Here is a 72,089-nt window from a genome sequence, read left to right on the forward strand (position 1 = left end):
AACTTTACAATAATCAAGTAACTGAAAAGCTAACTTCCAATCAATGTTGCTTTACATTTCAAATAAGCACAATAAATAGAATGATATTAGGGATAATAAAATATGTGAAGAAGTTAGTGAGCTGATAATATACAAATTTAGCAAAATCATGATTTCATTATATGTATATGAATATATATTCAAATTATATTTTATATAGATATACCAGAAGAATAAATGGGCATTTCATAAATAGATACTAATGAACCATCTTGGAGATTGCTAGCTAAATGCAAGATAATTCAATAGAGACAAAGTATCTTTGCTCATCAAATGACACCTGAAAATAACAAATCACTACCATGCCTTTAGTCTTAAAAGTCATCTGAGATGAAACACAGGCAGTAGTGAAAGCAGAAATTAGAAACTACTAAGGAATATAAAGAAACCAAAGCAAAAGGTGACATTTTCAGTGGCCTTGCATCAGCCCATCTTTGTTAGGCTAGGAAGAAAGCAGAAGCATATGAAACATCATATGATTTAAAAATGACTTCTCACCAAAGAAAGAAAGACAACCACAATATAAAATTATCAAACTGAACTTTCATTTAAAATAGGCATATTCTACTGTCTTATTTTTATACAAGTAATCAGAGATGTGAAAACGACAATATCAGGATAAAATAAAAAGTTTTATTCAGGAAAATGTTAAACAAGAGTTATATGAAATCAGTAATGGCTTCATTAACAGAGACATTAAGACATGTTATCAGAAAACAATGGTCAAATTTTGATGATGAATGCAATTTCTAAACTACACAGTTTTCCTATAGTATGTTTCTATTAATTAAAACCTAAGACACCATAAGCAAATACATTATTAGGTGCAACAAAGCAATGGAGGAGAAGATGCCTTTCAAACTACTGCATATGATTTTTTGGATCTGTTCAGTGCAGATTGCCTTACTTAGCCTGAAACTATTTATGGAGGAACCTGACCACTGCTTATGTAGTGCTACACTGTCTTGTGTTATTCTGGAAAGATTTTTGGTGGTGGACTCGGTGATGATGACCAACCCCTCTGAGATCCCAGATGCATTTCATTCCCAATCTAAAGGACCCTTTATAAGATTTAGAGGTGTTCTGCTGAGTCAGTTCTTTGGACATCTACCAGGAAAGACCCTGAGTTAGTAACCCTTACATATTTGGTACTTTCAGTTCACTGCCCTCCTCCTCCAGACTATAAAAAGTGAGTTGGCTTCATGCAGGGCTTCTGGTAAAAGAAATTATTGCCCTGTTGATGATGCATCAGGATGACCCTCGTATTTGTGTTCTCCAGAGGAAATAACTGGTGATAATTTTGCTATTTGAAGTAGTGAGTAAATAAACCCTGCGTGTTATTTTCCTTCTAACTTTGTTTGAATGGATCATCTTATGACTGATTATAAAATAGAACTTAACAAATGTTGAAGGTTATGAGAACATAATACAATCTTTGTATGTGCTACACTAGAAATTTGTACAAAAAAATGTCAAATTTTGTTTGTAGCATAATGTGTAGTCACAATTTTCTTAACTAAAATATTTTACTAACAACTTATTGACTGAGCCTAGGTCAATTATAACCTGATTAACCAAAACATTAGGAAATGAAGATTAATTGACACAACAAAACCTTAAGGATATCAGTCCCGAGGAACGATTCTCCGGTTGGGAGCTGCAGGATTTCTTCCACTGGAACCGCGGGTAACCAGACCCCAGAGCCTCAGTAGGAACCGGAGCTCAGAAGCCTTCCCTCAAGTGGATTTCTCTAGGAGCATCTTGAAGGGCAGCGATGAACAGTCAAATCTATCCCAAGTCTCCAATCGGCCAGTTCTGAGCTCGTTTATATATCTCCTCCCAGAGTCTATTCTCAGCATCCTTTTCATCTGGTAGCAATTAAGCTCCTGCACGAGGTGGTTGCTCTTCTAGTGAATTAACATCACCTGTTCTCTTACTAGACCGCTCGATCCCACACTTGGGATCCTAAAGAATAGGTTTCTCTCCTTCAATAACGTTTGCATTAAAAAAATAAAATATTCCAAAGGTCTAAAATTAAAAAAAAAAAAAACAAAAAACCTATTACTTAGGGTCAAATGGGTACACGAGTTCTTAGAAAATATGTAGTACAAATTAAACACACTGGGTGTCAATGTATAGTTTGTATCTAAAATTAGAAATCTGTAAAAATTTAGAAAGTAGAAATGCCTAAATAGGTAAGCATAATTATGTTAAACATGTTTAAATTGTATTCACTCTCTGGTATTGCTTTGTAATAAAGGCAATCAGATTTGTCATCAAAGACTGTAAAAGATTATGGCCTACCTATTATAACAGACACATATCTGTGTTGGGAATATCTGTTAAAAGTTTTAATGATTTTTAAATATCCAAATAAATATACTCACTTGGATAATACCTACAATTTTTAATGAAAATTATCTGATTTGTCTCCTTATAGCAATACAAATTATATTAATGAACCATGGTTGGAGATCCAGTGAACTTGAGGTGCATGGGAAGACTCCTCTATGACTCAACAACTGAGGTTTCAACTCCCAGTGTGCTATAGACATCCGCATGGAGTGCATTAGAACATAGCCTATTCTAGAGAAAATAGAGAAGAGCCAGATAGGAGCAAATGTCCCATATCTCTGATATCACACATCTCAATACTGAGTAAGAGCTTTATCATTTTTTTAATTAGTGTAAAATATGTTTGGAAATTCAACTGTCTTGATTTAATGTATTTATTTTGAAGTGATACGCTCAGATTTGCATCTTGTATGGGATCAGAGGTCAGCTTTAAGGAATCGGTTCTTTCTTTCCATATGTGCAATCCTGAGGTTAGAACCCAGGCTATAGGACAAATATCTTTACCTGCTGAGCAATCTCACAGGCCCTGACCTCATTCCTAAGTGCAATTTAAACAAATATATTTATTTGTATTCTGTGCCTGGATATGTTTACCATTGGCATGCAGGAGTTAGTGGAAGTTAGAAGAGGATGTCAGAGTTCTTAAGAGAGGAGTTGCTGAAGGCCGGGAACTGCTGTGTGGTCCTCCACAAGAGCAGCAAGTGCTCTTAACATATGACTCATCTCAGCAGCCCCCTTGATTCTTCCTGTGAAGGAATAGTAGATATTTGAAGATTATGAGCCACTTGATGGAGAAAGAAACTTAATTAGGGGTACAGAAATAAGGATCCCTAGACTAAATGGCAGTAAGGTGTGTCTGGAAGTCACCAAGTAGCTAAAACACTACATCAAGTAGAATCAAAGTGTTGACAGCAGTGGAACCTGGATGGGCTTTACATCATGGAATTATGCTATAGAAACATAGAAGAAAAATAATAAAAAGGCAACTTGCTATTGAATTTCTCCTATGTTAGAATGAGACTGGGATTAAAAGTGACTTTTCTTTTTCATTGTAACGGAAGCCCTGTGGTGGTGGTGGCAGTAAGCTGTACAATGGATCTGAGACTAGGGATCTGTTTTTCAGCCCAACAGGCCAGACAACAGTATGAAAGAATACTTGTAGATCACAATATTATTAATCTTAAGCCACATATCTCATTAGTAGTTACATTTTTCTATTTTCAATTATTTTTTCATAATTAAACCAGTGTACGGATGTTAGACATTCTCATTGAAATTAGGATAAAGAATAGACAGTCAAGCTTTCACAGTTGAGTGCTGGGATTACAAGCATGTACCAGCGCACCCGGCTAGTTCGTTGTTTCTTCTCAATTGAGGCTGCTGGATTTCTCACAATGCCACTTTAAAAAATTTTTTGAGTAAATGAAAAACTCTCTTATAATTATAGTTATGTTTACAAAAAGTTTTAATATTTGCATAAAATGTTTGTTTCTTGAGCACACCCTTATGTGTGTATCCTATATCATTACCAAAATAACATTATATGTGATATTTAATTAAATAAAATTTATCATGCTTCATAGCCATAAATCAATATTTTTCTACAGCTTCTCAGTGATTAACAAACACCTTCAGTTTTCAGTAAATAATAGTCATACTTATAACCACAGACTATGTGTGTACCTATTAGTATATTTTGATTTATCTCTGTAAAGACTTAGAAATGCTGACTTCTAGTTTCCCTTCCTACCCTGGTCAACTCTAACAAAGTTCCCATGCACCTCTTCTCTTTCCCTACCTGTCTCAGGGATGCAGCTCTGAGCATTGGGATTTTTGTCTTCTGTCATCTTCTTAGGTCTCCTGTAAGGCATCTTTAGGGATCTAACAAAAAGCAAAAATTTTAATCTGTCAAGTTTAACTTCTCCATCTGCTTTGTTCCTAGCTTCTATTTACATCCTCTATTTAAATACCTAAAATTTAAAAAAAAAAATTATCTTCAACAAAAGTGACTTATGCATACTCACACTAGCAAAGGAAAGCTCAAATTAGAATTCCATATGGATACGATTTGGATTATGGTAGAATTAAGAAAATTTACGTTTTTCTCCTGATAATACACAATGTAAGCATAATTTTTACCTCTTTATGTCAGTGATGTTCTTTCTTTCCTCTAATACTATATACACATAACTCAAATAACTAATCTTTGTACGAAAAATATTATGTGAATATTTAAGAATTCCAGTAAAATAACATTCCCGTTGGTTCTATACAAAATAGAAAAAGACAGTATCTCCTCAAATTCACAAAGAAGCAAGAATACCCCTAACTCAATGTGTTGTATTGCACAGTTCTGTCTAAATAAATGGCTGAAAACTTCTTCATTCGGCTTAGATATTATCTAAAAAACTTTCCAGTTCATCCTTTCTTTAGTCAGTGAATATAAAATTGCAGCCTGTACCTCCTATCTCTTCTTTACTTATTTGAACAGATGCTTCCATTGGCTTCTGCTGTGTTACCTTTTCTGAGAGATTCATAGAGGTGAGGACTCATTCCTGAAATCACAGTCAACTACAGACCAAACAATAAGTCCATCCAAGTAAAGTTTGGTGAATCTATGAGGTTTGGAGGTAGAGTTACTTACAGAAGCAGAAATGACTCTGAGGGTGCAGTTCGATCATGAACAAGCAAATGAAGAAAATAAAACAAAGCAAATAAAAAATCACAACAAGCCAACATAGAGGTTGATTCGTCAGAGCTCCTAGCACATATAAAAGACAGCTGCACTAACAGAGGCTGCTCTAACCCCAGGTCTCTGCTGGTAGCCTCTGGGGAAGGGGGTCCCTTAACTTGAGTGAGATTTTGGTCTCTGCATTTGTATTTTGTGACTTTATTATATGCCCCCTACTTCTAAAAGAAAATGTTTTTGAGGTCAGTGTATATATACTCATGCTTCTTTACATGCTTACTAAAATATCAAAGTTAGGAATAATTGTGGCCACTAAGCTATCCGAGGCTCCTTTGTTCACTTCTTTGCATGGAACTACTTTGTCTAAGGAAGGGAGAAGAAAATTTGATAAAGGCAAATCTCTTTTATGTGTACTAGATGGAAAGTTTAGGAGGGAGCATCCAAAACAGACTCCATACATTGCCCAATAGGATATGACTTCGTTCCTCATGAAGTAGTGAGTATTTAATAGTAAAGAGTAAAGGAAAGAGGAAATGAGAAATAACAATCAAATTTAACTACTATGAGGTAAAATTGTAGTCTCAAATAGAATATGCACACACATGTCTATGTATATATACACTTATATACATATTTACATTGGGTACATAGATGCACTTATACACATGCATACACAGGAAGAAAAAGGGAGGATGGAAGAAGGAGGCTAGGAGTGAGGAAGAGAGAAAGCGGGGGCTTTATACTTCAGTATTTCCTATCTCCTTTTCAAATACATGTGCCATCAAGAAGACACATTTCTTTTTTAAGATGAAGAGGTACAGGCAAGTGACAGGAGTGGGAGTCTTCCTGGATTTTAAGAGAACATAGTAGATACACCTTTTGGGTTTGTGTATGGCACTTTGCATATGTTTAACATCTTAAAATATAGATCAGTTTGTTTTATGCTATACGAAGAGAAGACATAAAAAAATAGACCACATTATTCATGGTGAGAGAGTCCCTTGAATATCTAACACTGTTTATTTTCCAAACTACCCTTCATGATTTAGTTGGACTTTCGCATCATACATCCAGACATATATACACCCCAGCCTCCGATGCCTAGAACTCTTAAAAATGGCGTATGAAGTTTAATTACATATTTGTACTATAAAACTTCATCAAAACTGCCACCCAGCTAAATTTTATATCAGGACAAAAAAAAAAAAATACTTCTCCTCTTGCAGAGTAGAAATCAGAAAGGAACTAATTAAATTTCACTTTAAAAAATTAGCTGCCACTCTTATGTGCACTCAAAAATGTTCTAACTGGTCAAAACATTGCTTGCAGCACTCATGTTCCAGATCTTAATTAGTGGGTGTCAGTGAAGAGCAGTTTCATTAGGTGTGAATGAGTTGAGCTTTACAATTGCCCAAACTGAGCTGGAAGAGAAAACTACCCAAATAGAAACCATGTGGTGTAAAGATACGTGCACACAAAAAAATATCTATTTCAAAAATTTTTAGGATTCATTCTCAAAGAGGAAAGTAGAAGCAAGCTTTTAACTATGGTTGACAGAGTCCAACTTGGCTTTCTGTGAGAGACAGGAGTTAGGGTGTGTCTTCAACATGTTTCTAGCAATAGTGTGATGGAATTCAAAGAAAGCTTTCAACACATGGCACATCTTACTGAAAAGAGTTTTTGGGGGGTGAAGATGTAATCAGTAGTAAGGTGCTTGCCGGACATTTTTGATGTCCCTTTTCAATCCTCAGTACAGCCAAATAGGGCTTTTTTTTAAATTTTATTTTGTTTCCTATAGCATATAGACAATTATTTTCTGCATAAACAGTAGAGAAATTTTAGATTGAGGCTTTAATATTTCTAAAGTACAAAAATATAATCATTATTGTAACTTATTAAGACAATTAAAAATAAGAACTTCAAATATTCCATATTTTAACTTTTCAAATGTAATGCTAAAACTATGTTAATAGGTCTGCTTTTAGTTGAAACAAAATGCAAAAATATTTTGTGCATTAGTTTTGAGCCAAAACATAAGAAAATTCACATTTTCAATAACAATTTAACAGGAATATCACTTTTACACTAGCGGAAGTTCATAAAAAACCCATCGCATATAGCATTCTTATACAATTGACTTATATTGTATTGATGAAAAAATTTTACTAGAAAAATAAAATTGAAAATCACTGAAGTAACAATTTTATCAAATAATGTTTGTTCATACTAGTAAAACACTCATTTAGAAATGAAAGCATATTGTAAACAAAAGGAAAGAGTACACAAATTGAGTACCCAATACCAAGTGATTACCCTTGAGATCATAAACTGATAAGTTACATTATATGCATTAATCAAGTTATATATCCAAATATATGTCCAAATATATATATGCATGTATTATAACAATTAAACAAATAGAGGTCATGACTTGATTGTAAGGGGGAAACACATTGGAATGGCTGGAGGTAGGAAAGTGAAGTTGTAGTTATCAATTAAACCTTTATATTTATATAACATATGCAATAATATATAATATATAAAAGTTTTTAATGTTATTGAAGCCCTTAATATTATATAAGTACACATTTAATGATATAAATCTACATAAATATGTAAGTATATAAATTATATGAATAAAGCATAAAAGGTAGTAAAATTTTTATGACTTCTCAGATTAGTAATAACCTAGCATTTCCTGCCCTTTGAAACTGTGTTTCTTTCTTTTTTTCTTTCTTTCTTTGAAATTTACACGAGAGAACTGGAACAGTTTTCTATTTTTTTTTTCTTTTCACACTGCTAAAGTTTTATTTTGAGTAACGTTCTCTAAAGCTACAGTGATGCAGACAGTAAAGCCTCCCTGAAGGACAGCTGGACAAGAGGCAAGCGTGACCTCCCAGCTCTGGCCCAGTACTGGCTCCTTATGTCTTCTGGCCATTTTTATGAAAAAAAAAATTTAATTGATTTAAGAGAGTTCTTTCCTCGATTAGAATAATGACAATCATTGTAAACATTGCCAATAATTTGGGGGAAGGTTGTTTTGCCTTTTGCTTCCAATTGTATTCATTCTTAATATCTTGAGTTTGCTGCAGTGTTTGGGCCCAGGGGTCCCGCTCAAACTAAGGCACCAGCCAAGGACAATACAGGCGGTAAACTTTAAACCCCTACCCAGATCTAGCCAATGGTCAGAACAGTCTCCACACTTGAGTGGAGAGTGGGATATGACTCTCTCACGTACTCTGGTGCCTCACATTTGACCATGTCTCCTGGAGGGAGAGACCTGGTGGCACTCAGAGGAAGGACAGCAGGTTGCCAAGAAGAGACTTGATACCCTACGAGCATATACAGGGGGAGGTAATCCCCCTCAGTCACAGTCATAGGGGAGGGGAATAATGGGAAAATGGGAGGGAGGGAAGAATGGGAGGACACAAGGGATGAGATAAACATTGAGATGTAACAAGAATAAATTAATAATAAAAAAAATTTTTTAACTAAAAAAAAATATTAAAAAAACCAAAAATACAATTAGATCATTAATATTTAATTAAAGCAGAAACACCCTAAAATGAATATTGTAAATGGCAAAGGCTTGATCAAAATCATAAGCTGTGTTTATGCAACTGAAACACAAAGGCTCCCTGCAGTTTTCTATTTTTCACTCTGTGTCACATACATCAATTTACATTGGCTTCCCTAGAGCTGGCACACAATAAACACTATCAAATACGGAAGTGGTCTTGCATAATAATGATTAGCGTGTTTATTTTTGTAAAGAGAAGGTAAAATACTCTGTGATGATTGATATAGCTCTGTTTTGTTTTTGTTGAATCACTATGGAAAAGCAAAGACATGTTACTGGGAAATAGAGGAAATATAAACACAAGCTTCCTGGACATTTATAATTGCCCACTCCTTTAGGATGCTGAAGACTGGGAGTAACAATTTACTCAAATGGTTTCACTACAAGCTACTTATGCTCCACCATGATAAAGAATCATAATATAGCTACAATTTCTTTCATCACTATCACACCAGTTTTCTGGCTTTATGTTGTTTGTCAACTTGGAAGAGAAGTGTCAGGTAATGATTCACAAGGAATCAGACAAGTCTTTTGCCCTTCATGTCATTGCACCAATTTGATCATTTTTTAAAAAGGAGTATCTATAAATCACATTAATCACTTCAGGGCAATTTGTAAATTATTTAAATACAATGTCTTGTGTAGGTTGGTCTGATGTATTTTGATGTTTATGCTCTCTGCCCCACCTATACCTTGCCTAAGAGCCTAACCTATTTGACCAATAAAAGGCCATCACACCTGGGCAGAGAAAATGGGATAGGCATAGCTAAGGTTCCAGGGCTGTGGAGGAGAGACAGAACCTTGGGAGGAAGCAGTACTGCAGGAGAGGAGAGGAAGAAGGAGGCTGCGCCATGCATTAGGTGGAAGAGAAGTATATAGTTGGCATGGATGATGACTTGGTCCAGATGATGATAATTAGCAAGTATTTGGGATTATGGATGGGAGGTAGCGTGGTAGATATTATAGAAGCAAATGGCATAAGTTTGGCATAAGATTGGCAAGTATGTGATACCTGCCCCACCATGGGAAGTATTTAGACAATTAATATCTGGCCCAGGTTAACTATGGCTATTTTAAAATATAACAGTTGTCTGTGTCTTGATTGATTGCAGCAGGTTAGAAAATACTGCCATAATAATAATTATAGGCCTAATAATCAGAATTATTAGGCCATACTGGTAAATTAACTGCAAGAGATGTCTTTAAGTAAAAGGCAGACATGAAATAATTTATGAGCATCTTTGATTCCTTGGCATACAATAACATCATTACATTTTAAACTATACATTTAAACATTGTCATTTACTGAAAAGGCATTTTCACAATAACTTATTTAAAGGTTAATGAGTCAGAAATGGCAGCACGTGTCCATAATCTAGTGATCATATAGGGTAAGGCAGGAAGATCTCAAGATGCAGGTTTTGTTTATGGAATAAGGCGATATCTCAAAATCATAAAAAGAAACAAACAAAATAACCTAAAATGCTGTTATATTTCTAGTGTCGGGAGTTTTTTGTTCCTGTGATAAACATCATAGCCAAAACAACCTGAGAGGATGGTTTTATTTTATATTACAGTTTTACAGTCCATTATAGAAGAAAGTCAAGGCTAGAACTTGAGGCAGAAACAATGAGGAATGCAGGCTTTCTTCAACTGGCTTTCTTTTTTCTTTCTTTTATATTTTTGTTAGATTTTCCTTTTATTGAAAGTTGAAGCTTTTCTCATACAATATATCATGACTATATTTCCCCTTCCCTCTACTTATCCAAGTTGTTCGATTCAACAGCTCCTATGGAAACCAATCCTTTTTTGTCTCTAATTAGAAAACAGCAGTCTACAGAGAAATAACAACATAATATAACAAGACAAACATAAGATAAAACAATATTCATCACATTGAAATTGGACAAGTAAATTCAACAGAGGGAAAAGAACCCTAAGAGGAGGCACTAGAATCAAACCCACTTGCTCACGCACTCAGGAGTTCCATAAAAACAATGAAATGAAAGCCATAACCTTGTACAGACCTGTGCAAGTGCTGTGCTTGCTGTTTCGGGCTCTGTGAGTTCTAGTGAGCTCTGCTCAGTTGATTTGGGGAAGCTTGCTCTCTTGATATTCACCATTCCTGCTGGCTCTTATAGCCTTTCCTCCTTGTTTTCTGCAGTGTGCCCTGAGCTCAGCTTTGACAGAATTGTGTCTGCCTGTCCATATTTGTATTTGTTCCAATCTATTGCAGGAGGATGCTTCTCTGAAAATGGTTTAATTAGGCTCTGAGGTTTCTCTGTGTAGTCTTGCCTGTCCTGGACTAACTTTGTAGACCAGGCTGGCCTCAAACTCACAGCGATCTGCCTGCCTCTGTCTCCCGAGTGCTGGGATTAAAGGTGTGGTCACCACTGCCCAGAAAAACAGATTATCTTGAGGAGTTGTTTTACCACTTTTTTAGATGATCAGGAGTGTGTGGTTTTAGTCTAGGTCTCTGGGTTATCTAGTCACTCAAGCATTGTAAAGTATGAGTCCCATCTCATGGAGTGGGTATTAAGTTGAATCAAACATTGTTTAATTACTCCCACCAGCTTTGTACCACCATTGCCCTATGGCCTTATCATATTTTACAGGCAGGACAGCAATGCAGCTTAGAGGTTTTGTGGCTGATATGGTGTCTGCAGTTCACCTTGGGTAGCCTGCAGAGTCCCTTCCTGTATCAAGACACTAGAACATTGGGGTAAAAGTTCTAGGTAGGCAACTAGGCAACACCTTACCTCTCCATGTTCAGTGAGTTGGGTGGGTGTTTTCCTCAGTAATGGAATCTTGCTGTCAGCTTACAGAAAACAACCTATTATCTTGACCACAGCCTGGACCTATTGGAGATATCCATGGGACTCCTTTGGCCAACTTAGTTGGATATAACTCAGTCTTCAGCATTGAGATAACAAGACGTGGCTAGAATGAACTCTCTCTTCTTCATTATTTGAATACTTCATTAGGATAGTCTTCATATATTTTAGGGCATCTCCAATGCACTAAGTGTCCATACCATCCCTCAATGCCCCTCAGTTATAGCCTCCTCTTCTTGCATTTCCTCCTTCCCTCAACCCCTTTCTTTATCCTGCTCCAAATCTGACCCTCCTTTTCCAGTACCCCTGAAACCAGTCGACTGCATATCTTGTACAAAGCAGCCACACTATCTATAGATGGCAGTACCCACACATCTCTTGTCCCAGATAGTCACCTGGGTTTTGTCAAATTGACAGATGATACCAACTCATGATAGTAGCTTAATGACAGAAAATATACCTAGAATAATCAAGGCCCTGGATTCAGTGACCACTAGAACAAACAAACAAACAAAAAGTTTATAAAGTTAATATAGGATAATAACATCGCTCACTGTATTAAGGCCTTAGACCTTGGTTCAATCTCTAGGACCATTATATTATGAAATATTCACAATTGTAAACACACACTAAGTAAAAAGTATTCATTTAAAATAATAGAAAATGTTTCAAAATGCCTATGACAGTACTAGAATACTTTTCAGCTCTGTCTTCTTCTTGCTACCATGACCATGGACCTAGTATTTGATACTTTGTTTAATAAAATATTCCACAGTCTGGGTTTCTCTTATTAATAGTTATTACCTATCGAGTGAAAATTTTGTTGACATTTAAGTGCATATATATATGTATATATGCTATATTAACATTTTTCACTTTCCTATGATACGTTTTTTTCTCAAAAATAGTGTTGTTAAATTCAGATAACCTAGAAATGTATTTTTCTATATATCAACTAACTATCATAGAATTTACATTTGGCATGCATTGGAAATGTAATCTTCGAAATACATGTGGTTCCAGCTGAGGGAGACATGTTCTCTATTTTCTGCTTTTACGATTATCATATTTACATTGTATACACTCTCTATTTTCTAGTATTTTCTGTATGAAGTTATTAACTATGGAATAGTTAATTTCTTTGTTCTACAATCTCTAGCAAATGATGTCTGTCCCAACTGCTGGATTCTGCTGCATTTGGACGAAGCCTTTATTGCACGGTGCTACTTTAACCGCTTTTCTTTGACGACTGTTTTCTCTCTTGCTCTTTTATGCAACAGTTTTTAATTTAGGATTTTATACTAAATTATTGTTTCCTTCTCAGAAATCTAATTTAAAAAAAAGGAATAAGGCTTAGCTTTAAAATAATTTATTAAATTTCTTTTTCTGCGAAGTAAGTTTTTGAGTGATAGTCTGGATATTTGCAGTAGTTTGGATGAAACTATCTTCCATAGGCTGAGATATCTGAACACTAGAATCCAGTTGGTTGTTTAGTGATGTGGCCATGATGGAGGAAGCAAGTCATTGCAAGTGGAGTTGGGAGTATATAATCTCCCTGACCTGCAGTTCACTCTATCTACTTCATGCTCCTCTTTGAAGATGAAAGTTTTCAGCTTCTCGTTCCTCTTCGTGTGTGTACCCTGTCTTCTTACCATGATCTGAATCTTATCCCTCTAGTACCACAGCCAAAATTAACTCTTCCATTTCAAGTGACCTATAGTATGATATTTCATCACAGCAATATAAAAGCAGCAACACAATATTACTTTAAACTTTTCCTTTTCCTAATGATGATTACAGAGCTCTCCCCAGAGTCATAACACCAAAAATCTTACATTTATTAAGAGAAATCCAAAACTTTTCTTGATGCCAGAAAAATAAATCAGCCTCCTTTAATTGGCCCCATAGCAGTGCATTCTTTCTGATCTACTTCCCTCATTAGCAAAGGAAAGTTCATTACTTATTTAAATCGAAAAGCAAGCTATTATCAAGGATATTTGCATGCTACTGCAACAATGAGTCATGAATATTTCCTTGAGTGTACCAAGTTCTTTCATATTCTGTATTTTGCTCCTATGGTTTGTCTTTCCAGAATGCTCTACCTGTTTTATGGAGTTTATAATTACATCATTGCATCAACAATGATGAAACTTATAGTAGTGTCTGTGGGCTACTTACTCCTTTCCTTCTGTTTCTAGAGAGGAGAATATGATCTTTCTGCATGGAACTAGTCATGTTGATGATGGGTTTCTGCCATGGTCAGTTACACAGTCGCTGATGTTTATGTCCTACTTTGCAAATGGAGATTAGTTGTCTCCATTTGAGACTATGAATCCCTATATAAGAAAACGTTCTTGTCTTCAAGAAGCCAACAGCTATTATGCTTTAGAGAAGAACATTTAAGACTAATCAGAGAACACAAATGATTCCTTATGTTATGGTACCAAAATGTGAGAATTTATGTTTTGGCATCAACTGGGAGATCGTTAATCAAAAATTTTAATATGGAAGTTAGAGAAGGAGAGACATATGTAAGAGAAGAGACAGTAGTGTTTCCTTGTGTGGGGCAACAGTCTCAAGAGAAAACAGGTCTTTGGTAACTTGCTTTTAAAGCTAATTTCCCTTCTATTTATATAGTCAAGGCAGGTCAGATACAATTTTTAAGGTTTTATCACACTTATTATTTCAAATGTGTGTGGGGGGTACATGTGTGCAGGGAGTAGCTGTAGAGAACAGACAATAGCTTGAAGGGGTCTGATTTCTGCTTCCACCTTCTGGGTCTTGATTTCCAAACACAGGTCATCAATAGATTTGACTACACACACCTTTAGCCATTGAGCCATCTCTGCATCCTTGTGTCAGCTTTTGTGCTTTATATCTTGTCATTCTATCACTTTGTTCTCATTTCTATGTACTACTCAACAAAAACAAAGGGGTAAATAATACCAGTTTAATTAATGAGGTAACATACTGATATTTTACCAAATATTCCACTTGAAGCTATGAATTTGAATAAAAATTAGACAATAATTTATGTAATTTTTTTACTCTTTCTTAATAAAGATCAGTTTTACTTACAGTAGATCAAGAAGGCTGCAGATCTTGCTCCATAATTAATAGGCTTGTTGTACTTTCAGAAGACCCAAGTTTAGTTCCTTGTACCCACATTGGATGGATCACAACTGCCTGTAATTTCAGATCAGAGGGATGCAATTCCCTCTTTTTGGCCTTTGAAGTCACCTAGATCCATGTGGTAAATGCACATATGTACATGTAAAGTTTTTAAATTTTTATACATTTTTATTTATTGTAATTTATTCACAAATTACATCCTGATTGTTATCCCCTTGCTCTTATAGGTCCGTTCCCATCCTCCCTAATTCTTCTGGTTGATTCCCCTCCCCTAGTCCTCTGATCTGGAAGGCGGGGCTGGGGGAGGCCCTCCTATCCCACTGTCTGACTATAGCTTATCAAAACTCATCAGGACAGCCTGCATTCCTTTCCTCTGTGTGCCCACAACGCTGTCCCACTGAGGGGGCAATGATCATGTCCTGGGCACCAGAGTGTATGTCAGAGATTTAGCGACAGTAACCCCCACGCTTGGGGAATTGGAATAACCCAATTTTAAACTTGTATACAGAGCTAAACAGAGAATTATCTACAGAGGAATATTGAATGGCTAAGAAACAATTAAAGAAATGTGCAACATCCTATTCTTAGTCATCAGGGAAATGCAAATGAAAATGTTCTGAGATTCAATCTTATACCTATCAGAATGGCTAAGATCAAAAACTCAAGTGACAGCACATGTTTTCGAGGATGTGGAGACAGAGGGAGTACAAATATGTACAACCACATCGGAAATCAATCTGGCTGGTGCTTTCTCAGAATATTGGGAATAGTGCTACCTAAAGACCGAGCTATATCACTCCTGGGCATATACAATAAAGATGCTCCACCATACAACAAAGACATTTATTCAGCCATGTTCATAGCAGCCTTATTCATAATAAGCAGAATCTAGAAATGGATGGAACTAGAAAAAAAAAAACCATCCTGAGTGAGGTAGCTGAAACCCAGAAAGACATGCATGAAACATACTCACTTAGAAGTGGATATTAGCCCAACACAGATGTCCTCTGAGAGATTTCACACAAGGGGGATTAGGAGAGATACTAGGACTGGAAGCCCAACTGTCAGAGGACTACTTTTAAGTTTTTAAAAATAAGTAGAATCAAATATCTTATTAATAGGTAAAATTCTACTTTATTTTTACTCTTAACTCAAGGGCAATCAATGGGTTATAATTTGGTTAAAACAACAGAATGTCATAAAAACAGTAAATATAAAATATGAAAGATTACATACTTTAAATTTAGTAATAGAATTATTATGCTTAAGTCAATTGGGACTTTGGAAGTTTGCTAATATTATCTCTTTGAGAATAAGAAAGAATTATATAATATTATAAAAATAAAGGGATTGGAATATGGCTATGCTGGTTAGTTCTTTTTTAAGTTGAAATATTTATCTTTTCTGAGGTTACAATATAATTCCATAATTTTCTTTTTCCATTTTCTTCCTCCGTACATAATCTGCTTTGCTCTTATTCAAATTCATGTTTTAATTTTATCATTAATTTTTGGTACATGGATATGTATTTTTTTCTAAATACAACCCAAACAACTTGTATGCTAATCATATGTATGTTTTATATCTTCACAGTGCCATCAAATTTGTTTTCATCTGTTAAACTTATATGAAAAAATCATGCAGAAAGATAGTGTTGACTTTATCTGGTATACATAAATAAGTTAGTTAATATTATAAAATTTCTGTGACTATATTTTATGTCAATCACACAAAACTCATATGCACTTGATACAACATTATTTGTTTCTTTTTGATGCAATATAAACTGACAGAGATGCAAAGAAACGATAGCTTTCTGTTTTATGGACAATTTCCTTGGTTCTTGTGCTTCTTTATAATGTCATTGTAAAACAGCTTCATCATTGTCTTAATTTCACCATTTGCTTACCAAGTTATGCTTCCCTCAGTGTTATTGAGGTTCAAAGTCAGTTCAAGTTTACTTTTCTAATATGTGCCAGTCAATTAGTTTGGCTTCAACAATAAGATAGATATGCACTTGCCAACACACATCTGTGTAATTCTTCCCCCCAGCACCTCACTCTGGGGGCATGTTCACACACACACACACACACACACACACACACACACACACACACACACACACACACCCCTTGGTTTTTCTTTTCCGTGTCTGTACATTAAACTGGACTTTCAAATAAAATATATTAGCATGCTTTTATAACCCATGAACATTTTATTAGCTTTGCTGTAAACATCCATCTAACAATACAATTAATGTAAACTTCATTTCCTTATAGAACTTAAGCTGCTATTTTCTGTGAATAAGTGCCAATTTAAAATATTAGGTAATGTTACACATTTGAAAATCATCCCAGGAAATTCAGTGAATTGGCTTTAAACAGAGAAAGCTGTTGACAAATGCTGTAGGTTAGCTTATGTCATAATTACCAAATTATTGTACCTGAAACAACTCTCTCTCTCTCTCTCTCTCTCTCTCTCTCTCTCTCTCTCTCTCTCTCTCTCTCTCTCTCTCTCTCACACACACACACACACACACACACACACACACACACACACACCCTTAAAACATCTAAAACATAAAAGCAAGTTTTCCTTACATCATTTACCATCTGAAATTCTTTCCCTTGTCTTCCTTGGTTTATCCTTTTAGTGTATCACTTTGATAGTGAGTCTCCTGAAGGAAATCGTGTCTGCCCATAACTAGAGGTACATTATTGGACATCAGGTGGTCACAGCTAAAAGGAAAGAATGTTTAATAGTTGTGTTTATCACTTGATATCCACCACATCATGTTAAACCTATTTTATATAGCCACACTTTTAATCAGAGGTAAAGATTCACTGTGTAGTTTAAAATACACCCCCTGAATACAACAGCTTTACTGAATATACATAAGCAATGGGTTCAATGGAAAGGTATTCATATTAATATTAAATATCATGATACCTTAAAACACTAATATCAAATACAAATTTTATTAAAATTGTCATAAGAAACTGCATATTTTAAAGCATTTTTAATCACATGGTGATCAAGAAATATTTATGAAAAAGTAAAAACACTTCTGTTTTGCTAAGGATCACTGTGAAAATCTAGACAATGATATAGCAGACAATAGTTATGTTGGGAATAAGGCCATTTGAAGAAGTAATTTAACAAAGATACCTAGTCACATGAAGAGCCTTGAATCCTTAAACTGCCTCATTTAAAACTTTTCACAAGCTAAGAAAATAGTGTTTATGTAGGCAACAAATTCAACATTAACAAGCATTTACCCATTTAATCACTTAGAATGATTACTGTTTCTTCTTTAAGAGCATTTTAAAATTTAAGTAAGTGCTAATCTCCCAAGTTATAAAAGCTAAGAAATTGTTTTTTTTATAAGTAATGATTTGTTATATTAGTCAGTATTTACTCATTTAATGATTTTTGAATGACTGTATTTTCTACAATAGCAGCATTTTCAAATATTATGCCTTTCAGTAAGTTGATATACTACAATAGATGACCAACATAAAGAGAATGGAGGCAGGCTAGCAGAATTTAGGAAGTTTGAGTTTCATTATCATACCATAATTGTTATGTACTGAAGCCTTGATGACTTTAAGACTTTAAAATAAAACAAAAATCTTATTTTGTGGTACTTATTTGATATATTTAAAGAAAGACTTAAATTATTTGTTTTTACATTTCAATATCATAATGTGATGTTACTCCTTTCTTCTTTACCTCCCTCCAAACCATCATATATATCATTCTTGCTGTTTTTAAAGTTCATACCCTTGAGCATCAAGTGTGTGTGTGTGTGTGTGTGTGTGTGTTCTTGTGTAGTCATGCGTACATGTGCATTTATTCTTAAATATGTTAGTACAACCTGCTCAGTCTTTATAATAGCATAAGAAATAGGTATGCTAAAGATTGGAAGTCATCATTCCTAGGCATAGATAAACAGGTGATTAGGAAACACTAAGAGAGGGAGAAACCGTGCTTCTCAGAGAAGAAGATTTTTTAAAATATTTTACCTTATGATAATATACATAGGTTACCCCAAGAATTCTACCAAGGAACTCCTACAGCTGATAAAGAGCTTCAGCAAAGTGGCTGGATACAAAATCAATTCAAAAAATGGTTAGCTCTATATTATACAAAAGACAATAGGCTAAGAAAGAAATTAGGGAAACAGTACCCTTCACAGCAGCCACAAGAACTCATAAAGCATCTTGGTGTAACTCTAACCAACCAAGCAAGTGAAAGACTTGTATGAAAAAAGTTTTAAGTCTATGAAGAAAGAAATTAAAGAAGATATCAGAAAATGGAAAGATTTCCCATGCTCATGGATCAATGGCATTAACATACTAAAAATGGCCATCTACCCAAAAGCAATCTACAGGCTTACTGCAATTCTCATAAAAATGTTAACACAATTATTTACAGACCATCAAAAAACAATTGTCATTCAATTTATAAAAACAATTCCCTTATAGTTAAGACAATCTTATACAATAAAAGATCTTCTATAGCTTTCTCCATGCCTGATCTCGAGCTATACAATAGAGCAACAGTAATAAAAATTGGCAATAGTATTGACATAGAAACAGGCAGGTGGATCAATGGAATTGAACTGAAGATCCAGAAATAAACCAACGTATCTATGGATTTTTGATAAAGAAGTCAAAACAATACAATGGGGAAAAGATAACATTTTCAACAAATAGTGCTGGTCTAACTGGATGTCTACTTGTAGAAAAATGCAAACAGATCCTTATTTACTACCCTGAACAAAACTAAATATAAATTGATTAATGTTCTCAATATAAAGCAAGACACACTAAATCTGTTAGAGAAAAAAAGTGAGGAGGAGCCTTAAGCTCATTGGCATAGGAGACAACATCTTGAACAGAACACCAACAGCTCCGATTCTAAGGTTGGCAATTATTAAATAAGACCTCATGAAAAACCAAAAAGCTTCTGTAAGGCAAAGGAAACTGTCAATAGACCAAAAAGACAGCCTACAGACTGGGAAAAGATCTTCATCAACCCTACATGTGACAGAAGGTCTACACCCAAAATATATAAAGAACTGAAGAAATTAAACACCACCAAACCAAATAATCCAATTTAAAAATGGAGTATAGAACTAAACAAAGAATTCACAAGAAAAGAATATCTAATGGCAGAGAAACACTTAAAAAAATACTCAACATCCCTAGTCATCAGGGAAATTCAAATCAAAATGATTCTGAGTTTCCATCTTGTATCAAACAGAATGGTTAAAATCGAAAAGTCAACTGACAGTACATGCTGGCGAGGATGTGGAGAAGGGAGAACACTCCTCCATTGTTGGTGGGAGTGCAAACTTATAGAGCCACTTTGGAAATCAATCTGGAGCTTTCTCAGAAAATTGGAAATAGTTCTACTTCTACACCTAGCCATACCACTCCTGGGCTTATACACTAAAGATCACAATACAAGGACATTTGCTCAACTGTGTTCATAGCAGCTTTATTCCTAATAGCCAGAATCTGGAAAAGAACTAGATATCCCTCGTCCAAAGGATGGATAAAAATATCTCTGGTATATTTACACAATGGAATACTACTGAGCTATTAAAAACATGGAGATCTTGGTATTTTCAGGCAAATGGATGGAACTAGAAATAATCATCTGAATGAAGACACCCAGACCCAAAAAGACACACATGGGTAGTCAAATAATATAGGATGACCATATTACCACATACAGACCTAAAGAAACTAAATAATAAAGAGAACCCTAGAAACTATGCTTAATTCTCATTCAGAAGGACAAATAGAATCGACACTGGAAGCAATTTAAGAGAAGAAACAGGAATGGAGCCTACCATTGAAGTCCTCTGAATGACTGCACCCAGCAGGTGATCCAAGCAAATACGGATCCACACAGCCAAACTTCAGGGTGAAGCACTGGGAGTTTTATGGAAGAGTTGAGGAATTGGGAGACATAGAGGGGTCTGGATCTCCAGAATGAGACCCATGGAGCCAACAACCCCGGGCAGAGGAGGGGAATGCAGCAGAGACTGATGCATGGTGTGGACCTTGGCCATATGCTCAGATGTTGTAGATAAGCAGCAGTCTCCTTGTGGGTCCCATAATATTGGGAGTAGGGACTACTTCTGCTGTGGACTCTGCCCCCCACATGTTGATCACTTCTCTATGGCAAGGCATCCTTGCCAGGCCCCAAAAGAAGAGGATCCAGTCAGTCCAGATGAGACTTGATAGGCTGAGGTCAGATGGTAGGGGAGGAGGGCTCCCTGTTCTGAGGACTAAGGGTAGGAGAGAGGAGTATTGTGGAAGGGGACTAGGATTAGGAGGCAAATAGGGAGGTGTCCACATTAGGATGTAAAGTGGACAACTTAAAAATAAAGATAATTTGAAATTTTAAAAATATTATATCTTATGTTCAGAATAATTTTAAGAAGTTACATTGCCATTTAAATTAATATTGAGACAATTGAAGTCATGGTTATCAGGACATAAGGATCTTGTTTTTCTGAACTCAGGTAGATTGTTATGTCCCAAAGCAATTAGAACAAAGCTTGATTGGTAGAGCAATTGCCAAAGGAACTGACAGATGTTAATGGCTCGGTTCCTTTTCTTCCTGACTTAATAGTGTTTTTTTTTTCTTCTTCCACAATTAGTGGATGGGTTTTCAATGTAAAGGAGAAATACCAATTACGGTAGTGTATTCTCTCAGCAGAATATTGAAATATATTGTGTCTCCATGGATCAAATATCTTTCTCATTCCTGTTTTTCCATGTTCTAAGTAAATAATATGCATAAATGCAACAATATATTCAATATGACTCAAACTAGTTATTAAACATGTAAATATAAACATATAATGTTAACATAAATTTGTTAGAAATGATCTTAAGCATATCATATAAATATTGTTTCCCATTTTCTAAAAATATCTTCAAATGTTACAAAGTAAATTCTTTGACTCCAATTGTATTTATACTCTTTGCTCATGTTTATTTGAAATTATATTCATCTTCATTTTGGCAAAGACAAGACACAGACTCTTATCAATGGCAGTGATTAAAGCCAAAAGAATAACACAGAGAGGTTTAAATATGAACATAGCAAAGACAGTACCAATATTTTTACTCCCCAGAAAGAATAAAAGAAGAGTGATAGAAAATTTTGCTGCATACATTTATTAGTTCACAGTTTTAGAAATTAGTTGGTTGGTATGCATATTATTATATATTTCACATGTAAATATATACATATATTTTAACTTCATATATTTTTGGTATGTGAACTCTCCAGGTACACAATTAATTTCCGTATGTATATTCAGAAATGTTTGCTTTATTCATCACACCATTCCTATTCTGGGGCCATCTGTTAGGCAAACTAGAGGTCCTATCATTTTGAGTATCTGGCCATTAGAGTTGATGGGTAATCGTACTTTTCCAATGTTCTTATATATTGTCAGCATTGGATAGACTGAAAACCACTTTCTGGTTACAAACTTATCTTATGCCTCAAGCTCAAATTAGAGTAAGAGTGAATACAATTTATAGTCCTACTGCCTGACTTTAATCAACATGTAACACAGGTGTAACCTCACTGACCTTTTTTGTGCAAGAAAAATAAGTTTAAAGAAACTGGAGATACTTCTCTCATGAAGCTATTTGTTGCAAAGGAATTATATGACAATAATGAAAAACCTCACCATATCTGTAATAAAATGTCTGTATGGGAACAAATAGTCTTTGGACACCAATTTTAGGAAAAAAACCAAGTTATTAAAAGCAAACAAGCAAGCAGGCCATTGTAATATCAACTTTGATGTCAGAAAAGTTTTTAGGAGAGAATGACCACCAATAAAGGCTAGAGGATGATTTAGTAACAGATAAAAAAGATCCTAGACTGAACTCTCTGTCTCTGTGTGTGTGTCTGTCTGTCTGTCTATGTGTCTGTCTGTCTGTCTCTCTCTCTCTCTTTCTTTCTCTCTCTCTCTCTGTGTGTGTGTGTGTGTGCGTGTGTGTTTGTATTTAATAAAACAAGGTATGAGAACAAGGAAACATTCTAAAAGTTTGACTGACACTTTAAAAAATCAGTAAGAATGAATCTAAGGTTTATAGGGAAAGTTAATGTAAATCACAGAAAGCATTTCGACTCTTATTCTAAAAGTGTTAAGGAATCATTGGAGATTTTAATATATAAAACAATAAAGACATGGTGAAAATATCCCCTTCCACATTTATGCCTATTAATATCTTTCACTGGAGACCTTCTAGCATTCTTCCTCTTACAGTTTTTTTCCTCTTTGATGGTGATCCATGAGCCGAAGTCAGAGGAGTTGTGATGCAGATTTGTATTTTGGGGCAAACACCTCATCATCCATTGATCTCCACACTATGTTCTGTTGTAGTTTTTACAATAATCATAATTTAGTGTCAAAAAACTCTCATTTTTAAGAAGTGATAGCTAAATTTATCTGTAGTGTAAGGATAAAGCTAAGAATATAGTTAAGGAATTATGCAAGTCTATCAATGTGGCAACAACATGTGAATGCTATTATTGCACATTATCCATATATGTATATACACATATATATGTATACATACATACATATATACATATATATATACACATATACATATGAATAGCATATATATATATATGCTATTTGCCTTCTAATCATGCCTCCATCATCTATGGTCCCTTTATACCTTCTACGTTTCTGTGATTACTCCATTTAAGTAGTCCTACCCCTAGAAAAATAACTATTATCTGTGCTGAGAAGGAGATGTAACCCTTCCCAGTAATAAAGCCTTTAAACCATCTACACAAAAGAATAAATGACTGACTTGGCAGGTTGTACAAACACACACATACACACACACACACACACAGATTGAATATATTTTTCTGTATGTATACACATGTAAGAGATCCAAAGTAAGATAGGCTATAAACTTGAAAATGAATCAAAGGTCAGGGCGTATAGGCAGGACAGGGAGAAAAAAGTATGTAATTCTATTTTAATTAAAACATATTAAAATAAGAATTAAATGCTGACATGATGGTTTAGCCGGAAACAAGACCTCTTATACTCTTTGAGCCTGATGGCTTAAATTTTATACCTGTAACACAGGTGATGTTGAAGGAAAGGACTAATGCCACCAGACATGTCTTCTGACTATACACAAATGCCATTGCAAATGTGCACCCACATACGCAGCATAATATTCCTACACCCACAATGAGAGCAACAGATATGTGTATTTAGTTATATACAAGATTACTATAGAGTGGACCATAACTGCTGATTAGAAAAATGAACAATTTAATTTTATTATGTCCACAAGAAATCCTGCCATATTTCTGATTGACTTTAGAAGAAAAAAGAAAAAGTGTGTGGGTTAACTTTTTCACAGTTCCCTAAAACAATCTAAATCACTATGAGACTAAAGACCTTGTGAAGTGTGAGTCTCCATCCATCACTTTAACAAGAATAATTTTAAAATAATGATAGGTTTATCTAATAATTCTATTGCCAAAGTTTGCAAATTCAGGCCTAGTAAAATTGTTCCTTTCAGTCTTCCCTTTTTGCCGTTGTTTTTCCAGAGCTGAAGACTGACTCGAGGGCCTTTGCCTTCATTGGGCAATCATTCACACAATGAGATATAGAACTAGAACTCCAAACTTAAGTATTCACTCTAGAACCTTGACACAAAATTACTCTTTCCTCATAAAGAAATAAACAATAGATAGATGATAGATCAATAGAGATAGAAAAACAGAGATAGATAGATAGATAGATAGATAGATAGATAGATAGATAGATGAAATATAGATAGACACACAAACCAATGAACATCCATGAGTATAGGATGTTTTTGGATAATTATTCATTGCCTAATGTCTTGGAAAGCAATTAAGTCTCATGCAGACCCTGTTGAACAGTCCTTGAACTTAAGATGTGTGCAAATTTACAAAAGTGAAACCAAGAATGAATAAAAGAAAGACAGTGAGGAAAGGTGGGAGAAAAAAGAAAAGAAGAGAAGAAAGAAAACCCAAAAGAAGAAGAAAAGAAAACCAATGAGACAAAAAAAATCATAACAAAATAATCTAGCAATCTGTTTTTTGCTGAGCACTCATTCTGGGCTATGGAGCCTTCACTAGAGTATAAGTGATATTTTTACTGTTATCAGCTATGCAACAATTGAGAAAACTGACTTTCTCTTTCTCAGAGGGATAAATTGCAAATAGCTTCTAAGTTATGGGTGTTCAATGTGTCTACATCCCCCTCTTGTTTGGATTTTCTTTTTCATTAGAGAGAGAAAAAGATAGAAATGAGAAGAGAGAGAACATGAAGCTGTTTGGGTAGGATGGTCAGAAGGGTCTGAGAGATGTTGGGAAGAGAAAAGAATTTGATCAAAACACATTGTAAAAAAATTAATAAAAAGAATACAAAGAAGAAAATGTGTAAGGTTGAGAGTGGAGGAAGAGTTATAACATGAAACAAAGACATCACCTACTTGAGAAATAGTTCAGAAAACATAAAAGAGCAAGAGATGTGGTTGAAGTCATAATCCAACCTAATGAAAATTAAGATTCAAAGCAAAACTCTTGCTCTTGTATTACAAAGCATGAACGAGGAGTCTGTGATACAAATCAGAAATTTTTTTTTACTTGTTACTTAAATAAAATAATCCCAACTCTTTAATTTCTTAATATTTTTATAGAACTTCAATGTCAATTTTAGCTACATTGATTACCATAATTCTAATTACATTTTACATATTAGCTGACATTAATGTTGCTCGCATTCTTCAAACTGTATAGTACATTAATTATTTTTTTCATATATTTCCTGTGACATCAATTTTATGCAACTGGAGTTTGGCATCAGTGAGAATATTTTTAAATTTGATATCTCAGTCCTCAAATAAGGACATGTTTTACTGAAAGCCACTGTCTATATAAGATCACCATTATGTTTAACAGTGTTGAAATAAACTTACAATTAGCCTGTTAAACAGATACATATGATCATTTATTTTCTCAGGATCATAAAATACTATTCTCTAGAGTTAACAACCCTTAATCACAGAAGGGCTGTCAGTTCATTAAACGAATCCCCCACAGATGTACATAGGGTAACAGAAAAAAGACTCCTTAACATAGTTAGTGCTAAAGAACTTCAGAGAGGGTAACATGAATGCTGTTTCCCAAATAACACAGCCAAACAAAGCTAGTAAGAAAAAAAAAAAAAAAACAAAGAATTTTCTACAGAGGAATATTCAATGGCTGAGAAACACTTAAAGAAATGTTCAACATCTTTAGTCATCAGAGAAATGCAAATCAAATTGACTCTGAGATTCCATCTTACACCTATCAGAATGGCTAAGATCAAAATTTCAAGTGATACCACATGCTGGTGAGGATGTGGAGAAAGAGGAACACTCCTTCATTGCTGGTAGAAATGCAAACTAGTACAACCACTTTGGAAATCTATCTGGTGCTATCTCAGAAAACTGCAAGACCCAGCTATTCCACTCCTTGGAATATACCCAGAAAATGCTCCACCATATGACAAGGACATATGCTCAACCAAATTTATAGCAGCCTTATTCATAGTAGCCAGAACCTGGAAACAGTCAAAATGTCCCTCAGTTGAAGAATGGATAAACTGTGGTACATTTACACTATGGAATACTACTCAGCTATAAAAACAAGGAAATCCTGACATTTGTGAACAAATGGATGGAACTAGAAATGATCATACTGAGTGAGCTAACCCAGAAGCAGAAAGACTCACATGATATATACTCACTTATAATTGGGCACAAGGCCAAAAAACATGTCCCATGAAAGTTCCAACTTATCTGGAGATTGGGATAGATGTAAGGACATCCTACTGGGACTCTAGATAAGAGAACTAAAGGAGATGGGGAAATAGAAGGATCCAAAGGGTCTTAGAAACCTAAAACAAGAATATTGTAATGGGTGTATCAGGGCACATGGCAGTCTGCTCAAACTATTGCACTATTGCACTAACTAAGGACAATACAAGTAATAATCATCGCACCCTTACCCTGATCTACTCAATGGACAGGGCATTCTCCACAGTTATGTGGAGAGCGTGACTAACTCTGACAAGAACTGGGGTGTCCCACATTTGACAACCTCCCCTTAGTGGGGAAGCCTAATGGCACTCAAAGAAAGAATAAACAAGCTCCCAAGATGAGGCTTGATAGCCTATGACCATAGAGATGGGGAGGAGGTCCCCCTTGGTCATAGACCTAGGAGAAAAGAATGGGGTGAAAACTAGAGGAAGGGAGGAACGGGAGGATACAAGTGATAGGATAACAATTTAGTTGTAATCTGAATAAATTAAGTAAAAAAGATTAATAAAAAAAACAATGTTATAGAAAATGAGTTATCTCTCTCAGGACTACATAGGAAATTTATGGATCTGCGATTTTAAAACCTGGCCATGTAAAGGACCACTGGAGAAAGTTTTGAAGTAGTAGTGATGATCTTCCTCCCCAAACCAGGAAATTATGGCTGTGTTGAAATTGGCATATGGACCCAGAAAGTCTTTTAAAAGTGAGCTAAGTGCTTCCAGTCTTGAAGAGTATTTTTCATTGGGAAATATTTCTCTTGCTCAATTTATAACCAAATTATATGCTTCAGTACTGACATTTTATTATTGATTTCTCATGTCTGATTGCTTCAAGAGATGTATTTTTTTTTTTTTTTTTTTTTTTTTTTTTTTTTGATAACTAAGCGTGGGTAGCTGGCAGGACTCTATTGACGATGCAGCTGCAGATGTGTCCTTTGGCGAACAGCGATAATACAAAGTCAAAATTCCCATGGATAACTCAGCTCTGAATCACATCTGTGGATAGTAGTGAAGTAGCAAAGACATTTTTTTCAGAGTTTATAAAGTCAAAATTGCTTATGGTGAATCAGTGCTGTGCAATTATAATCAAAATAATCTAAGTATACTTAATCATTATCATATCTTGAGGCTGTGGTCAAAGCTCACTAAATAGAGTTGAGGATCACAAAAATAAGAATTACGTAACTCGTTCATGAGAATCCAAATGACTTGGGTTGTCTATAGGCAATTAGAGAAAAATCAAACTCATTCTGAATGTCGGAACTAAAATTCAGCCAAACAATTTTTCTCAGTAAATCTTTAAAATATAGACTATACAACAAATGATGAAAAATGTGAGTAGAATTACATATTTTATCTACTGTGAGATTTTTTTTTTATGGCTTCCAGTTGTTGTCATTAAGATCTTATTTTGTTTCCACATAAATGATAATTGAGAGGGAATTTTAAAACCAATGTGGTGAGCTCACATGGGGTGCATTAATTTTATCAGCAGTAAAATTATTTTAATTAAGGATTTTCTACAGACCAAGTGAAGTGTATTACACGCCCAATCAATTCTTGCCAATGAGACTACTCTACAAAGAAGAGGTTGTGATTAATTAGAAGGAGCCCCTTCAAGGACAATTGGCCCACAAGCAAAAGTCGAGGAAAGAGCTGGTATGCTCTGTTTCTTACACTCTCATCACCTATGTTAATTATATGTACTATTGGATTAGAGAAGAGAGCTACTACCATTTGATAATAAGTTATGAAGCAAAATAAAAGATTGTGAATCACAGAGCAAAAGAAAAAGAGATGCTTGCCTTTTGAAGACTGTCATAGAGCCTGCTGAAACTATTTACTTATCTATATTGAACATAAGGGAATGAAATATCCAATAGAGATAGTGATGTTTTCCTTAATGCACAGTCGTGTCTGCATTTGTGAATTGATTTTACACATTAATCTTTAGTTCTACATTTTCTACACTTTCCCTGTGAAGTCGATACTATTTGGAATAGAAGAAGCAATGATATTAGTTAAAATATATTCACTATATTTTGCTTTATACATTTTTGATTCCACTGGAAATAGAAAATAATCTATTTTTCTAAACAATTCTTTGATTGAAAATAATCATTTTATATGTCAATTTAGAGTTTTGAGACTTTAAGCTTTAAAAATAAAAATATTTTAAGAAAAAAAAGTCATTTAAAGCTTTCTTTGTTTGCATATACCTAAAACATTTCAAAACAAATTATCCTGTTCCTTAGTACATGAAAGAACATAAATGTTAGTCATAAACCTTCAAAACCAAAATAATGTAATGACAAACTTTATTTGATAAAGCCAACAATAAAATATTTTAAATGCTTTTTTATGAATGTGAATAGGTGTCAATTAAGATTTCCATCATAAGGGTGTATTTACAACCCAGGTATGCATTCACTGGGATGTATGTGGTACCACTGATTGTTAGAACAGAAGCACAGAAGAATAAATGTAGTTGTGAAAATGAGCTTCAGGTGTGAAAAGAATGTTACCCACAAAATGTGCCTCATCTTAGATACAACTGGTTTTGTTGTTGTTGTTGTTTTGTATTTGTTTTGTTTTGTTTATTTATTTTTGTTATTTTGTTTCCCTGGTGATCTGAAGTTTCATACTATTAGGAATTTAGGGAAGTGTAGTTTCTTTCATGATGTCTTTTTATGCTTTTGGATGAAAACCTGGATTTTTCATTTTTAGTTTTTTCTATATTTTTTTGCTTATCAGGAATGTTTTGTTTCATTCCTAATTGTAAGCTTTGTATACTAGTCTTTCTGAACCAATCATATAATTTCTTACAATATTTTTGGCATTTTCTGTTTTGTTTGACACTTTAGAAATTTATTTCAGTGTTACTATTTTCATAAGAAATACACTCATAGTGGCTAATAGAATGCAATTTTGTTTAACTTACCCTACACATTCTTGACCAGAAACTTAAAAAAAAAAAAAATGTACTTCTATTTATTTACTTTTCCAACAAATACCTCAAATTTGGAGTCGAACTTGAATGTTTTATATTTGTAGTATTATAAGTATGTAAATTATGAAATATTTTTGAGATTTTTGTCCTCAATATGAGGAAACTAGTTATACTCAAGACTCTAAATTAGAGATTGGTTTCAACTAGTTTTGCTGTCCTTTATGCAGTGTCACGACTTGCCACAAATACTTACTATAATGGTTTATCCTCTCTCATTTGGGGTTTTATGTTAAATGTTGCATGCTAATACTTCAGGAGAAGAGAACAAGGCTGGCTGGACACTAATCCCTTGAATCTGGGCCTTATTGATTAGGAACGTCATTATAGGTTTAGAAAGTAAGCAACTGACTTTTTCTCCATCTCCCACATTGAACTTGATATTATTAGACGGGAGGCTCTTCCGAGGTTTTCTTTTAAATTCATCATAGATATATGGCTTTATTCATTGTGGATCCATGGAGGTCAATGGGTTCTTAGAATAATTATACTATGTTGTGATATAGTGAGAGAGGTCCAAATATATAATCCTATTTCTAAAAATACCTGGATGTAACATCCCTGATGTACTAGGCCAAGGCATCTCAAAACCTGTTTATTACTCATAAAAAGAAGTTTTCAATAATGATTTTATTTCATAAAAAGTTGTCTGGTTTCACAGCTAGTTTTAGACAAATTTAGTAATATTCATTTTATTGAATTTTGAGTAGTTTTGAAAATATTTACTTCTTATTGCCTACCTCAACTAGTTTTGTTAATTAAAATTCATTGATAAGGTGCTTTAGAGATGATTCAATTATTAATAGTACTTGTAGATCTTGATGAGGACCGGAGTTGGGCTCTCAACATATACATCTGACCTACCCTAGCTCTGTGGATCTGATGCCTTTTTTGACCTCTATTTACATTTATAATCATATAAGTAGACAGACAGATGGACAGACACACAGACACTCATACACACATTTATAAATAATTTAAAAACATTTCCACAAAGTTGTCTTTGTCTGCTACATGTAAGCTGTGGGACATGAACATATCTCTCATCCAAAATGTTATAGATTTAGATATACAGATATATGTATAGGTAATTTATTTTAGATATTTAATATAAATATTACTTAAAGAAGTTGTTTCTTATGTTTCATAATTTATAAATATATAAATTACTACATTTTATACTTTATAAATATATAAATTTATAAACATTCAAGAGACTTGATACCCTATGAGCATATACAGGGGGAGGTAATCCCCCTCAGGAACAGTCATAGGGGAGGGGAAAAAGGGAGGCAGGGAAGAACGGGAGGATACAAGGGATGGGATAACCATTGAGATATAACAAGAATAAATTAATAAAAAAAAGAGATTAGCAATAAAAAACATTCACTTTACATGTGTATTTTTGTAAATCATGAATATTAACTGTTAACACAGATGATAAAATCAATGCTTTTACGTATAAGATATAGTTAACAGTATAAATATATTCAAGAAACTTATTATATTAATTATTTACGGATTGAGTAACAGCAACTCTTCAAACATAGAAATGACTTTGATTTATTACATTATATACATGTTAATAGTTCTAAACATCATTTAGGTATTATCAACTTTGAAATTAAAAAGATACCTTTTTCATGCAAATAGACCCTTATTTATCACCCTGCAGAAAACTAAAGTCCAAGTGGATTAAAGACTTCAACAAAAATCCAGACACACTACATCTGTTAGAAGAAAAGGTGGGAAAGAGCCTTAAACTCATTGCCAAAACAGACACCTTTCTGAACAAAACACCAACAGCTCAGGCGCTAAGATCAACAATTAATTAATTAATGAGATTTCCTGTAAGGCAGAGGACACTGTTAACAGAATAAAACCACAGCCTACAGTCTGGGAAAAGATCTACGCTAACACTACATCTGACAAAGGGCTAATGTCCCAAATATATAAATTACTCAAGAAATTAAATGCCACCAAATCAAATAATCCAATTTTAAAAATGAGGTACAGAACTAAACATAGAATTCTCAACAGAGAATTATCAAATGGCAAGAAACGCTTAAAGAAATGCTCAACATTCTTGGTCATCAGGGAGATGCAAATCAAAATAACTCTGAGATTCCATTTCATGCCCATCAGAATGGCTAAAATAAAAAACTCAAGTGAAAGCACATGTGTGACAGGATATGGAGAAAGTGGAAACACTCCTCCGTTGGTGGTGAAAGTGGAAACTTATACAACCTCTTTGGAAATCAAATTGGCAATCATTCTACCTCAAGGCTCAGCTATACCACTCCTGGGCATATATATGAAAGCTGCTTCACCATACAAGGACATTTGCTCAACTATGTTCAAAGCAGCCTTATTCATAATAGCTGTGATCTGGAAACAACCTAGATGTCCCTCAACCAAAGAATGGATAAAGAAACTGTGGTACATTTACACAATGGAATACTACTCAGCTATTAAAAACAAGGAAATCTTGAAAATTCAGGCAAATAGATGGAACTAGAAATGATCACTACCGTGAGTGAAGTAAACTAGACCCAGAAAAACATGCATGTTATATACTCACATATAAGAAGCTATTAGCCACATATTATAGGATAACCACTCTAAAATCCACAGACCTAAAAAAAGCTAAGTAGCCAGGAGGATCCTAGGGAGGATGCTTAATTCTCATTCAGAAGGGCAAATAGAATAGACAGTGGAAGAGGTACTATGGAGGTCCTTTGAAAGACTCCACCCAGTGGGAGACATAAGCAGATGCTGAGACTCACAGCCAACCTTTGGAGTGGAGCACAAGGAGACTATAAAAGATTTAGGGGATAGAAGGACAGGGAGCAGTCAGGAGCTCCACAAGGAGACCAAAGGAGCCACCAAATCTGTGCCAGAGGGCTGGGGAGTGATGCTGCAGAGAGACTAATGCACCGAAAAAGAACCATACATGATGAGGACCTAGACTCCCTGCTCAAATGTATTCGATAGGCAGCACAATCTCCATGTGGGTTCTATAATATCGGGAGTAGGGACTATCTGTGATTTGATATGGTGCCTACTCATTGATTATTTCCTCTAGAAGAATTGTGTTGACAGGCCACAGAGGAGGAGGATCCAGGGAGTCCAGATCAGACTTTATAGTTTGGGGTCAGATGATAGGGAGGAGGGTTCCCCCTTTCTGAGTACTAGGGTAAGGGGCCTTGGGGAGTAAGGGAGGGAGTGTGAGAATGGGCGGAGATGTGGAGGGCAACTACAATCAGATATAAAGTGAATAAATTAAAAAAAATTTAACATATTTATTTGGAAACAAAAATATGTAAAAAATTGTTCCATGAACATTTTAACATTAAAGTTAAAATGATTACATTTTATAACTCCTCTATTACATGCTTTATGATTAACAATAAAAATCTTAAAATATGCCCTCTAATTATAATTTTACAACAAACTTTCTCATTGAAATAATGTTGTTTTGCCAGTCTGCTTAGAGAATATTGGCTAGTGTTTTTGAATAAAAGTGGTTCAGATCATGAGTAAAGCTAACTTGGTTGATTAGATTCAATATCACTGTAAAGTCTCATTGGTAATTAAAATCAGGAATTATATATCACTTCATGTTTAGTATTGGGACCTGTAGCATCCTCAGTAGTACATTTCATAGACGTCACTTGAATCACCACAGGTGACTAAGAATAACACCCTTAGTAGATTATACTTTATTAAAAATGCATCATATTATCTGATCATCTGCAATTTGATGAAAAAAATTAACATTTCTTCTAAAGTTAAATTAAATAATCTGACTTTTTTTGAAGGATTGTGTCCTTATTAGAAAACTATTCTGAATTTCTTTCTTTCTTTTTTCAAATTTATTTACATATTCACTTTACATCCTGATTTTAGCCACCTCCCTTCTCACTTCTCAGTCCTGCCCTCTCTCCTTCTTTCCCCAGTCCCCTCCCCTATTTCTCAGAAAAGAGGAGTCTCCCCCCTACGCACCCACCCCACCTCATCAAGTTACATCATAGCTGAACAGGACCACTTTCTCTTTGGCCTGGCATGGCTGCCCTGACAGAGGGAAATGATCAAAAATCAGGCAACGGAGTTCATGTCAGAGAATGCCCATACTTCCCTTATTAGGGGGACACACATGAAGGCTGAGCTGCCCATCTGATACATCTTTGTAGGGGAACTAAGTCCAGCCTATGCATGGTCCTTGATTGGTGCTTTAGTCTTCTCCAGCCCTTCTGGGGCCTGGTTAGTTGACTCTGTTGCTCTTATGGAGCTTTTGTCACCTTCAGGTCCTTTTACCCATGCCCCCACTTTTTCCCAAGACTCCCTACCATTGCCCAGTGTTTGGCTGTGAGTCTCCTTATCTGTTTGGATCCACTGATGAGTGTAGCCTCTCAGAGGACAGCTATGCTAGACTCCTGTCTTCCAACAGAGCAAAGTATAGTTAATAGTGTCAGGGGTTGACTCTCTCCCATGGTGTAGATCTCAGTTTGGGTCGGGCATTGTTTGGGCATTCCCTCAATCTCTGCCCTATCTTTGTCCCTGCACATCTCATAGGCTGGGTAAATTTTGGGTTAAAGTTTTAGTGGGTACGTTGTTATTCCTTTCCCTCCAGTAGGAGTCGTGTCTAGTTAGAGAGTGTCCTGTTCAGTCTCCACGACCTCTGCTACTAAGAGTTCAGCTAAAGTCACCCTCATATCCTCCCAGAAGCCTATTCTCACCTAAGTCTCCAGTTTGTCACAGAGATGCCTCCACTTACAGTTTCTTTTCTGTCTGCAGGACCTCCATCTTCCTGTCTCTGTTCTGCCTATGTCTGATCTCCGCCCTACTTTCTCTCTATGTTCTTTCGCCTACCTTGTTCCCTCTCTTCAACCACTACCTCTATTTAATTTCTCCTTCTGTGTGATTCGTCATACTCCCTTGTATCCTCCTTGTTATTTATCTTCTTTGGGACTGTGAATTGGAGTATGTTTATACTGTACTAGATGGCTAAAATTTGTTTATCAATGACTACATACCATGTATGTTTTCTGGATCTGAGTTACCTCACCCAGGATGATGTTATCTGGTTCCAGCCATTTGTCTTCACATTTCCTTGTTTTTAGTAGCTAAGTAATATTCTGTTGTATAAATGCACTACAATTTCTTTATCCATTCTTTGGTTGAGGGCCATCTAGGTATTTTCAAGATTATATCTATTACATATAAAGCACTTAAAGAAATGTTCAACATCCTTAGCCATCAGGGAAATTCAAATCAAAATGACTCTGAGATTCCAACTTCCACCAGTCATAGTGGTTAAGATCAAACACTCAAATGACAGTATATATTGGCAAGGATGTGGAGAAGGGGGACCACTGCTCCATTGCTGGTGGGAGTGCAACCTTGTATAAGCAATTTGGAAATCATTCTGGCATTCTCTCAGAAAATTAGGAATAGGTCTTCCTGACAACCCAGATCTACCACTCCTGGGTATATACCCAAAAGATACTCTACCATACAACAAGGACACATTCTCAACTATGTTCTGAATTCTTTTAGGTAACACAAATTTTTTGACTAAAGCTTACATGACATATCCTATATTCATACAAGACTTTTAAAAATCAAACTTCATTTTAAGTCAAATGTCCTATGAATTCAGTATTATTTTCACATAAAAGGCTGATATTATTTAAGTATGTTAATATGGTTTTCTATTTCTCCATGTTTTCCACAGAAAAAGATGAATAAATCACAGTTAATTTTAGTTTCTTATTAGTATTTAGTTCTTTCTTTGAGCAACAGTCATAAAGAGTTCTTTATGACACAAGATTATTCCTGAAAAATCTATTTCAAATTTTCCCAATTAAAATAGAAAATAAGAGCAAGCAAAAATATATTTAGACAGATGCAAATAATAATAAAAACTATTTCTTTCTTCAAAGAATAGAAGACCTTTAAATGTATTAATCTCTATTTATAAGTATACACAATTTCATATGCATAGAAAAGTTACTATGGAAAGTTTATACTGTAATTCCCATACTCTATAATTCTCCAGAGCCATATAATTAAAAACATAGTGCCTATTAATCCCAGGAGAAAAAAAAAAAGAATCCAGTGAGTTTATTCATTAAATATCATAATCTACTTTCGACACACCAGGTAGACAATCTTCTCCTCAGGGTTTCACTCTTTTGTGCTAAGGCATCTGTCAAATGAACAATCTTATTCATGTTAAAATTTCCCCAGAGTAGACAATGCAATTACCCATTATCCTTAGAGAAATAACACCAATTAGAGGGATATGCACATGAATTATAATATGAAGGAAAGACTATGTGGTGTCAAGGTATAAGATGTGAAGAATGCCCAAGTACTTGCATCAGTCAGAGCTTGTTAAGTGGCATATTTCAGACCCTCCAAAACCTGTCAGTCAGTCTCCAGTTGAAAAACTGTTCAACGCAACTCATTAAAGTAACAAGAGCACTGTTTCTAAGTAATTTCAGACTGATGTGACCAGCTGAACACATTACTTCCTTAGATCACATGTGATGAAGTGTAGAGATTTTTGATTGTTCTCTCCCAACTGACTTCCTGGAAAAAGATGACAAAGAGATGGATCTAGTGATAGGAATATGTGATCACAGCTACTATGAAGTTGAGGCAAGACATTTGCTTGTGCCTGCAGTTTCAAGCAAGATAAAATAAAACAATGAGAAAATATTTCAAAAATACATGTTTCTTTAAAGATGAAATAAAGAATTTGTATATTGGTTACAAAAATGTGAGTTGGAATATGATACTCTACCAATGCCACTATCATTTGGATAGAACATTCAATGAATCCAGGGCAGGTTTGTTATTTGATCTTCAGAGTCCTGAACCCTAATAATGCAGATGTCTTATAGTTTCTATTGCAGTGATAAATCACCATGTCCCAAAGTAAGGTGGGTGAAGGAGTTTATTTTGCCTTACAGCTTGTAGCCCATTAACCAAAGGAACTCAGCTCTTAAACAAAGAGACTCAAGGTAAAAACCTAGAGGCAGCTGCAATGTCTATTCTATTTGCCATTCACAGTGAGATTCATTAGGCTACTTAAGGCCTCCTTGTTACTTAGCTGCTCTAGGTCTGTAGGTTGTATCATGACTGTCCTTTATGGCTAATATCCACCTATAAATGAGTACATTCAATGTTTGGGACCAAATTACTTCATTCACAATTATCATTTCTAGTTCAATTCATTTGCAATTTTCATCATGTCATTGTTTATTTTAACAGCTGAAAAATACTCCATTGTGTAAATGTACATTTTTTTATCAGTTCCCCATTTGAAGAACATTTACATTGTTTCCCATTTCTGTCTTTTATGAATAAAGTTGTTAGGAACATAGTACAAGCGTCCTTGAGGTACGGTGGACTATTTTTGTATGTAAGCCCGGTAGTGGACTAGCTGGAAGGGTCAGGATATGTTAGCTGCTTTCCTTCAAGCTTTACAGCAGGCCAGGAATAATGATCAAGATGAGGGAAGAATGAAACTTGGCTCAGACCAATTTTACTGTAACCTGTGCTAGACCAAGACTTCTACATTCTGGTTCAGACACATACACATTGGGATTCTTTACAAAGTGTATCTGGCTTTCTTGAAAGAATGGGTACTGTTCACTCAGATATAATGCCCAAGATTTTGGGGTCTTGCCTGTGGGTGTCTGGATTGTCCTGGTTCTAAGATAACATAAGAAGTCACTTAGGTTATTGTAAAGTACAAGTGACATCACTCATAAGAATGGGTTTATGGCCCAAAAGCAGTGCTCAAGATTAAAAGGAAATGGTCTGATAAATAAAAACATAAATTTAGGATGTATAGGCAGAACCTGTCTCATCAGAAGCAAAGGATCACCAGGTTGGATCATTCCTTGGATTCTAAGATGAGGAGCAAGGCACCTCCTCCACTGAAGAGGTAAACTGTGTTTAATTTTCCTTGCTTCTTCAGTGCATATCTGTGTGTCCATTGCCTTTTTGTCTTTGATGGGGTATGGGAGTGGTAGATGGAGGTGGATTGGAGGGAGAGGATGGAAACAGGAAGAATCAGATGGAGTGAAGACCAAAGTAGAGAGTTTAGTATTGGGAGAGACAACTGGAATGAGAGGTGAGGGCGCATCCTAGGATGATCTAGAAATCTAGAGCAATGGAAACTCCCAATAACCTAGGAGGATGACCCTCACTAAGACTTCTAGCATTGGAGGATAAAGAGCCCGAAGAAGTCACCTCCTGTAAGTGGGCAAGACATCTGGTAGAAGGAGTGGGAGACAGCAACCTAGCCACAAAAAATTTAACCTAAATTTTGTCATGCCTACAACATGTGCTTGGATAAAGTCATCACAGAAATTGTAGGAGTAACTACCCAATGGCTAGTCCTGCTTGAGACCCATGTCAGGAGGACCAGAGGCTGGATAGCCCACAGACTTAGAATAGAGCCAAACATGAATGGAAAAAAGTCAATGAATTGATTTCTAATGATGTTCTGCTATATTCATAGATTGATGCCTAGCCAAACTAACATTATAAAGGCTTCATACAGAAAGTGATGGATACAAATACAGAGACCTACAGCCAAACATTAGGCGGAGTTTTGGGGAACCTTGCAGAAGAGGGGACAAAGGATTGTAAAAGCCAGAGGTTTCAATGATATCACAAGAAAATCCACATAATCAACTAACCTGGACACATAGAGTCTCAAAGAAATTGAACTGTCAGTGCAAAAGGCTGCATGAGTCTGACGCAGGCCCTCTCACATATCTTACAGGTCTTTAGCTTGTTCTTCCTCTGTGAGGCCTAAAACTAGGAGCAGGGCCTGACACTGAGTCTGTTGCCTGTCTTTAAACCCTTTCCTCATCCTGGGCTGCTTTATTGAGTATTAATAAGGGAAGAGATGTTTCACTTTATTGCCTCTTGACATCCCATGGCTAGTTGATATCCATGAGAGGCTTGCTCTTTTCTGAAGAGAAACATGTGAGGAATGGATAGGGGTAGGAGGCAAGAGGGCATGTACAGGGAGAGACTTGGAGAAGAAGGCGAAAGGGAACTGTGGGTCCAATGTAAAAAAAAATAATAATAAAAGTTAAAAACTATAGCAATAACAGCAACAAAACCTGGAAACAAAAGGCCAAGGGGAAGTGCTCTTTGCCAGATTGCTTTCACTGCCTTCTTTCTGATAGCATCTAGGACTATCACCCCAGGAATGTCATTAACCACAATGCACAGGCCTTCCTACTAAAATTAGTAACTAAGAAAATGCACTACTGACTTGACTACAAACAAACCTTGTGAAGGCTTTTCTCAGTTGGAATGCCCTCTTTCCAAATAACTTTAGTGAGCTGGGCAAGGTGGCACATGCCTTTAATCCCAGCACTCTGTAGGAAGAGGCAAGTGCATCACTGTGATTTCAAGGCCACCCTGGTCTATAAAACTAGTCCAGGACAGCCAAGAATACACAGAGAACTATATCTTGAAAAAAAAAAAAAAAAAAAACAAATCAAATGACTTTAGCTTATTTCAAGTTTACATAAAACTACGTGAGAAGATATTTTCATTTTTTCCAACAACAACTAATATATTTTTATATTATTATATATTTTGTAATTGAAGGGAAATTATTGAAAGAATTTGGGCAACAAAAGAAAAGAAATACCTTGATAGAAGTTTAGTAATAGTAACTAGAAGTGAAATTTGTGGGAAGACTATTATATGGTATTGGGTCTTGGGTCCATAATGGAGACTATCTAATAGGAAATCTTCAGTTTCTGGCTAAAAATTTTGTACAAATAATATGGCATAATTGGAGTCATTAAGTGAGCCTGTGTTTGTAACCTGTTAGTTATGGTCAATAACTTACCTTGTTCACAGCCGTCATACTGGCAAATTATTGTTTTACATATTTAAAAGGTATAGTACATTAAAAATATAGGTATCTTCACTAAATGTTTAATTTATTATTTAAGAAGGCACAGCTATCTAATTAGTGACAATGGAACATGATATAAAGAACAACATACCATCTCTTAAAGAACTCCATCAATTATTCAACGTTAACTTCTTACTAAGCTTCTTGGCCTAGAGTAAGACTATACCACAAATGCTGTTGGGGGTGGAAAATAGTAAAAGACATGATAGGAATATAACCATAAACCTCAATGTGGATATTTTTCCCCCAAACTAAGACCGATCTCTCAAAACCTGCAAATCTCTTTTGGAACACACATGTCCAGGACTCTTAATAAGAAGATTACTTGTTGTGTGTTTATCACTGCTAAGAACTATTTTCTCTTGGGATGCACTAAATCAACACAGGTGACACTGAATAATATAAATAAATGAAGTGATGAAGAGGAATTATGGTATTGCAATATTTGGGAAGCATTCTTCTTTGTAAAACATAATTTGTTTTATTTATTTTTGAGACAATATACAACATTTCACCTTTTCCTTCCTGCACACACTCATGTCTACCTCATCCCCTTGATTTCTTTTCAACTCATAACCTCTTTTTCTTTAATTGTTCCTACATATACATTCCTAAATACGCAACTACAGTCTGCTCAGTCTACAGTGATAACTGTGGAAGATAGATAGACCAGGAAATACTGTTAAGAAACAGAAGGACTGGCCCTTGGTGATGTAGTTGTGAAGAACGATGGCAGAGAAAAGCTGCTGACCCCTCTGGAGGCACTTTACCACAAGGTTTTCATCATAGTGACAAGGTCCCTGAGAACAAAACTTAAGGAGAAAGGCTTACTTTGGACCCTGGTTTCTGAGGCTTCAGTCTATCTTTGCCTGGATCCCTAGCTTTAGGGACTAAGGCAAAGCCAGACATCATGAGAGAGTATGCCCGAGCAAGTGTTCATCTTCTGGGCATAAAAAAGAAGAGAAGGCCAGAGCCTGAGGCAAAATATAGCCTTCAAGAACATGCCCTTTAGTAACCTACTCCCTATGAGGAAGCCACACCTTCAATTAGACTTGTCAGTCATAGACTATTCCATTGAGGAAGTTTGTTCTCTCATTGTCCTGTCTCTTTACAGTAGCACCACGAACTAGTGATGAAGCCTTCAACCCATGAGCATCTGAAAACTTTTCATATCTAAATTATAACAATGAAGATGTGCAGATGTGAAAGAAAAGGAGGAAGGGGTCCACTGTCCTCTTTATGGGCATGTCTCCTATGACCTGAAGATCTCCCAGTAGACCCTACTTCATGGAATACCAATCTGGAGAAAAGATTTTTTTACCATATATCCAAGCAGTATGGCAAGTTGAAGTATTGTGAGTACCCATGGTGCAAAGTAGCCATGACACCACTCACTGTCTCCCAGGAGGTCACTCTGGGCTGCTCCCAGCATGGGGTGCGGGAGATGATGCCTACGATCTAATACAAACAACATGGAAAATGTTACAATTGGATCAAAGTTGACTTCAAAGAAACTGAGGAGCAACAACAACTAGTGTAATATTCTGTCTTAGGAAAGACCTATTAGATAGTTCAACTGATATTTCACTTTACCATCTTAAAATACTAATGTTTCTTGTAACAAATTTTGGCAGAAATGTAAATGAAGGACGGAATCAACAAGTATCTTAAGCTTAACACTTGAAATTAAATATTCCATATGGTTTCACTGTTTTTTATATTAAAAGCAAAGATGTTTCAATACTATCCCAATTATTGTTTGTTTGTTTGTTTTTGCTTTTGTTTGAGACAGATTTTCTCTGTGCAAAAGCTCTGGGTGTCCTGGACTTTCTTTGTAGACCAGGCTGGCCTCCGACTCACAGAGATACACCTTCCTCTGCCTCCTTAGTCCTGAGATTAAAGGCACGTGCCTCCATGCCTGGCTACTATCCCAACTTTTAATGCATACATACTTCTATTCAAAATAATTTCTATACACTATACAGTGATCACTCCAGTTGCTCTTAGATCATCCCTCCCACCCAATTGCATGTTCTTTCTATTTCTGTTTAGAAATCAAACAAGTAGACAAACTACCACAAAATAAACAATACAGAATTCTTTAAAAGCATAAAAATATTCTCTCTCACATACACACACATTCAATCCAAAGTTATGAAAGTTGAAAACATTCTACCTTACAATTATCAAGCTTATTTTTGTACTTATACATTCAATAATCTCCAGCATTTTCCATGTTATAAAGAGTGACATATAAAGGAACAACTTTATATGTACTTCTGATTATCACTAAGTATTTCTTAGATTTTATGCAATTAGGAATTCAAGCTCTATAAATATTCTTAAACTTGTTTGTATTTTCAGAAGATGTATTCCTTTGAGGACTTTATGAAATGTGTTTCAATCATATGCTTGCCTGCTATACACCCAGATCCATACACCCTTTCCTTACTGTTTTAGCATAAGAGCTGAGGAGTGCTTTTTTCCCCCCCAGGGATTATGTTGGTTCATAGCATTAACACTGAGTAGCTAAGATTTGTCTGTAACTTTAGCTCCAGAGGATTCACACTCTCTTCTGAGCATGATTTTGATAGTGGCTGTACTAATTTGTACTTCCACCATCAGTGAAGTAAGAGTTCTTCTTTCCACATCACCTCCAGCATGTTTATTGTTTGATAACAGCAAAGAAATAGAACTAACCTAAGTATTCACCAATAGATTTATAAATAATGAAAATATGCTATATATGTGCAATAAAATATTATCTCTGAATAAAAGTGAAATCAATAAAGTGAAGGAAAGTGGATGGACTCTCACAGTATAAAATTAAGAGATTTTACGTGAGCCCAAAGACAAAACCACTTTGAGTACATGAGAATTAGAATGATTTAGTATTTGGTATTGTTGAAGAAGACATAGTTTTGATCTCAGTACATATATCAAGCAGCTCACAAATTGCCTTTAATTCTAGTTCCAGGAGATATGACATTTTCTGTTGGCCTCCATTGGTACCTATCCAGGCACATATACATAATGCTGTGTACACACACGCACACACACACACACACACACACACACACACACACGCATATGTGTGCATGCCTACCTCCTTATGTTATGATCTGAAACCTGATCATCAGAACACAAGAAAAGCAGGCTAGGGTACCATATATTTGATTTCCTAGTACCTCTGCAAGATAAAAGGTGGCATAAGAAACCTCAGTATCTGATGACCTGGCAAGCCTGTCCAAAGTAGTTATGAGCTATTTTCAAGACTCCTTATCTGAAAATTGTGGAGGTGCGGAAAGGTGAGGCATACATTAGCATGTACACACACACACACACACACACACACACACACACACACACACACACACACAATCTCTACAGTTACAGAGATGAAAGTGTAAAATCCATACTAGGAAATAATACTTCATAAATGAATGAATTTTCACTAAAGAAGTGTAAAGTATTATGTGGTAAGATGGTAGAAATTGATTTTAGTCTTTAAAATAGGTACTACTAAGCCCACACAGAACTCTGAAGTGAATGTGTCCATTTCACAGAAGATATGGGTGTGCTCTCACATGAAAGCACAGGGTTATTTTGTAATTAGCTTTGGAGTAATATATCATTATAAGATCACATACAAGTTAATTTACATCTTATATTTTATAGACATATAGACTCTCAAAAAATATTTAAGACCTGAAAGTAGCAAATTATTTTTTACATAACTGAAAAATGTTTAGAAATGTGAGTTGGGATGTAAATTTCTCAACTATATTAAAAAGGTACATCTGTAAAAAGAAATATTGATTAAATTGTTATGAGAGATTAAGTGTTATTATTTGTAATAAAATCACTTAAGAAGAGTTGATAACAATAATGAATAATATTTTTTCTTTAGGTTAACTGAATACCATATAAAGTGTAAAATGCAGATTTCATACAGGACAGAGCATCACCATGTTTTGGAAGTAAAACTTTTAATGTATATTCTGTGAATGGAAAAACAGTTCATAAATTTAATTTTTTTAAAGTCCAGACACAATACTTTCACATAAGGAGTAAGAATAGCTTTAGAAAACATTTCAGTGGGAAGTTTAAGTGATTATTTATGCCAGATAAGGTATCAAACGACAGACCAAAAACTAGAAATCACTCAGGTCTAGCTAAATTAACCTATATGTTTAGTTCATATTCCTCATGGAGAATGGATGAGAATTATATGCAAAAGCATGGGAAGTTTGTGTGCAGGTAAATGTTGGAAGAAAATATGTCCCTAGATCCAGCAAGCATTACCCACATAATATATCATCAAGGAGAGATGGGAACTTTTGATCTGTTCCTCAGTTATTTGGACCTTGCCTCTTGACACCTGTCCCTTAGAGAATTCTAATATTCCCAATATTGATAGTGTCATGTGACAAAAACTGGTTTTATAGTCTGAGAGGAGAGCCGCTCTATTATTCCTGAAAACAAGAGTTCTACAACACATGGGATAATAATTTTTTCCAAACTGTGATAGTCTATGAATCCAAATATGTTTTGAGACAACAAGTTTATGCCTATATCAATAAACTCTACATGATGCCATAAATATAACACCTTAAAATATTTATACTTTGGTTCCTCAATATATACTATGTGTTCCTTAAATATTGATATATAATCACTATCAACAAGGCTACACACAAACTGTACAAATCAGCTCTTCTACCTGTCAGGACGTAACAAACCACATAGAGGTAAATTTATGTTTCCTTTAGAATGAATCTCTTTGTTTTACAATTTAATTAGAAATCAAAGATTTTTTTTAATAAACTAGAAATGATTTTCAATTTCTGGAAATATTAGTACTATGTCATTGGAATGTTGGAATGTCTCTCTCTCTCTCTCTCACTCACTCGCTCTCACTCTCTCTCTCTCTTATTCTGATTTAAAGTAAGTTTGTTTGGTTTTCAGGATATTTTAGGATCTTTACATTTTCTGTGTAATGCTAAGTATAACAAAAGCACGAATTTTAAAGGAGCTCTGTTTCAGTTCTGAAAGCTATGACAAATCAGGTGCAGTTTGAGACAGGCAGACTGTATAAATAAATCATGGTGTGAATATTTCACAAACTGTTACTAGATTTCAGCTTTATTAAGTTATTTATAAAGTACCATTTTCAATTACTTGTTCTTGTAATTATGATGATTTTTGATTGACACAAGTAAATTTTTCTTTGTTAACTGAGAATGTTCTTGTTTTGTATTTAACTTTAATTGTAGCATGCAAAATTTTAACGTGAGTACATTTTACGGTAAAACAAACTACCACATAAATTGAAAGCCTGAAAATAAGAGAAAAAAAAATGAAATACATCTCACAATGACTTACTTGTGTGCGGTGTTTATGTGTGTATTTGTGTGTTGCACATCTATGCATTTATTTGGTTTTGGTTTACCTTATTAGCATTAAACTATATTTTATCTATTGGCCATATATATTGTATATTATATTTACATACACTAATTTTTATCTTAATTATGTCTTGGAAAACCAAGTAAACTTCTTTCTTTAAATTTTGATGTAAAATGATTTAGCAGGCATTGCTAAATAAGCAATCCTAATATAGATGCCATTGTATTATCTGCGTGCATGTCACAATTTATTGGAAGAAGCTTCAGTACATCAAATATTTTTATATAATTAAATTTCAACTGTATTGGCTTTATGCCTTAGTTCCTCCATGTGCAATTATGTGTCATTTTTTTCATCTTGGAGGCAAAGCAATATATAAGTTATTCATTTAATTTAAGTTTGACAATATTAGAGCTTCCTCTGGTATGACTTTTAGATTTAATTACATATTTAAAACCATAAAATGTTTTTCTGTATGTTATATGACTATGTCTTACCTGAGACAGGTTTTATTTTACCTCATAATATGTATATATGTATATATATGTATATATATATATATATATATATATATGTCTTTTTATTGTATAACCTTTTTACATGGCTTTTCAAATTATGTTGTAAGATTTAGAATTTCATGGGGCTGTTTGTACAATCCCTTTAAGAAGATGACCTTTCTCTTGAGCACAGATCACAACTTTAAAATGCAGTCGATGGTTACTTAGACAATAGAATAAATGAAGAATCCAGACAGGTGGATCAAAACACTAAGACTTAAGATATAACAGAGAGAAATCATTTAGTTCCTTCTGTTCTGCAAAATATTCATTTAATTATAAACATAAAATATTAATTATGGTATTTAAATAAGGTCATAATTTAAACTTATGGACTTTTACATAACAGTTTTTTGCTTTTCCATAATTTCTAGTATTCAAATTTAACTATATCAAATGTATTTTTAAATAATGCATAGCATTATATGCATAAAAGCATCAGATTTATTTATACAAGTCAATATTTTTTACTTAATTGACTACTTAAATTATTGTTAACATATGACATTATCATTTTCAGCATATTGTATCAAAACATTAACATACTTTACACCAAGCACCTTTAATTAAAAAATCATTTATCTTTGCCCAGGGATTCTTTATTCACATTAGCACAAATTTTACATTACTGCATATGATGGATAAAAAGTCTTTCTTTCTTTTTCTTTCTTTCTTTCTTTCTTTCTTTCTTTCTTTCTTTCTTTCTTTCTTTCTTTCTTTCTTTCCCTTCCTTCCTTCCTTCTTTAATCTATTTACAGTCTGATCTCAGTCCCCTCTCTCCACTCCTCCCAGGCCCACCCTCATATCCTCCTCCCCAGTTCCTCTTTCTCCTTCTCAGCTAAGGGTAGGCCCCCAAGAGGTACCAACCCACCTGGCATCTCAAGTCAGGACTAAGCGCATTTCCCACTGAGCCTTGACAAGGCAGCCCAACTAGAATAAGGGGATCTAGTGGCAGGCAACAGAGTCAAGGACAGCCTCTACTCCTATTGTTAGGGGACCACGTATTGATCACACTGTGTATCCACTACATATGTGTAGGGAGTCAAGATCTAGTCCATGCAGGCTCTTTGGTTGATGGCTCAGTCTTTCTGAGGCCCCATGGGCCCAGCTTAGTTCACTCTGGAGGTCTTCTTGTGGTGTCCTTGACTCTTCCAGCTCTCTAAATCCTTCCTCCCACTCTTCCACAAGACTTCCTGATCTCAGCCTATTGTTTGGCTGTGGGTCTCTGCATATGTTTCCAACAGTTGCTCCATGAAGCCTTTCAGAAGACAGTTATGTTAGGCCCTGTCTGCAAACACAGCAGAATATCATTAATAGTGACAGGCTTCGAATCTGTCCCATGAGGTGGCTCTCAAACTGGGCCATTCTCTTAATCTTACTCCATCTTTGCCCCAATACTTCTACACTTCTTGGGTTTTATGGGTGTATTGTTGTCCCCTTAACTCCACTGGAAATCCCACCTGGCTACAGATGGTGGTAGCTTCAGGTTTCTTAACCCCTGCTCCTAGAAATCTTAGCTAACATAACCCCCATGACTCCTAAGAGTCTTCCCTGTCCCTGAGATGCCCCCGCCCCAGCAATATCCATTCTTTCTCTTGGTCCTTCCCCTACTCTCTCTCCCCTGTTCTCTGAACATCTGATCCCCACCCTAGTTACCATCCCCATCCCTTTTCCCACCAAGTTTCCACTTTCCATCTACTTCAGATGGCTATTTTTTTATTCTGTGTGTGATTCAAGCATGATCCTTTGGGTTTTCCTAGGCTTCTTTGGATCTGTGGATTATAGCATAGCTTTCTTGTACTTAATGGCTAATATCCACTTATAAGTGAATATAAATCATGTTTTTCCTTCTACGTCTGGGTTACCTCACTCAGGATGATACTTTCTGGTTCCATCCATTTGCCTTAAAATTGCATGAAGTCTTTGTTCTTACTAGATGAATGGAATTCTATTGTGTAACTGGCCCAGTTTCTTTATTTATTCTTCTGTTAAGGGCATCTAGGTTGTTTTCAGTTTGTGTCTGTTACAAATAAAGCTTCTATGTGCATAGTTGAGTAAGTATCCTTGCAGTATAGTGGAGCAATTTTTGGGTATATGCCCAGATCTGGGTACCTATACTCATGCATATTAGCACTAATTTTATATTACTGCATATGATGACATATGTCTTAACATATATGATATAGACTGGTTAACATGTGATAAGTGATTTTGTAAAATGAAAAGAATTTTGGTGAAAGATTTTTATACGTGTGCTTGTGTATATGTGTTTTTAACAAGTTTTAGAAATTTAGTATGCTTTACTAAATTAAATAGAGCACAATAAATATTCAAATTAGTAACTACAATAGGTAAGCTTCAGTTATTCTTTATGCCAAGAATATTAAACAGAATGTTAGGTTTAGAAATCTCAAAGAAAAATGGAAATGTTTTGAAAATAAACTACAGATGAACATGGATTTCACATAATTATGAACATAAAACTAAGCCCTCTAATATAATTTCTTATACCATTCAAAAATCAAATGGGAAATATCTTAGAAATAACTATAAAAGTCTCAATTTTCTTATTTTTATTAAAAGAAGTACAACATTAAAGGTACCCATTTAATTTGAGTTATAAACAAATAATTTATGTCATAGCCACAACTATTCAACTACCTCCAGGCTCTCCAGATAATCTTCACTTATTCCTTTTATATTTATTTATTTATTTATTCATTATTTTAGACCCACTGAATCCTATTATTAGTGTTACCCATGTATGCACAGGTATGAGGTCATCCAGTGCATCACTGCAATATAACAAAGTCTGTACTCCTAAAGATATGAGACACATATAAAATGTGTTGCATAGCCTGAAATGTCTGGTTTCAGAGGTAAAGTATAGATTCTGTTCCTTCTGGCTAGTAAGAAGTAGCCTTGTCTTAATAAGCCACAAACACATCCCTTTTCTATGTAATGTTTATTATTATATAGACAGGCTTCCTTTCCCAGTTTTGCCAGAGAAATATGAAGTAAAATCCAAAAACCTCGAAATCTTCTAATATCAATCTTCATAACACTAACAGGTTTAAAGCTAACAGCACCAAAAAAGTGAGATGGAAAAAAAAACTTAAACTTCCTGTGCTCAGAAAAAGGACAATCTTAGACACTGAGGTTCTGTATGCAAAGTCATCAAAGAAGGGACCTTGGAGATGTACTGTATACTTTATCAGTATACAGTCATTAAAGGAATAATTACACTTCCCATATTTTTTTTCAGTAGTAGTGCATTTCTTGAAGGTATAGCTGTTTGTGATCCATTTTGCTACCTAGGTGATTGGCAGGCTTATTTAGATAGATTCTTGAAGGGGTGGAGAGAAACAAGTCTTCTTAATTTTGTTAAATAGAAAATGTTTATGTTAAAATAGAATGCACACAACTTGAGATGTGAATTTACGGCATTGGGTAGGAGGCCATTCCTCTGTCAAGCATTTTTGTACCAAAAAGATAACATTTTTATTGTTTGATTAGGGTTCAAGAGCCTTGCCCTTACATCTCTGAAGTGCCAGGCTTCACCACCTATTCCTAGTAGCTCAATTAAAATGACAGATACATAGTGTAGGACAGAAGAGAGTTTTATTCGCTGTAACATTAGGAAAGGGGGAAAAGAGATCCAGTGGCATAGTTCATCTCCCCAGGCAAGCTAAGAGCCTGCCTCTTAGTGACTCATCATTGGTTAGCTTCTCCTATGTTCTGCAAAGTCACAAGGGAAACTATTTCCTTTTTGAGAAACAAGAAGCAATTTTCCCCTCTGGCTGGGTAAAGCTGCCATCTTTCCCTTCTTCAGCATGAGATTCCTAAGAAAATTCCAATTCTTTTGCATCCATTGCTTCAGTAGTCAGATTACCTATGGAAGGAACAGATGTGTTTCTTTGGAAAATGTTAATTCCTGCCAAGACAAATACAGCATTACTCATGTTAACAGTGAAGACACCTGCCTTCACGCATCCCTGTTGTCTAGACCTTTTCCTTGATAATTGGAATCCTGTCAGCTGTTCCTGAGTTACTAATGAGTCATCTAATTTAAGTACAATACTAACCACTGAAGATAATAGCCTCAAGATTACCAAGACAAGACATATGGCTACAGAAAAAGCAAGGAAGTGTCACTGTCTCCAGTTTGTATTTATTTATTTATAGAATTTCACGTAGCACTGCTTGAGTCATCCTCCCCATCTCATCCCCCGCCCCCATTCCTCCAGTTTTCTGCGTTATTACCATCCCTTCAAAAACTCATGAACTCTTACATAGATGTTCCATATATGTCTTCCATATATGATGTATATCCATAAATGTCCAAACACACAACTAATGGGTCTTTTTGTTGTTATTCATGTATGTTTAGGGCTGACCTCTTAGGATAGGCTAACCTATCAGTAACATGTCCCTGAAGAAGACTCATTTGACTTCTCTCAGCAGCCATCAATTGTTTTTTACGTAGGAGTGAAGTCCTGAGAGAATTCCTCCATCTTGTTGTCATTCAACTGGTGTTGTCATCCTTATGTCATGCTTAGGCAATCAAACACATGACATTTCCAGGGTGCAGCTCCCCTGCTATATATAAAAGCCACAATCTTGCTGCAGATGTCCTATCTTATTCTTCTAGCTATTATAATCTTGTAGCTCCCCTTTCCTCAAAGTTGTTGAGTCTTATTAGGCACAAGGTTGTCTTTGGATGTATCAATTGGGGCTGGGAAGCCCACAGCCCTTTGTTCTCTGAAATTTGATCAGTTGTGCCTTCCTGTAATGCTCCACGTGTGCTACAAAAAGAAGCTTCATTGGCAAGGGATGGGTGACACACCTGTCTATGGGTATAAGGACAAGTAATGAGATACACATAGATGTTATAGTGTTTGGTGAAGTGGCGGTGATAAGTGCTCTTCTAGGTTCCATGGATTCACTAGCAATTGGAAGCAGGCTAGGTTCCCAGTACCAGGCATGATGTCTCTCCTATTGAATGGGCTTTAAGTTCAATCAGATGGCTTCTGGTTACCACAGGATACAAGTCCCACCATTATAGTTTAAAATTTTTTAATTTATTATGATTTATTCAGATTACAGCTTGAGTGTTATCTGCTCACTCATATCCTCCCTTTCCCACCCACCCATAGAATATTAATTTTTTTAAAAAAATCAATACTTTTTAAAAATACCATGCCATGGTTGTTGTTATTCATAAGCATTGTATCTCCTTAGGCAACAGTCTCAATTCATTTCAGTACTAACAGGTCTAGTTCTTAGTGAGAAGAATTAGAACTCACTCCTAATTCAACTCCTCTAGGTTGTGTGTCCAAAGAATGTACTGACTTCAGTAATAGAGTATTTCTTTCAGTGTCTGGGAGATAACCAAGGGCAATTATGACAGCAGAAATTGTTTTGAGTTCTCTTTGACTCCTCAGACCAACATGCCTGAAACTGAAATTTTGTTAGATAGTATATGGCTCTTAGGGGAATACCCTCACGGAAGTGACATAACTTCATTTAGCTATATATAAATATTTGATATATATAAATATTTATATGTATGTAATTTTAAGTAGAAATAAAGGGCTGGAGAGGTTGTTCAGTGGTCAAGAGCAGTGATTGCTCTTTCAAAGGTCCTGAGTTCAATTCCCAGCAATCACATGGTGGCTCACAACCATCTATAATGAGATCTGGTTCCTGCATCTCACCTGCAGGCCTACATGCTGGCAGAATACTGTATAAATAATAAATAAATATTTCAAAAGATAAAATGACATGAATTATTCTCTATAGCTCTTATAAAACAACATAATATGATTTATTAGAACACACAGGTAGCCAGGTACGTCTTATTCCCTGCTTTTATGTGTATGAATTTTCAATTAACAAGTCTAAATTTTGCTTCATAATGGCTTCCTCTGAAAATCTGTTTGCCAAAAAATGAGCTTTAATATTTTCTGAGTAAATGTGCCTAAATGATGAATGAAATCTCTTAGGTTGCTGTAAAATCTGAGTGAACTGTGTCTCACCTTTTTTCACCAAAGAATATACTAATTAGAAATTAAAATGATGTATATTAAATAATTATAAGAATAATAAAAGATACTGAGGAATATACATTCATTATTCTATAACTTTGCAATTTACAATTTACAAATAAAATTTTACAATCCTGTTTTTAAAAAGCATAATAAAAAATTGAATGAGTGAAATTGTATAGCATGCTCATGGGTAGAAAGCAAATATGTTAGTTATGCCCAAATCAATTTGTTGGTATCATGTGATATCTACTTTTTATTATGATGGTGTCAAACTCAGTCATTGAAAGAAAACATATGATTGTGTCAAACTTAGTCATTGAAAGAAAACATTTGAATAAGAGGAAAATTTCTAAACTGTATCAAAGCATGACACTTGATTTTGTTGGAATGAGAATTTCCCCTGTAGGTTTACGTATTTGGACACATTTTCCCCAGTTGGTGTCACTCTCCAAAACTTCTAGGTCTTACATAAGGGAATTATGCCTCTTTCTCAGGCGAGCCAGCCACAATCCTATTATCATCATGGGCTGCAGCCCCACCCAGTATTACTGGTACTGTAAGAACAAGCCGTACCCAAAGTCTCACTTCTGTGAGGGTGTCCCTGATACAAGGATCCACAACTGTAACTTGGAACTGAAGAAGGCAAAAGTTGATGAATTCGCACTATGTAGCCACATGGCGTCAGATGAATATGAACAATTCTCTTCTGAAGCATTGCAGGCTGCCCATATTTGTGCCAACACATACATGATAAACAGTTATGCGAAGGATGGCTTCCATATTCCAGTGAGGCTCCACCATTTCCACGTCATCCAAGTTAACAAGATGTTGTCCTGTGCTGAGGCTGACAGGCTCCTGGCAGATATGAATGGCGCCCTTGGGAAGCTCCAGGGCACAGTAGCCAAGGTTCACACTGGCCAGGTCATCGTGCCCATCTACAACAAGCCGCAGAATAAGAGGCATGTGATTGAGGCTCTATGTAGAGCCAAGTTCAAGTTCTCTGACCACCAGAAGATCCACATCTCAAAGAAGTGGGACATCACCAAGTTTAATGCAGAAGAATTTGAAGACATGGTTTCTGAGAAGCAGCTCATTCCTGATGGCTGTGGGGTAAAATGTATTCCCAGTCTTGGTGTCCTGGACTTGTGAAGAACCCCACATTCCTGAGGATTTCCACAGTGCTCTCTTTTACCCTACCAAACCATGTTCAGTAATAAAAATCACATGCAGTCTGCAGAGAGAGAGAGAGAGAGAGAGAGAGAGAGAGAGAGAGAGAGAGAGAGAGAGAGGAGATTATTTTAAGTTCAACTCTCTTCTGCCAAGTTAATGTTAGTTTATTCCTAAATATTCTGCAAAGATCTTTTTCCTTCCTTTGCAAGGTTCTGCTTTTTTCAACACAATCATATCTTGGCTCATTGTTTGGTTCATTTCAATTTTCCTTTTCTCTCTTTCTTCCAATCCACTGAGGCAAAAATAAGTTTCTAAATTGGAAACAGGATCAGATCACTTGTTCCCTTGTGCTGTGTCCCTGAATAAGAGGCTCGGTGAGAGATGCTCTAAATACTGTCACTAATTTTGTGCAGCTCTCACTGGCCATGTGGGCTTGAGAAACTTGCATACAAGCAATGATAGGTGACTTTCACTCTGAAAGCAATTTTTAGTTTTGTTATTGAATTAGGTTTGTACTTTCATATACCTCTTAATTTCTAAAAATTTCTCAAAATCCAGAATTGACATTTTTATCTGCAGTATTTTATGAACTTGTCTAGTTCTAAAATTCCTTGCTGTGTCTCACTATGGCACAAGACCTAGCCATACCACTGCTGGGCATATACCCAAAAGATGATCCACCACACAACAAAGACATTTGCTCAACTATGTTTATAGCAGCTTTATTGGTAATAGCCAGAATCTTGAAACAACCTAGATGTCCCTCAGCCAATGAATGGGTAAAGACACTGTGGTACATTTGCACAATGGAATACTACTCAGCTATTAAAAACAAGGAAATCTTGAAATTTGCAGGCAAATGGATGGAAATAGAAATGATCATCCTAAATGAGATAACCCAAGCCCAGAAATATGCATAATATATACTCAATTACGGTGGATATTAGCACAACATAGATGTCCTCAGAGAGACTCCACCCATCAGACGATTGAACCAGATGCTAGGATATGGTGAAAACGATATGGAAGAATTAGGGGTTGGAAGGGTTCCGGATTGTCACAAGGAGACCATCAAGGCTGATGGTCTGGATCCAGGGGGCCCTGCACAAAATGTTGCACTAATCAAGGACAATGCCTGCAGTGAACCTAGACCCCTGTTCAGATATAGGCAATGAACAGCTCATTTTCCATGGTTTTGGGTGGCTCAGGGACTGCCTCTGACATGAAGGCTGGTTACCCAGATTTGAAAAGTCCCCTTCCTTGGGAGGCTTAGTGGGCGCAAAGCAGAAGGGAAACAGGCTATCAGGATGAGACCTGGTAGGCTGTGGTCATATGGTGAGGGAGGAGGTCCCTTCCGAAAGAGGTCTGAGGGAGGGGAATAGGGTGGAAGAGGTACAAAGTGTAGGAACAGGAAGATACAGGCAAGGAGATAACATTAGGGATTTAATCTGAATAAATCATAACATTTTTAAAAAATAGTGTTTAAAAAGGAAGTAGAAAATTATAAAATAAAAAATAAGCAAATCAGTGTGTTTTCTTTCTTTAAAATAGGACATCGGTTACCCAGGTAAGTGATAAACATTTTTTTTGTCTTATTGTACTGTGCACAGTACATGATAAACTAGCAGAAAAGAGTAAGAATCCATACAGCAAGCAGAGAGACAAGAGTTGGTGAATCACCTCAGAACTTGTTCTAAACATAGCTTACTTCTACCTACAACGTTAACAACAAGCCTCTAAAGAAAGCAGAGCTCTTGTACTGTTTCCTAACTATCTGACCATCTAACCCATGCCAAAGTAAAAAAAAAAAATCAACTCAAAGAATGTCCATGTCCTAATTGCAGGCATAAAAATTGTGAAATTACTTGAAGGTAGCATAGATGAAGTCACTGCTACATGGAAAATTCTCCTGGATTTTCAGTAACTCAGAGAGAAAAACAGTTGACCAAAGGAGATTATGCCAATTTACTAATCCTCTGTACAAGAAAGGAAGTCCCCTGGGGAAACTTATAGTTTTTGTTGACTTTTGCTAACTTATGCATATTTTGTCTGCTGGACCTGGGATCTAAGGACCAGAAAGAAGGGAGCAGACTATAGTCTAATGCTTTAGAAAACCTTACTTCAGTTTCAATGCACTTTTAATACATGAATGGGACAAAGAAAGCAATGATGCAATGGAGACTGTTTGACTTCAGAAAAGCATGATTTAAAAAAGAAACCATGTAAATAAATGCTGGTAAGCACATACTAAATATTGACAGAATAGTGCTTTCTCAGAAACTTTTCAGGACAGACTTAATTTAAACACAATTGCCTGGCATCTACTATACATAATATCTGAGAAAGCACAAAAGCAAAGCAGAAAGTCAGATCCAACAAAAATAAACATGTCTTAGAAACTGAATGTAAATGTCTGTCACAAGGGACACAAAATCACATCTAAGAACAATTCACAATTCCCCAACACATTGTTTACCCCTCTTTTGACCTTGTTGCAAAAGTGTTAATTGAGGTTCTTAATATCCTTAATAAAATAAATTATAAACAATTTCTGGAGAAAACTCAAGTTTTTATTAGAATTTGGAATTTTAAAAAGTATAAAAATATTCAGGAAAGCAGAAAATGTGAAGAGCCACCAGGAAGAGTGGAGATGGAATAAATATAACCATGGAACATGAAACAGAGAAAAATGGGAATGCCCCAAGTGTCAAGAAAAGCACCTTTAGCTATCAATCTGCTTTCTGGGAGGATTTAAGCCCAGGCCTTGTCTTCCAGGACAAAGGATTACACCAGGGTCACATTGTTAGAAACCAAAAACAAAGAGGTCACTAAGGATAACAAACATGAGGTAAAGAAAGACCCCAACATTAAGCTCTGTATAGGACCTTCATAGTCCTTACCTTTCTCTTGGCAATTGGTTTTGTTTTTCCCCTCCATCTGATAGATTCAGTCAGGAAAAGGACTTTCAGATTTCTTCTGGAAACTGACTTTTTCAAATGTTAATCTTGATGTGTAAGAGACGTGCCTGTTCTTCAACAATTTAATTAAAATACTGGCAAATAATATAAATAAGCACTTCTGTCCTGAGGTTTAGAGTTTTGGGCCAATTGAGGACCCCACTTCCCCTTGCCTTCCTATTTTTCCAGAAAGGAAGCTGTACAATTGCCCCATCACTTAGGATATGAAACACCATGTGGAGCTATCAGGACATTCTCTCAGTCAATTAAAGGAAATTTACTTGCTCCTGACCAGTGAAAGGAAGAAAGAAAGAAAGAAAGAAAGAAAGAAAGAAAGAAAGAAAGAAAGAAAGAAAGAAAAGAAAGAAAGAAAACAAAGAAAGAAAGAAAGGCAGGCAGGCCTTAGTGGGGGAATTGTTAGGTACAAAGGCAGTGTCACTTTTCTCAATAGGAAGGTCTGGGTTCAGCTGAGCTTGCACTCAGTAGGACTGCTGGAATATACATGAAAACTTACAATTTACATTTCTCATGTACATATGAAGTAGGGTTCTGTCTGAGAAAAAGAGCTACTTCTTTTTTTGTTTGTTTGTTTTATATTATTTTACTTTGTACATATACATTTATATTATTAGACATATGTACAATAGATTACCTATGGTAAGAAGAACTGTGACACAATCAGGAATTACATAAATGTTACATTCTTAGTGTTTGGGCTATTTGTATTTGACAGCTTTGAAGAAGACATCTTTCCTATCTTGGTGCATCTAAATTTCTGAATGTAAATCAATCTCCATCACATATTGTCATTATCAACTTAGAACACCTATCTAGACCTAAAAACAGCTTAACCCCTAAACAATTAAGCTTCATTGTAAAACTAAGCTACCTGGTCTTCAACTTCCTTAGAGACCTGAGAAGGAGTGAACTTGATTATCTGATTATGCTGGGAGTGCAGGTTAGTAGCTTTCCAAAGGAAAAGATGACAGAAACAATTTACTACCTGAATAGTCACCCCAAACTCTCTATAACATTGGAGAATCTTCTTTAGCATTCTGGCCCAATATATCTGATAGACATATTTGTGAGGCAGCCACTATTGAGGACTTGCTTAGCCTGTCCAGGCAGAGTTTGGCTGTCAACTCTGCCTGCATCCAAGCTTGCCCTTTTTTAAGGCAGAATTCTGTCTGTAGTAGAAATGAGGACCTTTTGCCCAGTGGCTTGTTTGCTACATTTGAAGCCATCTTCATAAGAAGGTTCTTTGATGCTAATCATCTTCTTTGAGACAGGCTGGGTGTTACCAGGAGTTAACATGTCTCATTGTCAATGAATCTTTAAAGTAATAAAAAACCTTTTTAATTGTCATAATCTGCATGTCTCTGGGGTTTTTGAAGACCTTGTCTTTCTATAGTCATATCTATCTATTGTACCTAAGATGTATACTCTTGTGATAAAAGTAAAGTAGCCATTGACCTGACCATGATTTAATCTACTAACATTTAATTTGTGTAACTTATTTTTCCTAAAAGGCTTGATAGCACTTTCAAAGCATTGAATGTAAACCTTGTATTATAATTGAGTTATATGGGTACAATAAATCATATTAGAGTAGAAATATATATATACAGTATGTGAACAATAACCTTACATTTGAATTTTATACTACTGTATCTAGAGCTTATTTTGAATCTACATACAAAGTTTTATATCAGTGAATTAAAAATATCTTGTGAGTGACAATGAGGTATTAAGTTGAGGAATAGATTTACTAATCTACTTTTTGTTTTATCTTCCCTGTACATTTCTATATTTCCCCTTCTTTTTTTCATCCTATGGGGACTCTAGATGAGAGAAGCAAGGGAGAAGAGCAAAGTAGAAGGATCCAGAGGGTCCTAGAAACCTACAAGTAGAACATTATGATAGGCAGATTTGGGCCCAGGGGTCCCGCTCAAACTAAGGCACCAGCCAAGGACAATACAGGCCGTAAACTTTAAACCCCTACCCAGATCTATCCAATGGTCAGAACATTCTCCACAGTTGAGTGGAGAGTGGGATATGACTTTCCCACGTACTCTGGTGCCTCACATTTGGCCATGTCCCCTGGAGGGGGAGACCTGGTGGCACTCAGAGAAAGCACAGCAGGTTATGGAGAAGAGACTTGATGCCTTATTAGCATATACAGGGGGAGGAAATCCCCCTCAGGAACAGTCATAGGGGAGGGGAATAAGGTGAAAAGGGGAGGGAGGGAAGAATGGGAGGACACAAGGGATGGGATAACCATTGAGATATGACAAGAATAAATTAATAATAAAAAATTAAAAAAAAATAATCCTTTGGTTTATGTATTTATCATGCAGAGTGTTAAGTGTTAATGTTTAAAATTTTTAAATCTGATTTGCAAAACTGTAACTAGTTTTGGCTTTTCTTTTTTGGGAGTGATAAAAAGACATTGTATTTACACTGTAAAATATTATTTTAAAACATTTAGTAGCCATTTCACATGGTCTTTAAAAGGTAGATATTCTTTATTTTATTAGTATGGTGCTACAATTTAATAGAGTATTAAAAAATTTCCAGGATAAAATACTTTACTAACAGTTTTAAGAAGTATCTTTGTCTTGTTCCTTACACTAATGATTGAACAGTCTGTTTGTCTGAGATTAGGCAATTGATATATATTTAAAGCATTACAAACAGAAATAAAAATAGCTGGATTGTGGGAGAGCTACTGAGTATACACATACAAGCAATATTGGTCTTCTGTGTGTGTTTTCTAAAAGTTTGGTTTTCAATCTTAAAAAATTATGCTAATAGCAACAGAGTGATAAAAACATCCGTTCTAAGTTACAAAGCATTTTTTAATGTGATGTCTTTTAGAGATTAGATGAGACTCAACTCCTCAGTTTTCCTGAAATTTAGTACTTGTTACTATGTATGTGTGCATGAAGTCTCACAGGGACTTTAAAGATATCTTTTCATGCTCATCATTGAAGCCTCACCTCAGATACTTAATTCACTACCCCACAGGCAAAAATGTAGACAGAATGGAGGTCTTTGCGCATTCTAGCTTGGTAACCATTGTGCTGTATGGATGGAGGACAAAATGTAGCTCCCCCAACCATTATCACTAGCTTGTTCTCACAATCAATCTATGGAACTTGTCATTTGTACTTTACAAAGAGTTTTGATGCCATGTCCAATCTTTACTTAGCTTATCTTCTTCCTCAAAGAGATTTACATATACTTTATAGTGAACATGGAAATGAATTATCACCAGAAAAATTCTTACCAAACTGTGCTATGCTTAAATATGCTTAAAATAAACCACTCAAGGTCAGACTTCCAAAGTTTGAGCCAACACCAGCTACTTAGATTTGCCCTCTTGCCTCCCATGGTTTGTCACTTTGCTAACTATAGAGGAGGCAGAGATACTGCCTATGCATTAATGCTCATTCTAGAGAAAAAAAGAAACTGGGTTTCTAAATATTTGGAATTTACATTCATAACACAGTACTTTAACATTTAAACTTATGGTATCTTTAACATTGACAATCTTCTATTACATATATAAAATTTACTTAGTAAGTAATACTACTTCTAGCTATTTGAATAATAGATGTTTTTGAATAAAAGAGAAGAAAGAAAAATAAATTGAACAATATCAGTGATATGCTAGCTTTTATATAGCTTCATATTGTAATTTAAACCAGTAAGTTTTAAAATTATTTTTTCTTTAGTTTTCTAATAGCTGGTGAACTAGAATATTAGTTAGAAAATTTGTCATTGTTTTTGGTGAATTCTAATTTATGGCTAATTTAGGTTGCTTATGTTTATATTTCCATAAAGATAGAAAGAATATACCTAACACTCTGAAAATCAAAAGGAGTCTTAAATTCTTCCAAACTGGTTGCTTCATATTAACAAATTGGAATTCCCTAGGAAACGTAAAGCTTTTCAACATATCTCAAATAATATTATGATGAATATAAAAAAAGGGTTTGCAAAAAGGCACCCTGAGTACTAAGAAGACCTTGAAAGAGTGATAAGTTTGTATCGTCCTGTCTCTCAGACACAGGACTAGAGATCAGGTCTTTCTTTGCTATATTGATGTTGAGTCAATTGCACACATGCCAATTTTTAAAACTGCTTATTGTGAACTCCTCCTCAGCATGCATACGTGCACAGCATAGCCTATAAAAGCTGCAGTACATCAGTACAAACATCTATCTGTAAGATGAGAGCATGTGTTCATTTCCATTTTGAAGTTAATTTGTATTTTGGTGAAAAGCTGCTCATGCGGTGAGTTACAAATTGGTTACTTTGTAACCCTTTAGCTTAAACACTGGACCTTTAAAAATCTAGTTGTTTTGCATAAAATCCCAGATGCGCATATGTTTAGAACCAATGTTGAGTATTTTGTATTGCCAGATCACTAATTAAATTCCTGCATATAACCTTTTCCTTCCTGAAAGAGAACATTTAGTAAGTTATTTTATAATTATGTAAACAATGTTTAGTATAAATTTTGCATTTTAATGAGTTTGGTAGAAAGTATACTTTAGAACTAATTCAGTGTCTATAAAGACTGCTGTGTAGTACAGATAAGGAGACACCATTCAGCCTTAACAACAAAGTCTGATTTAAATGATACTGTAACCAATTTAGCATTTAAACTTAGATTCGTTTTGAAGTTCTTTGTTTATGTTATGGATGACAAAATTTAAAATTTTAAATCCGTAAAATCCAAGCCTTGGCAGTACATGATTGGTAAGGGGGTTACAGGGAAGTTGGATTTAAAGCTGATAGGGTAGGAGGGTTGGGCCAAAACGCAAGGGGAATCTTATCTAATTTTTTTTATCTACTGTAAAATTGTGGGTTTTTCACCTTAGGAGTTAGCCCCTGGGTGCCAGCTCCGGATGTGACCAAGCATACTTTGGTGGACTTTCCTAGAAGTTGGGGAACATGGCTGGAGTTCACTCTGTGGACAAGACAGAGGCTTGGTGCAAGATGGCTTTTGTTTGGTCCTTACAGTCTAAGATAGAGTCGGCCTCATATCCTATTCTGACTTAGGTCTCCAGCTTGTCTTAGAGATGCCCCCACCCACAGTTTCTCTATTTTTATTCCAGCCTTCTGCTATCCTGCCCCTGCTCTCTCCATGTCTGAACTCTATCCTTATTTCTCTGTGTTCCCTTTCCTACCTTGTTACCTCTTTTCAGGGAGGTTTAAGCATACTCCTACAGGTCCTCCTTGTTTTTTATCTTTTTTGGGTGTGTGAATTGTAGTATGTTTCTCCTGTACAAAATGCCTAATATACATATGTAAGTGAGTACATACCATGTGTATCTTTCTAGGTCTGGGTTACCTCACTCAAGATAATCTTTTCTAGTTCCATCCATTTGCCAAAAAGTTTCATGATTTCCTTGTTTTTAACAGCTGAGTAGTATTCCATTGTGTAAATATACCACAGTTTCTTTATCCGTTTTTCTGTTAAGGATACCTAGGTTGTTTCCAGATCCTGGCTATTATAAATAAAGCTGATATGAACATAGTTGAGCAAATGTTCTTGTTGTATGGTGGGACATGTATCAGGTATATGCCCAGAAGTAGTACAGCTGGGTTTTGTGGTAGAGCTATTCCCAGTTTTCTGAGAAAGTACAAACTTATTTCTGAAGAGGTTGTACAAGTTCACATTGCCAGCAGAAATGGAAGTGTTCCCCTTTTTCCACATGCCTGTCAGTACGTGTTGTCACTTGAGTGTTTCATCTTAATTATTCTCCCAGGTATAAAATGGAAGCTCAGAGTCTATTTGATTTGCCTTTCTCGGATCACTAAGGACATTGAGCATTTCTTTAAATGCATTTAAGCAACTGGAGACTCCTCTGTGGAAATTTCTCGGTTTAGCTCTGTGCCCCATTTTTAATTGAGTTATTTTGTTTGTTGGTGTTTAATTTCTTGAATTATTTATATATTTTGGATACTAGCCCCACTTTTCCCAATCTGTAGATTGCCTTTTCGATCTATGGACTGTGTCCTTTGTCTTACAGAAGCTTTCCAGTTTCATGAGGTCACATTTATTAATTGTTTTCTTAGAGGCTGAGCTGTTGGTGTTCTGTTCAGGAAGTTGTCTCCTGTGCCAATGAGTTGAAGACTCTTCTCCTCTTTCTCTTCTAAAAGATTTAGTGTTTCTGGTTTAAGTTGAGGTCTTTGATCCACTTGGACTTAAGTTTTGTGCATGGTTATGAATATGGATCTACTTTCATTTTTCTACCTGTAGACATCCAGTTAAACCAGCAACATTTGTTGAAGATGCTGTCTTTTTTCCATTGTATGGTTTTGTCTCCTTTGTCAAAAATCAAGTGTCCATAGGTATGTGGTTTTATTTCTGGGCCTTCAATTCAATTCCATTGACAAATAAGTCTATTTCTATGCCAGGACCATGCATTTTTTTATTACTATTGCCCTGTAGTATGGTTTTAAGTCAGGTATGGTGATACCTCCAGAAGTTCTGTTTTTGCATAGGATTGTTTTATCTATTCTGGATTTTTGGTTTTTCCTTATGAAGCTGAGAATTATTTTTTCAAGGTCTGTAAAGAATTGTGTTGTTATTTTGATGAAGATTTCACTGCATGTGTAGATTTCTTCTGGTAAGATGTCAATTTTTACTATGTTAACCTTACCAATCCATGAGCTGGGAGAGCTTCTATCTTCTGATATCTTCATCCATTTCTCTCTTCAAAAACTTGAAATTCTTGCATACAGGACTTTTACTTGCTTGGTTGGCATTATACCAGGATGCTTTTTTTTTTTTTTTTTTTATTATTTTTGGCTATTGTAAGGAGTGTGGTTTCCCTCACCTCTTTCTCATCCCATTTGTCATTTATATGAAATATGGCTATTGATTTTTTAAAATTGATCTTGTATCCAGTAACTTTGCTAAGGGTATAGGAGTTCTCTGGTGAAATTTTTGTGGTCACTTATATGTACTATCATATCATCTGCAAATAGTGACACTTTTCTTCCTTTTCGTTTTGTATTTTCTAGTTGACTTAATTCTCTAGATAGAACTTCTAGTGTTATATTGAAGATATGTAGAGAGAGTGAGCACCCTTGTCTTGTCCCTCATTTCAGTCAGATTTCTTTTAGGGTTTCTCCATTTAATTTAATGTTAACTATTGGCTTGCTCTATATGCCTTTATTTTCTTTAGATATTGGCTTTGTATCCCTGATTGCTATAAAAATTTTACCACGAAGGGTGCTGAATTTGTCAAAAACTTTTTCTTTATCTAACAAGATGTTCATGTGAGTTTTTCTTTCATGTTTATACCATGGATCCATGGATTACATTGATGAATTTTTGTATGTTCAGCCATTCCTGCATCCCTGGTATGAATTCTACTTGATTGTGGTGGATGATCTATTTGACGTGTTCTTAGATACAGGTTGTGAGTATTTTATTGAATATTTTTGCATCAATGTTCATGAGTGAAATTAATATGAAATTTTCATTCTTTATTGAGTCATTGTATGGTTCATATATCAAGGTGATTGTGGCCTCATAGAATGATTTGGCAATATTCCTTCTGTTTCTATCTTGTGGAAGAGTTTGAAGAGTATTGGTATTAGCTCTTCTTTGAATCTCTCATAGAATTATGTGCTAAAACCATCTAATTTTGGGCTTTTTTCAGTTGTGAGATAGTTGATGATGCTTTTATCTTCTTAGTGGTCATAGAATAGTTTAGTCAATTTACCTGATGTTGATTTAGTTTTGGTAAGTGAAATATATCAATAAAATCATCCATTTCCTTTAAGTTTTCCACTTTTGTGGAATATAGGTTTTTTGAAATAAGACCTAGTGATTCTTTGGATTTCCTCAGTGTCTGTCTTTATGTCCTCTTTTTCATTTCTTATTTTACTAACTTGGATACTAACTTTCTGCCTTTTAGTTAGCTTGGCTAGTTGTTTGTCTATCTTGTTGATTTTCTCAAAGATCTAGCTCTTCATTTCATTGATTCTTTGTATTGTTCTCTTTCTCTCTAATGTATTGATGTCAGCCTTGAATTTGATTATTTCCTGCAGTCTACTGCCCTTCAGTGTGTTGCTTTCTTTTTTTCTAAAGTCAGGTAACCTGTTATTTTGCTACTGTTGGAAATCTCCAATTTTTTTTTTTTTATCTAGGCACTTATTTTATAAACTTTCCTCATAACACTGCTTTCATGGTATCCCATAAATTTGAGTATGTTGTGTCTTCTTTTTTACTGGATGTTAGGACATTTTTAAATTTCTTTATTTCTTCCCTCACCCAGTGATCATTGAGGTGGGAGTTGTTTAGTTTCCATGAGTGTATTAGCATTTTGTTATTTCGATTGCCGTTGAAGTCTAGTTTTAATCCACGGTGCTCTGATAAAGAACAATGAGTTAATTCAATTTTCATGTATAGGTTGTGGATTCCTTTATGACTAACTATGAGGTCAATTTTGGAGAAGATTCCCTGTGGTGCTGAGAAAAAAGTATTTTTTTGTGTGTGTTTGGGTGAAAAGTTCTGTAGATATCTCTTAAGTCCATTTTATTCATGATCTCTGTTAGTTTCATTATTCTCTATTTAGATTCTGTTTTGATGATTTGTCCATTTGTCCATTGGCAAGAGTGGAGTGTTGAAGTTTCCTACTTTTAATGTGTGGAGATTGATAAGTGATTTAAGCTTTAATGATATTTCTTATACAAATGCAGGTACTCTTGTATTTGGGGCGTAGGTGTTCAGAATGGAGGTCTCTTCTTGACGGATTTTTCTTTGATGAGAATGAAGTGTGTTTCCTATCTCTTTTGATAATTTTGGTTGAAAAATTGTTTTATTAGATATTAATATGGCTACTCCTGCTTGCATCTTGGGTCCATTTGCTTGGAAGAACTTTTTACAGTCATTTACTTGGAGGTAATGCCTATCTTTGTTACTGACGTGTGTTTCCTGTATGTAGCAGAATTTTGGATCTTGTGTAAGTATCCATTCTGTTATCCTGTGTCTTTTTATTGAAGAGTTGAGTTCATTGATGTTGATAGGTATTAGTAACCAATGATTGTTAGTTTCTTTTATTGTTGTATTCGTGGTGGTATGTGCTTGTGCACTTGTCTTCTTTTGGTTTGCTATTGTAATGTTATCTATATCCTGTGTTTTCTTGGGTATAGTTGACCTCTTTGGCTTTGAGTTTTCCTTTTAGTATTTTCTGTTAGGCTGAGTCAGTGCATAGATATTGTTTAAATTTGGTTTTGTCATGAAATACTTTTTATCCATCTATAGAGATTGAAAGCTTTGCTGGATATAGTATTCTGGACTGGCATCTGTGATCTCTTAGTGCTTGCATGACATTTCCCAGACCCTCTGACTTTCATAGTCTGTTGAGAAGTCAGGTGTGATTCTGATATCTTTTTTCCTTGCTTCTTTTAACATTTTTCTTTGTTCTACAGATTTAGTGTTTTGGTTATTATGTGCCTAGTGGGATTTCTTTTCTGATCTAGTCTATTTGTTATATTGTAAACCTCTTCTATGTTTAAAGACATCCTTTATATCTGGGGAATTTTTCTATGATTATCTTGAAAATATTTTCTGGTATTTGGAGCTGGGAGTCTTTTAAAATTCTTCTTCTATTCCTATTATTTTTAGGTTTAGTCTTTTCATTATGTCCTTGATTTCTTGAATTTTTTTGTGTCAGAAACTTTCTCAATTTAGTAGTTTCTTTGACAGATGTATCAATTTCTTCTATTACATCTTCCACACCTGAAATTATGTCCTTCATATCTTATATTCTTTTGGTGATGCTTCGCTCTATGGTTCCTTTGTCGTCTCTAAATTATCTATCTTCAGGATTTTTTCAGATTGTGTTTTCTTTATTAATTACATTTCCATTTTCAGTTCTTGAACCATTTTATTAATCTACTTCAGCTATTTGATTGTATTTTCCTGTATGTCTTTGATGGGCTCTATCTTTAATTGTGTTCTCATATATTCCTTTGAGGGATATATTTATTTCCTATTTAGGTGTCTTTATTTGTTTAATTGTGTTTGCCTGTATTTCCTTGAGGCATTTATTCATTTCCTCTCTATATGCCTCTAACATCTTCATAAGATAAATTTAAGGTCATTTTCCTGTGTTTCAGCTGTATTATAATAACCAGTGTTTTGGAAGAGTTCTGGAGAAGATATATTGTCATTTTTTTTTTTTTTTTTGATCATGTCTTAAGGTGGCCTGTAGCCATTTGGTTGTCCATAGGGTTGACTGTTTGTTCCCACAATCTGTTGGATTTCTCAGGGTTTTGTGATCCAGTGAGGTCCTGCTGGTCTCCTCAAGACAGACAGCTAATATAGCTGAATGAAAAACAGGATTTGCATGTCTTTGAGTCTGGAGTCCTCTTCAGAATGGTAGGAGAAGTCCACAGGAACATGAATGCACATGTTTTGGAGTCAGCTGTGGTGTAGTTTTCTCACTGAGCAAACACTGTACTATCTGCACTTAGATTCTTCTGGGCTCTATCATCTTGGACCTGTGACTATGTATGCTCCTATTTTCCACAGAATCTCCTCTGGGGGACCAGTAAGACTCTGGATTTGAGACAGGATGTTATCGCTCCTGCTCTTGGGGAAGTGGGGGGAATACAAACTATGTTTGCTGGAGTGCAGAACCCCTGGAACTGGAGACCCAGGCTTGAATAAGTGGATAGTTCCTAGTAGGCTCTGTGAGTCGGGGAATATGTGGGACTTTCAGACCTAGGAGACAGCTGCAGGCCCTGTAACTGTGTGTCCCCAGCTCCCTGGAAGCCCACTCTCATCCAGGAAACACTGACATTGATGTTTTGGATTTAGCTTCCAGGCTACTCTAGGAATCCGTAGTCTATGAGCTCCTGTCACTCAGGTAAGGTATGCCCTGGCCACTGCCATATTGAAACAACTCACATTTACACAATCCTGCTGGTGACATTATTTGTGTAGCTTCTGACGTTATTAGAGGATGCAATCTTACAGCAAACTTCCTGATCCATTCTTGGCTTTTAAAACCTATCTGCCACTCTCATACGTCTTCCCTGAGCTTTAGGGGCAAGAATGTTTTGTAGATATAACTGTTGGGACTGGTCTATACAACTATATATTTTGATTGGTTGTGGTTTTCTATAGTAGTTTCTCACTATTTCAAAAAGAAGTTTCCTTGGTGATAGTTAAAGACTGTATTTATCAGTAGCTATATGAACAAATAAATATAAATTGTCATTAGAGATTATGATATTTTAGTAAAGTAATGGTTGTAGGGTCTCCTCTAGTAACCAGGACTTCACTGGCATTAAGTAGCTAGCTAGGTTTCCAGTACTAGTTATTGTCTCCCACTTATTGAGTAGGTCTTAAGTTTGTGAGACATAAGGGTTAAGTCTTTAACCCTATAAAATAACTCTAAAAATACACATACTCCCATTGAAAATGATATTCTCTGTCAGAAGTCAGGGCAGGGACAGTCATTCCACTCACTGAGAAGTAAAGCATAACAAGGAAACATGCCTGCAACACATATGCTCATTTACGTCATCAGAAACAGACTTTGTTTGCCTAGTAGGCTATGTCACTATTTCATTTAGCTATGAGTAGTATACTTGCTGCTATAGGGATACTGCATGAATATATGTAAATTAATCATGGTGTTATGATAAACTATTAACCCGTCACAGCTCAGTGCCTCACAAACAACTTGTTATTAGGCATTTCAAAATATCCTCTAATAGAAGCATTTATTTTCTGTCTTCCCTGAATTCGTTGATTAAAACCTACTCATTCCCACAGGTAGATATTACACAGTTTAGTGCATGGAATCAAAAATTATAATATGATACAGATTAATCATACTTGAAGTCCATTTTCTTCCACCATACCTTTTAGAGTTTTGCTCCATAAATACATAATGACTCTTGAGTGTCTGTAAAATTCAAGCTGTGTATATATGTATAAACTATGGTATTTTCAAAAAAGTATCTATGACATCTCAGTATATATCATTTGATGACATCAATTATAATTCACACTTACTTACTAATTATATTTAGTTTTATAAAAAATAACAGAATATTTTTAGCCATTATTCTTTTTGCTGTTGTTGCTGTTCATGTTTTCCATTTCGCCTTGTAGTTTTTTCCCACTAATTTATCCATTTATTCTCAAAGGGCTCTGTTTTCAACAACAAAAATTTTTCTTTCTTAAAATCTACTTAAGAAAGAGATGACATCTAAGTCATCTCACAATAAGCAATATTAAAAATACTAGCTTTATGAATTATGTGGTTTCAAATGAAACATACTGTTGAAAACAAGATGGAAAAAGACAGATTTCCTTCTGAACTCTCCATGGTAGAATAAAAACATAGTGTTCACATACATTTTGTTTTAAGAAGATAGGAGACATTGTTGATCAAGAAATATGTGGTTACATTAGGAAAAGATCAGGACAGGAATGTGGCAGGACTACCAGGGCAGAGAGATGAAGCAGCCATTTAAATGTCCTATTTATTTCTATTTGTCTCAAAATACTAATGGCTTGAGGAATCACTATACTTCACTAGGACTCAGAAGTGAAAATCATTATGACCTTTGACTTATCAAATTAGGAATTTTATAACTACACTTAAGTGCTCAAGATTTAGATGATTAAGATAAAAATACTGTACAGATTTTAAACCATTAAGTTTTATTTATTTTATATTTCTACTTGAATGGATTAACAAATTTGTTACAAACAACCAGTAGAAGAATCATAAAATGAACTTTTGACCTTTTGTCATCAGACTAAATGTGTTTTACCATGCTTGTATAACAGATTGTTTCATAACCCATCAAAAGTTGTCACATATTCTAAATTTATCAACAGCAAATTAATATAATAATTTATGTATGTTTGTATTTTAACTTTTAACTAGATGAATGTTTGTGTACATGTGGATATCTTCAATTGAATGCAGGTGACTGCCGAGTCTAGAAAAGGGCATTGGATCCTTTGAAGCTCCCTGATACAGGTTCTAAGAATTAAAGTACAGTTCTTTGAAAGAGCAGCAAATGCTCTTAGCTACTACTGAGTCATCTCTCCATATGAAATACTTTAAAAGAAACATACACAAATATTATATAGTTTACCATACTTGTATACATCGTACTTAGCACTATATACAGTTATATAGTATAAACTTTTCTCTTTTCCAATTTCCTATATCAATGCATAGAACATGTAATTTTAAAACTAACATTTATAACAAATGTATAAAATAATACAATCATTTTATTTTCATTTATTTCATGCTTTCAAGTATTCACTAGATAAAATTTATTAATTTATCTATACTATTTTTGAAAATATTTAGAATAAAAATGTGACACTAGTAATTTCTGTTTCATTGAGTTTATATTGCTGATAATGGTTAGTAGTACTGTCAGCTGATACAGGAAGACATGTTAATATTGTGCAGGATCATTCCTTGGGCCATCAAACTGGACTACTTTAGTGAGAATGACCTGTTTCCAGTAATCACACATTACTTTCTGTTTCATGACTGCAAAGGCAATTTGACCAGCTGCTTAAAGCTCCCATGCCATTGAATTCACCATTACCGTGACTATGCATAGACATTTATGCTAAAACAAAATCTTTGTTCCTTAATATGCATTTCATAGAGTATATTATCCCAATAGGAAAACAAACTAACAAAAATCAAATAAAGGAAGCGAAAACTATTATGTTATACTTCCTTTTGTGATATGACTTTCTCACGTACTCTGGTGCCTCACATTTGACCATGTCCCCTGGAGGGAGAGACTTGGTGGCACTCAGAGGAAGGACAGCAGGTTGCCAAGAAGAGACTTCATACCTTATGAGCATATACAGGGGGAGGTAATTCCCCTCAGTCACAGTCATAGGGGAGGGGAATAATGGGAAAAGGGGAGGGAGGGAAGAATGGGAGGATACAAAGGATGGGATAAACATTGAGATGTAACAAGAATAAATTAATAAAAAGAAAAAAAGAAAATAATATATTCAAAGGAAAAAAAATCGAACAATAAAAGTCTCAACTCATCACCCTAAAAATAAAAACCAAAAAACAAAACCATTTTCATGGTATAATTCACACTCTCTTTCTATGAAATGTCTTTACTATTGTGTCACTGAATTATCTATAGTCTTTGCTGTGTACACAGCTACACAATATCGTTATACAGTATAGCAAACAATGCATCTCTTAATCCTCTACAAAGAGTAACAGGGGTTCAGAGCAAATTTTATTTTTCTGAGTAATTTGAAGGGTATTTAAGCCATAACAAGTATCAGTAGTGAGAAACAAAATGTAGGCAGAATGCTTGTATATTGCTAAATATGAACACATTTACTTGTTAAACTAACAGATTTTTAGAAAACAACCAGATTGCATAAAGCATGTTGATGAATTCTAGAGTTTTTGAAATTCTTCAGATGAAAATGTTTCATGTCCAAATAAGACAAGGAGTCAGTAGAACATACACGCTGATAGACTTAGTCAAAGCATATGTCACAAGTATAAAACAATAAAATATTGAAAAGTAGATTCTATGGAAAGATAAGGTAAAATAGTTAGATAAGGTCTTCAAAATCCTCAGAGACATGCAGAATATGGCATTTAAAGATGTTTTTATTGTTTCAAAGATACATTTACAATGAGACAGGTTAATTCCTGGCAACACTCAGCCTGCCTCAAAGAAGATGACTAGCATCAAAGAACCTCCTTATGGAGATGGCTTCAAGTGTGGTAAACAAGCCACTGGGAAAAATATCCTCATTTCTGCCACAGACAGGATTCTGCCTAAATAAGGGCAAGCTTGGATGCAGGAAGAGTCAACAACCAAAATCTGCAAAGACTGGGTAAGCAAGTCCTCAGTAGTTGCTGCCTCACAAATATGTCTGTCAGATATACTGGGCCAGGAAGCTAAAGATGATGTTCCAACATTATAGAGAATTTTGGGTGACTGTTCAAGCAGTAAACCATCTCTACCATCTTCTCATGTGGGAAGCTGCTAACCTGTACTCCCTGTATACTCAGGTAACTAATTTTATTCTTTCTCAAATCTCTGAGGTGTTTGAAGACTAGATAACTCAGTTTTACAATTAAGCTTGGTTGTTTAGGGGTTAAGATGTTTTTAGGTCTAGAGAGGGGATTTAAGTTCCTGTTGACAAGACGTGATAGATATTGACTTACATTCAGAATTTTAGAGTCACTAAGAAAGAAAAGATGTTTTCTTCAAGGCTGGCAAATCCAAATAGCCAAAACACTATGAATGTAACATCTATATAATTCCTGATTGTTCAGTGGTTGTTCTTGCTGTAGGTAGTTTATTGTATGTATGTGTAATAATATAAATGTATATGTAAAACTTATTTAATAAAAATTGTAAAAACAAAGAAAGGTTAATCCTATAATTTAATGTTAAAATATTGAGAAGTCTTCATGGAAATACTCTGTCAGTGAACTGTTTTGTTAATATTTATATTTATGATCACTAGCGGCCTTACTTATATTGTGGAATATCATTTAGAGCTATGTGCCATTATAATATTTTTTAAAAATATCAACAATATATCCAGATACTGTTTTCTATTGTCTAATCAATAAGCAAATTTCAAAACATATTTACACACAAGAGCACACTTAAAATGATTTTTGATTTTGAAGGTCAAATTAAAGGAACTGCTGTAGCTAATAAATACCTTCAGCAAAATGGCTGGATACAAAAACCAATTCAAAAAAATTAGTAGCCCTCCTATATACAAAAGACTTTTCCATCTTCTTTAATACCTTTCTTTAGAGACTTGAAGTTATTTCATATAAGCCTTTCACTTGCTTGGTTAGGGCTATACCAATATGCATTTAATTAATTAATTGATTGATTGATTACTGTGACTATTGTGAAGGGTGTTGTTTCTCTAATTTATTTCTCAACCTGCTTTTCTTTTGTATACAGCAGGGCTACTAACACTTAAAGAAATGCTCAACCTCATTAGTCATCATGGAAATACTAATCAAAATAACTCTGAGATTCTATTTTAAACTTATCAGAATGGCTAAGATCAAAAACACAAATGTCAGCACTTGCTGGGGAGGATGTGGAGAAAGGTAAAGACCCCTCCATTGTTAGTGAGAGTGTAAACTTTTACAACTATTTTAAAAATCAATCTGGAGCTTTTTCAGAAAACTGGAAATAGTTCTACCTCAAGACCCATCTATACTTCTCCTTCACATAGCTCTTAAAGATTCTCTACCATACAACAAGGACATTTGCTCAAGTATGTTTATAATAGCTTTATTGTTAATAGCTAGAATCTGGAAATTACCTAAATGTCCCTCAACTGAAGAATGGATAAAGAAACTGTGGTACATTTACATAATGGAAT

General features: G+C 35.2%; 1 pseudogene; it reads left to right on the plus strand.

Annotated features, from left to right (window-relative positions):
* The first annotated feature begins 52,049 nt into the window (after nt 1-52,049).
* Nucleotides 52,050-52,498, plus strand: LOC127195546 (60S ribosomal protein L10-like; annotated as a pseudogene).
* The last annotated feature ends 19,591 nt before the right edge of the window (nt 52,499-72,089 follow it).

This window comes from Acomys russatus, chromosome 11 (assembly GCF_903995435.1).
Source record: "Acomys russatus chromosome 11, mAcoRus1.1, whole genome shotgun sequence".
Taxonomy (NCBI): domain Eukaryota; kingdom Metazoa; phylum Chordata; class Mammalia; order Rodentia; family Muridae; genus Acomys; species Acomys russatus.